This window comes from Motacilla alba, chromosome 18 (genome assembly GCF_015832195.1).
Source record: "Motacilla alba alba isolate MOTALB_02 chromosome 18, Motacilla_alba_V1.0_pri, whole genome shotgun sequence".
NCBI lineage: Eukaryota > Metazoa > Chordata > Aves > Passeriformes > Motacillidae > Motacilla > Motacilla alba.
Window position 1 is genome coordinate 167,578 of NC_052033.1, and position 59,332 is coordinate 226,909.

The 59,332-nt window shown below is 42.9% G+C and overlaps 1 protein-coding gene and 2 long non-coding RNA genes across 7 annotated transcripts; 2 read left to right on the forward strand and 1 right to left on the reverse strand.

The window, feature by feature from the left end:
* The first annotated feature begins 24,501 nt into the window (after window positions 1-24,501).
* On the forward strand, window positions 24,502-33,908 carry LOC119709364. Of its 2 annotated transcripts, XR_005259341.1 has the most exons (4): window positions 24,502-24,593; window positions 25,675-25,840; window positions 26,481-26,563; window positions 33,790-33,908. It is a non-coding gene; the product is annotated as an uncharacterized LOC119709364 (long non-coding RNA). The 2 variants fall into 2 exon arrangements; XR_005259340.1 differs by having other exon boundaries at window positions 25,675-26,563.
* LOC119709363 lies at window positions 24,587-48,738 on the reverse strand. 4 transcript variants are annotated; one of them, XR_005259339.1, is made up of 5 exons: window positions 48,223-48,738; window positions 30,959-37,425; window positions 26,917-30,440; window positions 25,100-25,209; window positions 24,587-24,985 (listed from the first exon to the last, which is right to left on the reverse strand). It is a non-coding gene; the product is annotated as an uncharacterized LOC119709363 (long non-coding RNA). The 4 variants fall into 4 exon arrangements; XR_005259338.1 differs by having other exon boundaries at window positions 26,917-30,443; XR_005259336.1 differs by having other exon boundaries at window positions 26,917-37,425.
* A 225-nt stretch (window positions 48,739-48,963) lies between these two features.
* Window positions 48,964-53,261, forward strand: TOB1 (transducer of ERBB2, 1). The gene is made up of 2 exons (XM_038157058.1): window positions 48,964-49,116; window positions 51,353-53,261. Exon 2 carries the CDS (start codon window positions 51,490-51,492, stop codon window positions 52,453-52,455), a length of 966 nt encoding a protein of 321 aa, XP_038012986.1. The 5' UTR covers window positions 48,964-49,116; window positions 51,353-51,489; the 3' UTR covers window positions 52,456-53,261.
* The last annotated feature ends 6,071 nt before the right edge of the window (window positions 53,262-59,332 follow it).

A 59,332-nucleotide genomic window follows, 5' to 3' on the forward strand; every position in this document is an offset into this window, starting at 1 on the left:
GATCAGCTGGGATGTATATAAATTATTTCCTTACAGGTAAGGTTTCTCCTTTTTCAGAGGGAAGTGGGAAGGGACAGGCTGATTGGTGGCGTCCCTCTACTGACATCCCAATCCCATCCCAGCTTTGATTCCTTCATCTTTTCTGAGACGGGCTAGAAAGAAGAGGGGGGGAGAAGGTGAAGGCATTGATGGTGGAGGGAACCTTTCCATGACTTATAAATCTACCTTCAAGCTTGGAAAGGGCAGACTGAAACATGTTTGCAAATATTTGGCAATAGACACAGCCAAAACTCAAGTAGGTCTACAAAGAGGATTCCCTAGATTTAAGCTCTGTCAGTGGGGCCACTTCCCCTGTATGAAGAATAACACAATTTCCATCTGAACCATCATGTTCAGATGTTGCATGCCCAGGATTTTGTGAAGATTAAGTATGTTGATGCCATGCAGTAGAGTTTAACAGTCATCCATGGATTTCCAGGAAGAAAGGTTATTTCCTAAGGCATGTGTTGGGCTCAGCTCAGTCCAGTAAATAAGTTGATGACTCCCTTGACTCCACTCCTTGGGCATTTCTTTAAGTGCAGCCTTGGAGCACACTGTTCTTAAATCAAAGCATAAAAATAACCAAACCTGTATCAAGTGAATTGTAGCAGTTGGAGTAATGGCGGTAATAAACAAAGTTAAAACAGTAAAAACAGTTAAAACAAAGTTAAAACAGATAACAATATTCTGTTACCAAAGAATAGCCATTACTCTCTAATGGTGGAATACAAAACCTTTCTTGTGAGAAGGCTTTGATTTTCCAAGAAAGGAAGGGGAGAGGAGAGCAACCCAGAGATGTAATGCAGCATGTGTGGGTGCCAAGAGGGTATCACAATGACAACACTAAGCAAGTATCCCATCTCCAAAAGCTCAGGCTGCCTGACCTTTAGCAATGCTTAGGATTGTGTGTTTTGGATGTCATTAAACAAGGCAGGCTTTCTCCAACAGAGCAGTGTGTGGAAGTCACTGGAGTGGGTTTGGAGAGTGAGATTCCAGATCAGTTCCTCAATGGACTTGGAAAAGCCACACACCAGAAATAAACCCAACACAAAAAAAAGCTAGTTTTATATAATAGCTCTCTACCCCATGTTCATGTTGGTAACCTGGTTTCCATGGCATGCCCAGTGCAAATCCCAGTGCTTGATGTGCTGGAGAACTGAGGGTGGGATAGGAACATCTTAGAGGCAAATTTAGGAAAAGATAAATGACTGGAATAGTCCTTGGGATCTTGGGAGTTGGGAGTATGGATTTTATGTGGTCACTGTCAGCTTTGTGTGAGATGGTGGGCAGGATTGGAGGGAACTGCTGGTGTTCAGCCCAAGGTTTGGTGCTCTAAAGCCAGGGGGGTGATACGAGCACATCTCTCACAGCTGGGTAAGCTCTGGGTGGCATTAGAAAGTCACTCTATAGAGTAGAAAAATGAGTGTGAAGAATTGTAGGGTAGCTTGAAAACCGACGTTAATTACCTACTAATTTTCTAGCTGTGATCCATGAAACACTTGTTGCTGATCCTCAGACAGATGGCTAGTCACATAGGATGGGCTTCTCCTCTTCATTTCCACCTGCTATATTTCATTTAGACAGCTAAAAATAAAAATATCCCTAATGTTATTTTTCCATGCAAGTTACTGCTACAGTGACTTGATGCAACTGTGAATAGAAGAGTTTCCAAGAGACAAGATTTTCTTAATTAATTCATGATCTGTGGCATGAAAAGCAACTGCAAATCCCTACATGAGATTCATCATGAGCACTACATTTCTAAGTGGTGTTTATCTAGAAGAGTCAGTTCAAAACAATTTTTTTTTTCTGGTATAAGAAGAGAAAAGAGGCTGCTCTCTCTTCTGAGCAGAAGAAATTGCTGCTTTTAGGCTCTAACCAGTTGTAGATGGTGCCTACAAAATGGTGATGTAATCAAGGAGATCCTTCAGGCATGAAATCTTCTTTCCCTCTGTGTAGTAGGAATATCTCCAGAAACAGCTTTTCTGCACAGCTCTGAGCCACTTGTCAGCCAGCACAGTGCCCAAAACTCCCCTTAGGGGGAATGCATTTTTGGGAGGTTGGTTGGTTCTATCTTTCACAGATTTTTTGGCTGTAGCTGAAGTGTCTTTGGGAGTGGAGAAGCTGCGTTCTTGCACACATAGCTCTAACAATTTCAGAATGTAGTTTCTGATGTATTGAAGTGTTTTCCTGGAAGTTATGGTCCCCTCCACCCATATTGCAATTTACTTATTTTCCAAAAGAGACAAAAACCTGAACCGTTTCTTTCTAGTCCTTCCATGCCTTTTGCACAAATTCTTTCAGAAGGACAGAAGCTCTCCCCTATTACACGATGAAGAAGTTTCAGTATGTTTTAGAACAATGAACTGTTAGGTGGTCCAAAAGCCCCAAAGAAAGCACAAACAGAGAGAACAGGTAGTCCCGCAGTAGCAGCTTGGCATATTGAGGCGCTCCAGGGACTCAGCTAACACTTGGTCTCCAGAACTTTGCATGAAATCCGGGGCTGGTTATTAATCTGGGTTATTTTTATCCTCAACCACACAAGCCATTGCCCTAGACTTCCTGAATGGTTACCACAGATATTTATCTGTGATGAAGATCTCTATAACTTTACTCTTTCAGAGTTTTCAAGGTCTGAAGCCAGTGTGTTTTTTGGACCCCACAACCCAAATCACCACTCCTGCTGTGTCTCAGTGACACTGCTCACAGCACATAGCCTTTGTTCTCACCCCTTCTTCATTAGTTGCTTCAGCTTAGAAAAGCAAGCAATTCACCCTCCTGGCAACATTCCCACGAGGAAATTCCTCCTCCCAAGCCATAGCCACACAGCCAGTCACAACAATCCTTCCTCCTCTTGCATCAGGCTGTTTCCCCATTTGCTCTGGCTCTTGCCGCTCACTCCAGCCCATCACCCCATGAGAACCTTTGGCTACATTTGTGTGCCTGTTCTTTCTCCTCCAAGAGCAGCTATTTGAGTTCCACCCTAAGAACACACTGATTTAGGCCCTAGTTTAGCAAAGAATTTTATCACATGCTCAAGTGTAGTTGACTTAGACCTTCATTCTGTTTTTAGTTTATCAGAGCAGGGGTGGGTAGAGTCCTTGTCCTCTTTTGCATGTCCAGGTCCCAGGGAGCTCAGCTGTAGATGAGCAAAGAGCAACATGCCTGAAGCTGAGCAGGAGCTCAGATAAGGACAGTTGAGCTGGCCTCCATCCAGCCATGGTGCCATGTCTTTTAAGGCCTAATTATCTCTACACCACATTGCAGATGTGTCAGCCCGATGGTGGTGACACACCACAGGTTATTAGGTGCTTCTACCTCAACTCACCACCTCTGCATAGTCATTAAACTTTGTGTAGTCTGTGTCTGCCTCAAACTTTGCCTTGGATGTTGGGAATCCTGAATAAGGACTTCAGGGTTAATACTTAGTAACTTGAGAGCAGAGAATGCGGCTAAAGTAGGCAAAACCCAGTAACTGCCTCCAGTTCAGACATAAAGTAATCCAATAGTACTATAGCAAGTATTTTATTCTGCTTAAAGCACAGTGCAGCTGGACACAGGAGCACCTCACTTTCCTGTTGGGCCTCATCAGAACAGAATGAGGTTTAATGACAATGGCTAAAGAAACAGAAAGGCACCATGGATAACACTGAGCCACTCAGGACATCTGTCTCAAAGTCTGGCATATTTAATTCAGCTCATATAAAAATTCCAGTGGTGAAGGGTGGAGAAAATTGAATCCTGAATGAAGACTTTTGTTTTCCTGAACAGAGCTGAAATGAAGAAGGTGGATGGTGACGATCAGATTTCTCCTATAGGTCAGAAGTTCAACGTATCATGGGATTTCATGTCATGGGGCTGCTCTCTTCCTAATTGCATCCAGCCAGGACTCTGCACATCACTGAGCTTTTACTCTGGGCTCCCTCTATAACATATATACTATAGTCAGAGTAGTTACTAAATAATTTTAAAGGTATTTTTTAAGGATGAATAATTACCTTTCAATTCTACACCACAGCAGCAAATGAAATTAGTTGCTGGCTTGCATTCATGTAAAATATAAAACCAATTACTTAACTGGATTGTTGCTACAGCAAGTTTTTTTCATATGAGTTTGCTACAAATATTAAGCTACAAGCCTCTGGTAGCTGTGATCTTGGATTCCAAGTTATCTGGGACCTTGCAGGGATAGAGGAACCAAAACGCTGTGAAATGTGGCCTGAGGGCCCATGGCCTGACCCTGGGTGGAGGGTGGATGAAGGAATGGAGCTGACCTGGGTTTGTTCAGTAGGTGATAGGGGGATCTGAGCCAGCAGCACTCTTCACACTGGTCCTGAGTGATCCCACTTCATAACTGCATTAATTATTTATGCATCCCTGGGAGAGAAGCTTTAGCCACATCTCAAGCTGAAAAATAAACAAAAAACTAACCCCAAGAAGCCACAATAGCTTATCACTTAGCTGATGACTGACTTTTTGAATAATTCAAATTTAACAGAGACATCCATGGTAGACTAGCATGACCTCCTATGGACATCTGTTCATCTGCAGAATAAAATGAGACCAAGGGAGTGTATGAGCTCTCTGGCTGGCCAAATCACAATATTAAATTATGACAGAGGAACACAAGCTCTGATACACAATGATATTGTGGGGCAGTGGCTAAGAATCAAGTTGGGGATCTCACCTTCATCCAGCAGCTAATGAAGGTTAAACTTCCAGTCCTAACCCAACTTTACATGCTGTATGTCTCCTGCAGAGCACCTTCCAGCACACCTCTGCTTTGAGAAACCTTGTCTCATGTGGTAATTAACTCTCAAGGAGGTTTTACCCTTCCTACACCCAGGACAGACCATTTGTGACCTGCAGTGCATTCTCTCCTTACTAATTTATCTCTCAAAAAAAGGCCTTCAAAGGTTTCAGCACATTCTGGTTTCCCATATGAGGAAGGACAAAGCTTTTGCTGGTGCTGTAGGACACCTTTGACATGCAGCTTGGAAGAGCAGTGGCAGCCAAGAGGAGCAGAGCTGCACAGAAGACATGTCTGTGTTTCTTGGATGCTATGAATTTCTCTGAAAGCCAAGAAACCTGAAACTGCGGTGGCAACTCAGATTTCCTCCTGCAGTGCAGTCGAGGCAGGCTAATTTTAGTCACCATGCACTATGCAAACAATCATACTGGAGCTGAGTTTATTTTGTTAGTGCTGACTGCCAATTTGCTGCAGGACATAGGTTTTTCATATGGGTCTTAAAGAGGTTTGAAACCAGCTCTTCAGTCAGTGGTGCTACATTTCAGATGGAGGGGGTGGTTCAAAGGTACCCTGTGAGGAAAGCTAACTTCCAATAGCAAAGATCTAGGTGACTAATTTAGATGATATACTGATTTTTTAGCTGGCCAGAATTAGCTGTTGGTGGGGTTTTCCGAATCTACTTTTGATTCTATATAATTTTTGCTTAATTCCCCTCATGAACTCACACCACGGGCCTGCAAGAGATGCTGGGCGTGCTGGTATCTGCATTACACCCAGGGTCTGCAGATAAAGAAGCAGATCACTCCCAGGTCTGAAACTTATTCTCTAAATATTTGGCACAGTCACAGAGTTCACTTATAAGTGGGATTCATCTGACTTCCTAGGAAAGAAGTAGTTCTTTAAAACATTGCTATTAGACTGTGATTCATGGCACTCATTTGAAAGGTAGAAGCAGACATGGGGAACATGAAGAAGCAGCAAAGCAGGGTACCCTTCTAGGAAGCCCAGGTTTCATAATGGACAGTAAATTGTTACATTTCTTTTCAATATTAAAAAGATTTAGCATGCAGACTTTCATCTGATAACTTTCACAATATCTCTATCACAAGTGATGCTATGGCTGAATTGTTCTTTGTGTTTAAATTAAACAATTCTACATTGTTTCTTACCAACTTATCATGAAGACCTTCAGGAATTTTCTGTTCTTAGCTTTGAGAATAACCACTTCCAGGTTTGAGGTCTTACCCATAACCTTCAAGGCATTCATCTAGCCAAATGGGTCTGCACAGACCTGAGTGCAGAAAGGCACTTGGAATCCTGAACTCAAAAATTACATGGAAGAATAAAAGCAGGAGCTTGTTTTCAACTGTGGAACTATGAAACATCTGTTATCTTTAGCTAATCTTCAGTCTAAGTGCTTTGGATGTAGGGCTCAAGCCCTAGTGAGTGGTCCAAGGAGAATTCCTTCTTGGAATTTGCTCTGAATTTAGGCAGGACCAAGAGGGAAAAAATGTGCAAGGAAAAACCTAATTTAGATGCAGAAGTTGTGAAACATCCACTTGCATTTTAGGACATGGGGGGCTACATTGAATTCCTCTGAATGCAGGGAGCTGCAGCATTGAGCATTTATTTCCATTTAGGTGCTGATTTTGTAGGAGTTCAGCAATGCTCAAAAACTATCAAGATTAAAAATAAGTAACTGTAGGACTGTGTATACAACACCTAGCAGCTCCCCAGCCATTGGAAGGGTGGTATTGAGGAAAATCATCTTTTACATCATAAAAGCCTGGAACAATCCAATTCCTTTGGGAATGCTCAAGGAGCTGGTGGATGCTGAATGTCAGTGGCTCTGTCCAGAGCCTGGGCAGCCACCACAGGAGGCTGAAGGCCATGCAGAAGGAAATTATTCACCTGCCTAATTCACATTTTCCCAAAAAATATATCTTCCATGATAGTGGAGCCAAGTCCCAAATCAAAGACCAAGGAGAAATAAAGAGCCTGTGCAGAGATGAATGGTGTGTCTGTGCTGCTGGTTGCTCCACAGGGATGAGCAAGCCCACTTCCCTCCCAGTATGGCTATGCTCTATTTTTGTACATTTTATGTGTTATTTCATCGCCCCTCAGCTTCATATTAAATCTGACCTTTCCGCTGCACTTGACTGGGGAAAGGTAATCACCTGCTTTGCTTTCTTCAGAGTTATACATCACTCTGTGTGACAGGTAGATAATTGTACCTGGAAAATATGGTTGCATGTGAGACTAGGCAGGAAAAAATATCTGGGAGTAGGTCAGGATCCACTTGAAGACATGCAGACCTGCCTGAGAGCAAATACATTTTTCAAGCTGGATGTTTAACTCCCACTGCCTCCCGTGAAAACTCAACAATTGTAGAAAATCTTCTTTTGCTTTGAACAGTGGAAAGAGACTCCAGTCCCCACTTGCATAGCCCTGAGCAAGCATGGGAAAAGAGGGTTCTCTGATTGATGATGTTGCAAAGATTTAGGAAGAAAGGAAGGAAGAAAAGGAATATTTTAGGTCTCATGCAGTGGCTAGAGATAGATCTAAATACATCATTGTGCAGCTCATGGTCTGAAACTGAGGCTGTGACATGCACAAAACAAACATCACCCAAAAGTAGCTAAATACCTAAGTGCATCCTTGAGCGTCAGGGGAATATTCCCTGGGGATAACAATAACCGCATGCAAACAGCTCTGTTAGAGCATTCTTATACAATTTCAGAGATCTCTTCTAATTAATGCAACTGTGAAATATATTCATCTAGTGTAGATTTGATTTGTTGTATACTGAATATGTTGCTGAAACACAGTGACAATTCTGAACTGATGGCAAAGATAATCCAGCAGGAAAGGTGGAGGGACACGGTGTGGCTGCTGTTTGTGTCAAGCAATGCACATCTTTCTAAAGCAGTGTCCATTATATACATCTAGGGGCAGAGTAGATCTGCTGACCTGATCTGCACTGGCATCCAAGTTGTTACAACTGCTTCTTCTTACAGATCTTTATAGTATCTTGATCTAGTGCTATCAGAGTGTCTGGATATTCAGGTTATCACCTCTAACAAGTGGCAGATGGGACAGTGTCAACTGCAGCAAATGCAAGAACAGGGCTTGCACAAAGGGAGGTTTGAAAGCCCTTAGTTAAGGTGAAGAAAATACTTTGGTGTCACAGCTTGTTCCACTGGCTTTTCTCATGTAGAAGCTCTACTTAATGCAGAAATAATCAAAGATAAAGCCAAGTCGATACAGAAGCATCATCCAACAAAACAAAGGCAGTTTAGCTAAAGTTGGTTTGAAAATATCAATTAGGCTAAGGTAAATTTGCATATATATTTGCTTGTTAATACTCTTCCTACCTAAATGGGACTAATTATTATGTAACTGTGTAGCCTTGGGATCATTGATTACAGATGCACTCCTTGTCTCACTGTTTTACCTGAATCCAAGCAGAAGAGAGGGATGCTCCTCTGGGATGTGCTGCTTCTTCTTTTGGCTGCAGCCTTGACCTTATAAAAGAGGAACAGAAAACAATGACTAAGCTGAGCTATTTATAGCTGAACTAATTTTCTTTTCACTCAATTAATGGCAATGGAAGAAGCTTTCAATACCCTTTAACAATGTTTATTGGCTGCAATACAAACCTTTTCTGAATGTCTTAAGATGTAGGATCTTGAAACACAGGAACAGGGAGCACGAGGTGTGTTGTGTTTCTGGCTGACATGAATAGCACTGAGGAGCTGAAAGGGGGGTGCTGCTGTGAAAGAAAAAATCCACAGTTTAGAGGGAAGGTGGCAGACAGCAAATCTGTGCAAACCCCTGCATAAAATTCTACAGGTCAAAACTCAAGTGGCTTCTCATAAGGTGCTTGGTGGACACCATGTTCTTTGAAATACAAAACTTTACTATTCCCAAGTGGGGAAACTGAGGCAGAGTGCTTAACTTTGCAAAGGTTGCAAAGCAAGTTAATGGCCAGGGAGTGACAATCTTAGCCCATGGTCTCCGAATCCATCCAGAGAAGATGGATTCCCTTTCCTGCCACTGTGCTGTTCCCGTGCACAAATTCTGTGAGGCATGAATTGCTGGGCTGCAAATAAACTGGAAAAGGTGGAGGGGACAGAGATCTTCCAGAGATCATCCAAGGGGATGCCTTGGCTGAATTTTTTTCTTGCCTGTTACTGAAAATTTCAGCAATAAAAACTTCTCCCTGAGCACTGTAATGTGTTTTCTACGTTTCTGAGGAAGTTGTTAACAAAAGCTGTTGCTGCTGTCTGTTTTTTGAGCTGGATAAGATAGACTTTTTCTTAAGTTTTTGAATTAAAAAAATACATGGAGTGAGTAAGAGTTCATTACATTTAACCAAGAGAGGATTTGAAATCCTAAGTTTTTGTGAGTTATTTCTGGTAGAAAAGCAGAAGCTTTCAGTTGAAGCTCAGGTTCTCTGTGGGAAATGGAAAAACAGAAACTTCCACAGACAGAGGAGAGTTGAATTTATAGCCTTGGAAGAAGCTTGGATTGATATAAAAATACAATACACAGACATTAAGCCGAAAAATCATAAACTTATGTTTCTATAGTTGTAAGTAAGAATATGCCTTAAGTAAGTAAGAAACTGTATTAGATAAGATGGTGAAGGGTTTGTAATGTAGTAATGTAATTGTATAGATTAAGCTAAGAGTTTAGAAGTTATAATAAAAGCATATAGGTGTACATGTGACAGCAGGTACATTAGATAAAAGCTTCTGCAGTGCAGGAAAATTAAGTAAAGGTGATAGATTAGAAAAGCAAAATAAACTTTTTGGCAACTATCTATTGGATTAGAAAGTTATATATTGCCTTGTAGCAAAGAACTTGTGACTACTTTGAGCTATGGCCGACTGCTTGCTCTCATAGATCTCATGGCCTCTGAGACTGATGTTTATCTGAGCAATAAATTGTTCTTAACCCAATGATAGTCCCATCCCTTCATTAAAAGCAGTGATAATAATAGTCCTCCTCCTCCTCCAAGGTTTATAAAATAGCTTTTCTTCCTTGCTCCTCTCCACACTCTGGGTGTTCCACAGCTTGTCCCTCTCCATGACCACAAAACTCCTGCCAGAGGATTTGCTGTGTATTCCAAGGTTTGCTTCACTGAGGCAAGAGAGAAGGAAAAATATCCATTCTCTCCTCCTTTTACAGCTTTGATTGGGTCCCTGAAATCTCTGTACTTCTCAGATTGTTTTTGGTGACCTTTAAAGCTCTCAGAAAGCAGGTGCTGCTTGTGAAGCCTTTCTGTGACTGTCGCTTTGTTTCCCTTTGATTCATCTTTTTTAAACTCCCAGGTCAGGCAGTTGCAGGTACAATGCAATATTCATGAGAGGCTGATTTATGCAGGCACAAGGTTTATGCAGCAGGATTACAGGGTACAGTATGCTACATGCAGCTTTAATTTCTTTTTATGACCAAAGGATACAGCCAGAGTTCCTCAAATATGGAATTTATGAGAGCCTCATTCATGCAGGCTTTAAAGGGCCCTTGCCTCTGTGCCCTGCTCAGATGGGGAGATGTGGGGAGATGGAGTGAGCAGTCTGTGCAGTCTCTGCCAGTGAACAAAACTACATAAAAACACACCCAGAGCGGTCAATTGGACACTGAAATGGCCTCTTCATGCAGAGCCCAGGCACTTCTGAAGGATCTATGCAGTCCCAGCCTTTCTCTGAGTTACAGAAAAGCAAATTCTGTGAAATATTGAGTCAAAATTCTTCCAAGAAGATTTTTGAACAGAAGGCATCTTCAGTGCAGTGCAGTGCCAGAGGTTAACTTCAGGGCTTTTAAAACCCATGACAGTGCAAACCAAGTACCAGAGGGCATCTGTGGTAAGTACAGACATTTGGTCCTCTCAAACTTCTGTCCTGTGCACCTGTAGACACTGTTTGCTCCTCTTCTGGCTTAATTTTGCACATCTTACCTGCAAGTCCTTTCTTCTGAGAAGAAGCCTCTCTTCTCACACAAGGAGAAGGGTTTGTGTGTGTCCAGTAGCTCACCAGGCATGGTTACTCACCTGGAATTCACATTATCAAACAGCCTGGCATAAAAATTCAAGATATTAAATGCAATAACATGGCCTGGGAATGGAACGTGGATGTCTGATGTGGTGAATTACCCAGCCCTCCCTTGCTTGGAGTGTTACACATCACATTACATGTACTTGCATGCTACAGGGTTATTTTGGGGAGAGAGATGATTCTTCAGAAAGTCACTAAAAATTTTGTAGTGGAACTGGAATCCTTGGTGTCTTCAGAAACCTGTCAGCAGGTTCCTGATGGGAGATGCCCCTGGCAGCCTGTGACTGTGTCAAGCTCCAGAGTCCCTGGGGGAAGATTAAGGGGACCTGTTCCAGCCTTCATAACCACAGTGGAGTAATTTCCAAGTCTGGTGTCTTACAACAAGGCTTGTTTTTTTCATGGTGCTTCAGGATGGTCATTGGGTGGTGCTGGCAGTGAGCCCTTGATCCTCTTCTTATGGATGTTGCAACCACCTCTGAGCCCAGCCTGGACAAGTGGAAAAAGGCTTACCCACTTTCAGCATCTATTTCTGCAGAAGGGGAGCTTTTCTTTCAATCTTCCCTGCCTGCCATGCCATCCAGGAAAACAAAAAGGCACTGCTAACATCTGCTCTTTTCTCCTCCTACGCGCAGGCTCTTTCTCAGCTCCCTATTAAACCCCTTCCCACGAGCAGCGTAGGCAGCTCCTTCATGTACATCTTGGAGTACACATTTTTTCCCCCCACCCCTTGAGAGCAACATTTGCAAGAAGTGACTGGTGAGAGTTTATTTTTGTTCTTTGCTAAGACTTTTTGGTTAGTGGGCGCCACATTCTCCAAGTGCAGCTCCTCCCCCAGCATTCAGCCTGTACTCTCTGCGCAGCGGGGCCAACATGGATGCTCCTGGAGACACAGCGTGGGGGTGGGAAAGGATGCAGCAATGGATGGAGAACATTCCAAATGCTAAGCTATGCTCAGGTGCATTTACTTCTTCCTTAACTTCTACCAAGAGGGGTTACTAAGGAAAAAAGGAGACAAATTTCTTGGAAAAACACAGACATTCCTAATAAGCAGCAAGTGCTACACACGTCTTTCAGCTTGGATGTTTGGGGTCTGTTCTTTGGTCTCCTGTAATTGAAAATTGTCCGATTTTTGAACCTGCCTTCACTCTTTTGTCCCCGGCTTGTTCCGGGCGCAGTTGCAGGGTGCTGAGCCCCCACCATGAAACACATAAGCTTTGAGTCACTTCTGCTTCTGGCAAAGGGAATGGGAGAATCCATCTGGGCTCATTTCATCCTGGAAAACTTGCCACGTTTTGCAATTTGCACTTGGGGTTTTTTTTGGTTTTATGGTTTTTTTTTTCTGTTCGTTTGGTGGGGTTTTTTGGGGGTTTTTTTGTTTGTTTTTTTTTTCTTTCCTCCAATCATAGTGGGTTGGCTTCTCCTGAAGCTGGCATGGCTTTTTGTTGCAACCGGAAAAAACCCCCTCAAAATAAATTTTGCTGGAAAGTTTAATCCAAGAGATTCAAAGCTGCACAAAGGTGCTGCTGTGCAGGGAGCTCTGCAGAAGATGCTCAGCTGTTTCCCACAGCCCCATTCAAGCCCCAATTGTTGTCAATTATCAAGTTACATGTACCTTGCATTGTTCCTGAGATTTTAAGGAGTAAATGTTCTGTTGAAAATAAATTGCCTGAAAGGTACAAACTAAAGGCAGAGGCACTGGAAGAGGTTGGACTTGCTGTTCTGGTCTCCTTCTGCACAGCTCAGGGGATGTGAGGCCGATTTTGTGGTGCTGGGCCTTGGACTGTGCAGGCAGGACTGGAGAGCAGAAACCAGCAACTCCCCCAAGACTTGCCAGTCAGTGGAAACGAGTGGTTTACTGTAGCAGAAATACAATTATCCTTGGAAATGAAACAAGATTAATTGTATCACAAACTGCAATCTCAAGAGCACCTACTTCATAACATCAGAACAGAATAAAGTTTTAGATCTAATGTTACTCTAGAAGGGGGAAAATACATTTTTCAAGTCAAGTAATCAGATCCAAACACTGAAAACAATTCAGAAAATGCTGTAAAAGGAACATGAATTGGAGCGACATCATTAAAAAGGAACATTTCAAAAGGATTTATAATCCCCAAATGAAGTTCTCCAGTACAGAAACAAAGAAGAATAATTATTTGTTTTTAAATTTTAATTGTGTTTCCTGAATAGTGTGCTTAGTTTGGGGGGTGTGACACAATAGTGTATTTTCCCACCATTCAGAAAGTATAATTCAAATTATCACAATGAACACTTGTTCATTAAAAAAAAATAATCTAAGCTTGCAAACCTGATGGATTTTGCAGTGTGGTTATTAACTTGGTGGCTTCCAGAGTGTTTAACTCAAACAAAGGCAAAGTTCAAAGAGAATGGTTCGGTTTATCTTACTATATTTTTTTCCTGTGAACACAGAAAATTACAAGTGACAGTTTTTGATAGATTTACAATGGCTTAGATTGCACTGAGGCCATACTGAAGACATACTTGTTCTAGGCTTTGCTATCAAGAAAATTAAACTGTCAATTCATTGAAAATTAATTCCAGAAGAAAGAAAGGGGAAAGTTTGTTGTTCTTCCATATTAGCTATTCTTGCTAACCCCTGTGTGCAAATGGCAGTGGGCATGGGGAGAAAGTGGAGAGCCTTCTAGCAACATATTGATTTTGCAGCAGGGAAGGGCAGTGTGGAATTTGTTTTATCTGCATGGGAAGGTGTTTTATCAGTTTTATTTGTTTTATCTGCATTGTAACCAGTGACAAATATCTCTTGTCCAGCTCTGATGGTTTCTAGTGATAGAAAAGGTGTGCATGAAGGAGATCAGCTTCTCCTAGAGGGATCAGGGCTTTTACTGTGGGAAATAACAGATTTTCCTCAGGCACTGAAGTGCTGCTCCAGCCAGCCATATCCACAGGGCTTATCCAGAGCTGAAATCCATGAAAAGTCCCCAGGGAAGCTGCATCCTCTCTTACTCTTGAGAGGAATAAACTGCTTTATACAACTGTATTTACCCAAGGGGTTGTACTACTTTAGGGCTCTGTTGCAAACAGAGAATTCCCAAGGCAGGTCCCTGGGGGATGTAGTGAGGTTACCCCTCCTATGAAATGCAGAGGTGCCTATGGCACATTGACAGCTGAGTTCTTCCTCACTGTGGTTTTGGGACAGTGCTGGTACCAAGGACAAAAGGGAAAACAAAGGAAGTTTTTTGATCTGAAGTTTAATAGCTTGTTTCAGTATCCTATATATTGACTTTTGGAAGCATTTTAAAAATACCTGAAATGCAGTTGCACACTATTTCTAGCAGTCACCATGTGACCTGGGATATCACTATTTTGCACTTTTTAATAATGATGCAAAATCCCTAAAGTGAGGGTTACAAAATGGGGGTTGAATAATGATGCAAAATCCCTAAAGTGAGGGTTACACTGAATAGTGTTTTGGATTCAATTATTTTGTTTGTCTGTTTTTTGTAATATTATTAATATTATGGTGCTGTTTTAAAACCAGAACAGTTGAGCCAGCAAGCATGGTCATGGCTTCCAATTTAGTAGATCTTTCATTATCTACCTGTGGAGGGGAAAAAAAGGGACAATATTTTCCTATTTACTGCTGCTTGATACCTGGTCTCTGTACAGGTATCACTGAGCTGTGCTTGCTCTGCTTTGGCACCAGAACAAATCTGAACTGCCAGATCTCATGGGTTCACAGAGTGGTCGGGAAGAGCCAATGATGGAAATATTTTTGAGATGAGCTGGGATTCCTTCTGAGATCCCAAATAGCACAGGAAGTGTTGCTATTTAAAACAAATTCAACATTGCAGAGCACAAACCCATTCAGCCCCCCTGGCTGTTCCTTGTCCAGCTGCAGCTCAGCGCTATCAGGATCAAAGGTTTCGTCAATTATAAGGAAGTTCAGAGCCCCACAAAGATGACTTTGAGTTTAAAATCTCTCTGGAGTTTACCCAGATCCATTTGGTGCTTCTTGTACAGCAAAACCACAGCACAGCTTCAGCCCTATACTGATGGTGACAAAGAATTGCAAAATTCCTCTTTTTGAAACCTACTTCTCCAAATAAACAAAGAGTAACCCAGGCTTCATCCAAATGCTCTGGTTTCTTAAACAGGCCCAGCCCTAAAACTGGCTGTGAGCAAAGACTCTGAAAAGTTTGGTGTGCCTAGAGCATTTCATTAAAAAAGAAAAAAATAAATTTAAAAACTGGCATAAAATTAAAAAAGTTTGCATGAAGGAAGGGCATTTCTGCCCTAACTTTTAAAATATATTATGTATTTATTTATTTATTTAAATTAAAAAACATCCCTGGACATTGTCAATGCTGAAAGAAGCATTTTAGAACCAAAGCAAAGCTCTTAAGCCTTCAAGAACAGCTGACAGGGAGAAAACATTGGCATATGCTCTTCCCCCAGTCTCCCTTTAGTGGGAGAGTTTAACTTCAGTTCCCCTGAAGGATGTGTAGATACTCACCTTGCTCAGCTGGCTTCATCCCTGCTCCTGGATCAGCCCTGTGTTACACACCTGATCCTGGTGTGCCTGACAGTCTGGGTCTGGAGGTACAAACCCATAACTCCATCAACTTCTCAAGGCCATTTTTTGGCTATTTCATTTCTCCATGTGCTCAGAAGGTTGTTACCCAGCACATTTGATATTTATTTGGATGCTGAAGGGCTGATGGCTGGTGGGTTTACCAGAGACTTGATGTTTAATCCCATGTCCTGAAGAGAAAGAGCCACTGAAGCATGGGTCTATTATCCCAAAATAAGCAGGGTTGCTTTCATCCAGCAGATTTCTCAAAAGGTCTTCCATGAGACACCCCTGAGACTTCAAAATAGGGTTTTCCTGCAGTGGAAAATATCAAAATCCACTCAAGCATTTGCTCTGCTGCTCATAGAGACAACCAGTCCCAGCAGGAAGGGATCACGATCGCAGAGTATGTTGGGAAGTGGCAGCACAGGGCTCCCTCTCACTTGCCTTCAGCAAAACCTTGTGCTGCTGGCAATTTTATAGCTGATGCTGGGAATGCATCAAGAAAAGCCTAAAAATTTGCATTCCCCCAAGTGCCCGTGCAAAAAAACCCCACAGAAAACATATTATGCCACTCCAGCAGTGGGGCAGCAGGGCACTGTGAGCTTCAGCAATATCAGTGGTGATTCAGATTTTTTTTTTAAACCCTTTAAATATTTATACCAAATGACTCAGGAAGGAATTCTTTGTCATTCTTTTTCACTGGTGATAAAATTTCAAAATCAAACTTTGAGGAAAGCACCTGATTATAGCCACTTTATGGCAAGAAAAAAAGCCCAGATCAGATGTGCAAACACCTGAGGTTTATTTGGGCCACTAGAGTTCATACAAAATACAAATATCCTAAAGAAATGAGATTTTATTTTTGAGTCATTGAGGAATGCTGCATGAACCATAAATGACAAGACGTGTGTGTGTGTGTGTGTGTGTGTGTGTGTGTGTGTGTGTGTGTGTGTGTGTTCAGGAAGGTATTTGGTGGGGTGAGGGGGCTGGTTTCTGGGATGCCCTGGGTGCATATTTAGGGTGAGTTTGGTCCAAAACTCTATCACCAGGTCAGTAGCTTTAGGCTGGGACCAAGGCAGGAACAGCCACGTTTCCTCGTGTTCCACTTCAGTTTATGTACCCAAGCTCCAAATCAGCCCAAATTGACTTGAAACACTGCCAATCCGGCGTAAGACTTGCAAGTCTAAGTCTAACCAGGAAATCTCCTCTTGATGAAAGTCTGGGGAGGGGGAAAGGACAGAATATCTGTGTTATATGAGCTTCAACAATTCTATCTGCAGTGTGTTTTGCATTCAAAAGGCACACTTAAAAGCAGGTAAAGATTTGCAAAGCACAGCTACATTCAATTTCTACCTGAATTTCTACCTACCATTCTGTTTCTACCCAAATTTTGCTGGTTTGTATTAAGACATCTGAGAATGTGCAAACCCCTTTATCAAACCTTTTCCATGAAACCCCTTCTTTTTCCATGAAAAATCTCCCAGCAAACCACCCCAAAGGCACTGACACCAAATCCAATTGAGCTGTGGTTATCTGGGGATGACTCTGTCATGTTGTCATTCGTGGGGGGCTGGTTCCCTGTGTAGGGGACATCACCATCATCCCAAGCTGGGATGGAAGCCCAAAACCCCCAGGGATGCCTGTCTGGGACAGAGGTATGACTGTCTTAAGTTTGGATTTGCACAGAACTGGTTTGGCAGGGCTGAGACACAAAGGTCAGGGAGAAATGGGATGTGGGGTTATTTATACATAGGGTGCTTGTGTCTGAGAGCAGCAATGTTTGATTGGGGACCTCTCTTGGATGGAATCCTCGGCACCCAGGGACAGACACACACAGAGACTGGCCCACAGTCTGTTGCCAGCAGATTTTCTCCCAGCCTCTCCAAAAAAACCCCCTTTGGGCCTGGGCTGAAGGGCAAATGTGTGAGACTGCATCTGCCTGATTTGGTAGCAGCGTTGGTGGCATGAACTGGGGGGAAAATCCAACACAATTTGGGTCCTTGCAGCTGAAGCATCTCTCATCTATGTGCAAATGCTGAACCGACACAAGGCAATGTTTCTTTTTTTAAAGCCCAGTCCTGGTTTGTGCAGTTTAATGATTTCCTCAGATATCTTTTTGTTATTTATTTCCACTCTGTAAAGGCTCTTGGCTCCTTAACATTTTTAAATTATGTTTTCTGAGCATGTTCTCAAATTAAATGTTGCTGAAAACAGCCTTGCTTAAGAGGATGGGTTTTGCAGAGCACTTGGACCTGATTCAGCAAAAGCACTTGATTATCTTCAGTTTAATTTTACAAAATAGTTAAGCACATGCCTACAGCAAGGCATATCCTTAAGTCCACCTCTGGCTCAGCAAAGTGTTTAAACACATACTTTGCTTTAACCAGAGACAAGGGAGTTTGAGCATATGCTTAAATATTCCTCAAACCTGGAACCTGAGCAGCTCTGGCAGATGATTATCTTCCTGCCTTTCTGGAACTGGTGGATCTGTCTCACTGCTAAAAAGATTGAAAAAAACCTGAACACCTTATAATATGCTATTTCTGGTAAAAGCAAGAGCAGCTCCTCCCCAGTTTGGGGCTGGAGGGGCTTTTGTCAGGGCAGGGAAGGGGGAGATGCTCTGGAATGAGTGAAGCTTTGTGGCTGTGCTTTTGTCTTGCTCTAAATTTGGATGTTGTTATACAGGCACAATGCAGGTCCCTGCCTGAAGCCTGTGGGTGTTGCTGAAATACAGATAGTAAATGGCTTGTGTGATTTGACAGATGCTGAAGGCACTTTGTTGAGTACATCCAAGGCCTTTCCTGGACGTGTTGACTGTAAGGGGGGTTCTCCAACACCCTTTCTGCTCTAAGGCTTCAAGTGTGTTGGTGTATTTAAAACTGGACCCCACTGAAGGGAAAGCTCAGCCTGGAGATGTTCAGGGTAGACTTTGTCACTTTGTCAAAATAGTCAGCAGAGATGATCTGCCTCTGAGTTTAACAAAACCAGTCAGGCTGGGATCAGCAGGGCTTCCATCAGGATCATCTGTTTGGTTTGTGTGCTGAGTTTCTCTGAAACTTGATTGACACCCTTTGGACTCTCAAATCAAATTATCCTGGAAAGCAGAAAGGCTCCGAGCCTGGCTGAGCCAGGACATAGTATTTTCTGGGACTCAGTAATTGCCTTAAATCACAGCTTCCCTAATCCAAATTTGGAAAAAGTGTCATTCAGATTTTTGACCCAGAGCTGCACCATGATTCCACTGTCCCGCAGCTGCCACAAACACAGGACCAGTGGCCAGAAGGGGTGGCCCGTCCTGTGTGTTGCTGCCTGCTCCATGTGAGCAGGCACACATCAGCTGTGGGTAAATAAAGACTTTTTCTTTATTCAATTTTCTGTATTCAAAACAAAAAAATCTCTTTAAGAACAGTAAGCCCAACACCAATGGTCCCAAGTGCCCAAGTGCTCTACCCACTGCTCTCTCTAGTGTGACAGCATTGCAGGGATCAGGATCCAGGTGAGCATTGAAGGTGCTGCCTCCCATCCTGCACTCAGAAACCAAAGGAGGAATGAAACACAACTGTTATAGCAGCACTTTTGGTTCATTTGCTGGTAATTTGGGTAAAAGTTTCATTTTCCAACATAAGGAGCCTCCTCGCTCCCACTAATAAAACCAGCTGCTGAACATGTAGTTCCAGCACCAGGGGAAGGACTGGGAAAGAAGAGCAAATGGATAAAAAAAACTGGTGTCAGTTTTCAGACGGGAATGATCAAAGTACCAGATGAAGGATCAGATCTATTCCCAGCTGTCCAGCTGAAGCTTATCCTTTGGATGGGACAAAGTAAAAGTCTGGATCCAGAGAGCTCTTGAGTTTTTTGGAATCAGGAATCTACCCTGGTTGAAGATGTAACTCCCTCCTCACCTGTCTAGTTCCCCTCCATATGCCCTGCAAAGCTCTCTCAGTATAGACTCTTTGCTTGCATTCACTCAGGCATAGGGGACATTTAACAAGACCCCCTCCTTTTTTATTTTTTCAGAATATATTCCTTCCCTGTAAAGCTCTTGGCTATTCCTATCTTCCAAAAAAAGTCTTAAAAAAATGTTTGTGGTGCTAATGGTATGGAATGAGCTAAAGCTTTACGCCATTTTTAGCACTTTTGGAACAGAGAGAATTGGAGGATCTGAAAATATATGCTTAATCACCCCCAAGGAAAGACTGCCATAATATTTTGGGTTACATAAGCAAACTAAATTGGAAATCTGGAATCTATTCAAGACCTTTTGATCAGGGAGCTTCGCAAGTGCAGAAAAGTAAAAACACAGACAGATGGGGATTAGAGTTGAGCATCAGGAGAATGACTTCCTCGTTTAATTTCAGTTCCACCAACATATAAAAAGCATTAACAATCCAGTTATGTAATGTGTGTCAGAGCCTGGCTGGACAGGGCAGGAATTCTCGCTGTAATTAAGCCGCTACCCACCCCATGTTTGCTGCACAGAGGCAGAAGTCTCTCTGCACTAGGGAAAGACACCCCTCTCGCCCTGCTTCCTTCAAAAACCTGAGCAAATGTCCCGGCCATAATTAGAAGCAGTTATTGAGGCTAATAGGAGCTGCAGGGGTTTCAGGGAAAATTGAAACCTACTTCGAGACACCCCTGGGCTCACAAAATCCAATTGACAATCACTCGCAAACCCCAATCCACTCTATTTCTCTCTATCTTTGTCACTAAATCAGCTTCAGTGGGAGAAGCAAGATCAGGCTGAAGAGCTGATTTTGCTGATTGTTTGATGTTGGAAACAATAGTGCATAACATACTTGTTGTTTTAATAGTGATATCTTTGAGAAAAGGTGCTACAATATCCAAAGGCTGGAAAGAGCCCCACAAATTTGAGGCTGCAAAGGCTGGCAGATTGAATTAAGTTTCTGTTCTTACCTGTTTTCCTCTGCTTTGGGGCATATTTTTGTGCACAGTGGTTGATGTAGGGTGAAGCAAAAAAGCACTAAGAGAATGGTCTAAATAGAACCACTTACATTTCAGGATCAACTCACTTCTCAGCTTCTGGACAGAGTTTGAAGAGCTTCTGATACCCCTGGACATCCATATTAAGAACTATTTGCCTACTGGAATCAGCTCCCTAGTCTACTGATGTCTGCAGCCTTTAGATAAAAGTCACTCCTTCCAGGTAGCTGATTTTTTTCAGATGTTTTTGAGAAATTCTGCATGCAGATTTAAGTGCAGTTACTTTTGCTTGCCTTCACTCTTGTTACATGAACTTAGATGGGAGTAGGAGTGAGATTTCATGGACTGGGTCTGCTTTTCTTAATTTCAATTAATATGGCATATAGGAAGAGATCTGTATTTTTGGCATTGCTTTATGATACTCTGCATGAGTTCGGAGGAGTCCCCAGGCAGTCTCTGCAGCAGGAGTAGAACGGTCCTGGGAGCTTTCCTCCAACCCTGAGAAATCCCACATTGTCCAAGACAAATCCCTGGAGTTCTCCTATGGTCCTTACCCCAGCCCCTTGGGGAAAGGTATGGCTTGGAAATCCTCACTTCCTGGAAAATCTGCAACAGGGTCAGAGGGCAGCCCATAATCTCTAGGTTTGAGCAGCTTGAAGAGAGCTGCTGTGAAAGCAGCTGTGAGGAGGACTTGGGCTGCTGGACATGACCCCAAATGTGCACTGGCAGGCCCAAATGCCAACCACGTCTTGGGTGCATCACAAGAAGCTTCACCAGCAGGTTGAGGAAGGTGACTCTGTTGAATCACCCACCCAAAATACTTTGTCCCTGTGGTTCCCACCATAAGGAGGATGTGGACCTGCTGGAGCAGATCCAGAGGAGGCCACAAAGATGATCAGGACTGGAGCCCCCTCTCCTCTGGAGACAGGCTGGGAGAGCTGGGGGCATTCACAGTGGAAAAGAGAAGGCTCTGGGGAGACCTTAAAACCCCTTCCACTGCCAGAGACCTGGAGAGGGACTATGGACAAGGGCCTGGAGTGGCAGGACAGGGGGGAATGACTTCCAACTGCCACAGGGAAAGTTTAGTTTAGATATCAGAAAGAAATTTGCCCCTGTGAGGGTGGTGGGGCCCTGGCACAGGTTGCCAAGAGGAGCTGTGGCTGTCCCATCCCTGTAAACGTTCCAAGCCAGGTTGGATGTGGCTCTGAGGAACCTAGTCTGGTGGAAGGTGTCCCTACCCCTGGGTTTGGAGCTAGATGGTCTTCAAGGTCCCTTCCAATCCAAACCCTTCTGTGATTCTAGGAGGCTGCACTGGGGTTTGTGGATACACCATCACAAGGCTTAGGTGCTGCACTGGGATTTGTTGATACAACATCACTTTTCACATTGAATTGCTGAGCAAGTGTGAGCCCAGCCATTAATTGGACCTGGGGACTGTGGTTATTTCTGGACCACGCGAAGAATACAACAAGAAGAGTTAGTCATATGTGAGCAGCATTATGCAGTCTGATGTTCCACAATAAGGAAACAAAAATAAGAGAGAAGCATTAAAAAATTAGTTGTACCCATGACTGGCACATCATTTCCATCCAAATGGGTTATACCGTAGGTGCAGATGAGATCATAGGCTGCTATTTAAGGAGGAAACCTCTACTTACATAAATGTCTGATTATGCAACTGTCATGGAAACCACAGATGACAAAGATGTATTAGATTAGCCTGTCCATTTCCTTGGAGCACAGGATTGTTCCTTTTGGTTTATTTTTCACTCAAGATTTTAAAAAGTGATTGGCGGCTGCTGGGTCCTGAGCTTAAGAAGAAATTATTTATAGTATGAGCTGTACCATTTCTAAAGGTGATTTTCTTTGGAAACTTAGGAATAGAAGTGCTTAAAGTCACTGGTCACATCCAAAGATCCTCACACCAGTGTCTAGTTCATCCTTGTCCTTGTATGCTTGGAGTGTTCTGGCTTTCATTCCTTAAAATACAGGCCAGAGTCTTAGAGACTTTACCATTCTGCCTGATTTTTCTTTAGTTTTCATCCCTTGATATTGTTGTCTTTCCAAATAATACTCCATTTTCTCTGGTTTTGCATTCTGCCAGTGGTTGCTGCTTAGCCAAGCTACACAAATTTTGCTGCTCTTAATCTTTGACCACAGGTCAGTCTTTTGAGCCATGCTCATTTTTGCTGCTGCACAGGGAAATCGGCAGAGATTAGTATTTTAATCTTCTTTCCCTGTTTAAAGAAACACCAGGACACACATTGAATGGTTTTCCTGTCACTTGAAATTAAAATGTTTAAAAGTAAGTGTATTTATATCTCTTTTTCTCAACTTTCACCTCTAGTTCCACTCAGTCATTGATTTGGCTGCTCTTCTGCCTTAAAAATTGTGCTTTTTGGAACAAATTGAACTTCATTTTGGCTTCTTATCATGAATAGAGTGATGTTGTTATGTCATGAGCTATATGGTTTAGTCTCACCCATGTTTATTCTGCAGAATTAACTTGAACTGGTTATAAGCCAAACACTCTGGGTTGTCAATTCCCACCAGACATGAGATTTGGGAGGATGCATAGCAAGATAAAGACAAAAAGATTAATGGTAAATACCAGTGATATTTAGCATAATTTTTGTCAACTGGTCCCTCTTTGACTGTGTTTTCCGCTCACTCACAACGTGTTTGGTTACTGTTATTTTCCATAAAGGTGGTCTCCTTGTTCTTAATCCCAATGGTTGCTGAACTCAACTCCTGCTCCCCTCATGTCCAATTCAGATAATGAGAAACAAGTATAATGGGTATTTCTTGTTCTTAAGACCTATTGAGGGCCATGCTTAAAGAGTTTAAAACATTACATGATTTTTATGTGTAGTGGGACTTTAGCCAGGATCACAGGGCAAATTAAATTCAGGCTCTGTGAGATCCCAGGAAAGAAACAGGCTGGAGAGTTGGGCCCTCTCCTCTGACAAGGGATTCCAGAGCCAACCTGTACCTGACCATTAATGGATGGTCAACAGGGAAGTTGCTGCTGCAGAACACAGGGAGAAGCTGATATCCAATTAGCATGAATCCAAAATACAAAACAGCTTCTCTCTGAACCATTGCACCAGGCTGGCAAGCTAAGTCTGGTCTCACTGAAATAATTTGAAAAACTCTTAGTGTTGGCATGGTTCTCAGTGCCAGCTCTGCCAAGCATCTTAGCAGTGACCTACACCTTCCCTATCTTGTTGTAGGGCTGTTTTAGCCAGGGCTGTCAGTGGAACTGAATTGTTCCATTATGCGGTGGCTTTGCAATGTGGAAAACTGCCCACGAGGGACCACTCTCTAAAAGAGAGGAGAGTAACTCAGTCTCCAGGGCCAATTCAGTCATTGATCTTTATTTATTTATTTGTGATTTTATTTTATATTTTCCTGAGGCAGCTGATACAGACAGCAATTACAGTGGTGATTTTTCTGTGCTGTGGATCTCGATTGGCTGTGCTGTGGAGGGACCTGCACTTATTTCACATCAAACCTTACTGCATGGCAGTGCTTTCCAGGCGTTACAGAACTGAGACAGATTTCACCCTAGAGATGAAAATTTGAATTGTAATATCTCACCCTGGATATCCTTCCATCAGAGAGAAGACAGTGAAGCACAGTGCTTATGGGATGATTTAGAAAACAAAAGCACTCCAACCACTCATTTTAAATCACAGCCATTGGACTATGCACAGCCAAGCCAAGAGGTTTTGCAGTGGGTCAGATGAGTTCCAGCCTCCTCTTCAAGTATTTAAGGGAAGTCCTTAACAAGAACCTGCTTTGTTGCACTTCTTAAAAGAACAAGTTACCTGAGGAAGAACTTGCTGGGTCCCCTCCCCATTTTTCCGCAGCAGATGCCCAAGTTGCTGCTGTCCTGTGTGCCACAAACAGATACATTTCTGCAGGAATGATCCCTGAATCTAATTGAAAAGCCTCTGAGAACCTTCGAAATAATTTCAACATGAGCTATCCTTAGGAAGTTAAAATCAAAGGCACAAGGACCAGCATATTTAATAAGATGGAAATGACAAAATGAGAACCACAGAAGAGAGATGCTGTGCATTCAGCACAGGCAGCAATTACATCTCCTCTTTCTAAATTATGTTATCAGGAAACATCTATATTGTTCGTATGGGTCTAGATTATGCTCTGAGAATAGAATGTTCCCTGCATAAAGAGCACGGCTGGAGTAAATCAATGAGGATGCACTCAGAAACATCAATTAAAGGTAATACAAGTCTTTAGTGTGTTATCAGGGAGGGAGCAGAGTTTGAACATCTGATCTTCCCAACCCTGCCTTCCTCTCTAGGAAAGCAGAACTACTCAGAAATTCATAAGGTTTAAAAATAAAATACTTGTCTCCTCTCATCCTCATCTTTACTCAGGTTTTTACTCAGTGCTGGTTCCCAGCATAGTAGATGAGTGTGATGTTTTTCTTCAGATCTCAAAGTTCTGCTGGGTTAAGGAGTTATCTTTCTGCAAGTGTCACAAGTTGAGTACCTTGAGTTTGAGGTACATGCTTTGGGACACCTGAAACCTGATTGCTTGAGGTGTCAAGAGCCCATCAGTGATCCAGTGGAAGTCAAGTAAATCAGGTTCCAGACTTCCTCAGAGCACCACCTAGAAATTCAGATTTTCAAAGTTAACAGTGATGTCTGAATATAAAATAACAGCAAATCTGGGACAGAGGTGGGAACAAAATCTAGACCGTTTTACCTGTCAAGTGTGTAATACCTGGAGCTCATCTGCAGAGGGGTGAGTAATCAGGCCACCTTTGGACATCATTAGTAAGGGACATGTCCATAAACATTGTCATCATGTTCTCCGCTGGTCCCAGATAATTCCTGTTATTGAGGCAAATGAGAAATTAATGTGAATTTTCCTTCAGCCTATTAATTCTGCACCCCCTTTACACATATTAATTCAAATGCAAAATCTGAGCCTCCCCTGTTCTCCATGCAGTTCATGCAGAGGGTTCCTGCTCAGGCATTATTCGTTACCTACATGACACTCATCCATCATCGGGATTGCAATTGTGAGGGGTGGAAAATTTTCTTCTCACTACTCGGAAGGAAAAAGGACCTTACAAAGAATTTATAAGCTTCTTCAGCTAAGTTAATTATGCAGGAAAAGGTATTTTTCACTGCAAGGAGCATAGACGAGCAGATTCCATTCATCGCTCAAATGCAAAACGATTTAGGCACCTTTGGTTTTAGTGGCTTATTTGATTAATATTAAGGTGGTGGAGCAGGGGAGTTAGTGTTTTGGGTCTTTTTTTTTTTCCTCTAATGCTTTTTCCTGTTGGGCAGAAAGCTGCTCCCTTTTCGTCACAGCCTGGATAATGAATTGCAGTGTACAAAGCCAGTCATACAATACGCAGCAACGGCAGCACGGAGCAAGAATCTTTGGGAAGAGTTTCCATAGAAACATTGACGTCTTCCTGGTGAACAGGACACTGAGTTCCTTCAATGGGAGGTATGAGGTTTTAAAGGAGCAGTGAGATGGCAGGAAGCCAAGATGGCAGAGCTATGACTCTGCATCTCCCAGCAGAATAGGGGGTTGGAGCTGGTAGGAGGGGAAGAAAAAAATTACCCAATTACCCTTACATATCAAAATGTCCGATTTGATGGTTGCTGCTTGAACAGTACTGTTCAGAGCCTGGTAAATAATTAAACTGCTGACCGCAACATATGTGAGACCTGGCAGCCAAAAATCATAAATACTCAAGGCTGTGAACTAGCAGCTTCTAAAAAATCTTGTCAGATTTTGCCACAGACTTCATCAGCAGAAGCCTTAAATTCAGTGCAAATTGGCATGATGCAGGCACAAACCTCCCAGGGACGAACAAGGTTGCACTCGATGATGCGCACCCTCCCCTTCCCTGCTTGTCTTGGAATGAGACAATGCTTTGCTAATGTTCCAGCTCTGTGTCTTAAATAGCCCTGCGTCTACCCAGCTAAATAGTGGCAGAGTAGCCCTGTCTGGAAGAAGGCTGTTTCTAGAAGGAAAACAGTCAGAGGAAATGTTTTTGCCAGAAATGTTGGAAGTCATACAAAACAAAAAGGCAGCATGTGAAACAATTTTTTGTTCAGGCTCACAAAATGCTTCTTTTCAGAGCAATTTCCAGATAAGACCAATGAAGACGACAGTCCCTTCTCGGAAAGAGTGTGACCCACCCCACGGCCCATCTGATGCCAGGTATGTTGTCCAGAGCCTCCCCCTGGCCATGGGAGTTGTGGCTCTGGAGTGACTACTACTCAGCCTGAGAAAGTGAGCAGCCATCTGACCCAACAGAGTCCCTCTCAGCCTTCATGGTTTCCTCTAGCTCTGACTGAGCTGTGTATCTCTAGCACAATTCAGATGACTCTCTGGGGTACCTGAATGTATTTCAGCATCTTACATGTGTCACTCTCCCAAACGGACACATAAAATGGCTTGGGCTGGGAGGGACCTTAACACTCATCCAGTTCCAACCCCCTGCCATGGGTAGGTACACCTTACACCAGACAAGGTTGCTCCAAGCCCCATCCAAGCTGGCCTGGGATACTTACAGGGATGGAGCAGCCACAACTTCTCTGGGCAATCCATGCCAGGACATCACAAGCCTCACTTGGAAGAATTTCTTCTTTGTACCTAATTTAACCTGCTCTCTCTGTCAGCTTTAAAAATACTAAATACCCAAACACCTTCTTGGGGTGAGTCACATGAGGTGAGGACTGCCCACTGCAGCTCTTCCTCTATTTCTCTCCAGGGCTGATATCTCCGGGCTGACTTGTTGTTTACCCAGCAAACTCCTGTGGAGTTTCCTTTAAGTAGGTGAGCTGGTGGGAAGCTGTGCTCTACCGGGACAACATGGAGCAAGGAGGGAACTTTGCTCTATGCAGGAGCAGGTGCTGTGGTCTCGAACCAGCCTTGTCCTCTCTGCAAGAGAGCTTCTGTTATTCAAAAGTATCTTGCAGGTTTCCACACATATGTTTCTTGTTCAAATCCCTCCAGAGTGATTATCAAGAAATACAAGGCATCCACAACCCCATTACAGTTGAATGGGAGCCCCAGGTACCCTGCACCTTCTGTAGTCTGCTCCAGACAGTCTTCAAAGGCCAACGACTGCAGTGTGGCTGCTGACCTTAATCCCTGTTCTTTACAATGCTCACAGACTGTGGCTATTTATACTGCTCTTATTACAATGCTGAAAACTCTGCTGAGAGTGGAATGATTTCAAATCTATATGGGTATGATGCCACATGAAGTTCTGGTTTGTAATTTCATAGCAAAGACATCCATTTATTAAATGGGCTCCAGGTAGGGTGTTTGATACAGAATATGGCATTGATCTATTTGCAGAATGTTTGCAAGAAGATCATTTTCGTTCAACCTGTTCAGCAAGATTCACAGTAGACAAAAAAAGACAGAAAAATCAGCAAGTCAGAGGATCTCAAAGAAATGTCTTGAGTTCCAGGGACTTATTCAGATTTTTTCACAGGATGATGATATGAATGTCTTTGAAGGGAATAGGTCAAGTGGGGAAAACAGATGTGCATCTTCCTGAGGAGTACTTAATTCTTTTCCTCCGTTTGTCTCAGTGTTGACTTAACCCTGTTTTGTGTATGGAGAAGACTTAGAAGTAAAGACCATTTAGAATGAGGGATATTTTGCATGAGCACTTTGTCTTTATTTACGACTTAGGGGAATTTGAAATCTCATTATTCTTTCTTGATAACATACCTTTATAAGGTGTTCAGCTAGCATGACAATGAACTTGATTTATATATCCAGGTAGCCTGGATTTGCATGCACCAGGAAAAGACTGAAGGCAAACCAGACCCCACACCCACCATGATAAGACAGCTGAGTCGAGGTATGTGTGGGACAATACCTGGAGCTGATCTGGAAGGGCAGGGACCGTGCCCAACCTCTGGCTGACAAACCCACAGCATATGGGACTCATGTGCTGGCATGAATCTACTTGTGTTTACATAGAAAGAGGGCTCAGTTCTACTGAATTAGGAAGAAATCCAGATGGAGTAGGGGGATGCTCTAGTCTGACTGCAGCTGGGCCCTCTGCGCACCTCGGTGTGATATTTTTGGAAGAGCGAGCAATAAGTGAAATTATCTACTTGACTGGTATTAAACCAGTGCACTACAGCAGTCCTGAATTTCTCTGAATCAAATCTTATCACAGCACTTCCTTTGCCAGAGGTGCTCTCTCTCTTCTCTTCTCTTCTCTTCTCTTCTCTTCTCTTCTCTTCTCTTCTCTTCTCTTCTCTTCTCTTCTCTTCTCTTCTCTTCTCTTCTCTTCTCTTCTCTTCTCTTCTCTTCTCTTCTCTTCTCTTCTCTTCTCTTCTCTTTTCTCTTCTCTTCTCTTTCTTTTCTCTTTCCAGATGATCCGCAGAGCTCAGTGCTGTGCTGAGGGGTTTTTTTAGGTGAGCCACAGGCTCACATCCCTGACCAAGCTGTTCTTGCTCCAGATGAGCAAACCATCTCTCAAAGACACTTAATGAAGTTGCACTTAAGTCTTATGAAACCTGATGGCCCCTGATAACCCCTTTGGTGCAGTGCTGAACTGGTGGGAAAACTCCTCAATAGAAATGAAGTCATTCCCATTAAAGGCAGATTTATGTGCTGCTGGCAGGACCACGCACCATGCCCAAGGGTCTGCAGCAATGGATGATTCTGTACTGGCTCATGCTTGGTGGAGAAGTCCTACAAATGTCTCTGCATGCTGCTTAAAACTTGTAGACAGGCAGTTCCCTTTTCATATGTTGCAGTCAAGAGCTGCCAAAGATATGTAGATCTTTATATTCAGGCACTTCTGTTCAGAAGAAGCATCGGTGCCCTGCTCCCTGGCTGAATGGGGAAAGTCTTCCACCTGAGCCTATTCCCTTTGGGTGGATCTTCAGGAAAACTGCAGGAGGAACCACAGCTAGCAAACACTTTGCAAATCCTCTACCCAGATGAACTGCTGCTCCTGGACTAGAGTCTGTGCAAACAGCAGGGAAATTTTATTTCCTGTGATACATAATTTAAGCTTTCCTTCCAGCAGATCCTGCTTCTTTTTCACATCAGCTCCTCTGCTGAATCTAGGACACAGGAGATGCTCAATCCTGCCTTCTGGGCTCTCCTTCATCAGATTCACAATGGTTTTGTGCTCCAACAGTAATCACAAGCTGCTCGCATTAAATGCCACGCCATTGGAAATGCTTTCCAAAGGGCTCCAAGTCTTTGATCATTCCTTGTAATAGCAGAAAATAAAGTATTTCTTTCAATAATGAAAAATGAATTCCCACTTTATCCTTCAAAATGGCAGTGGATTTCTGTGCCTTAGATGTTATACAAGCCCATTGCAGTGGCCATTTTGAACAACTAAACTTCCTATAAACAGCTGAAATTTCCAAGGTGAGGATCCCATTGTTGCAAATGCTGCCTTGGAGATTGAGAGCATGTGCTGAAGAACAACAAAAAGGAAGAACAGATTTTTTTAAAGATGGGAATTTGATACCAAAAATTAAGCATGGCCATAACAATTACAGCCATCTAGTGGGCAATTTTTAAAAAATTAAATAACACTGATATTCAATTTCAGTAGTAAAATACTTGTAAATAAAAGAGGTCTAGCACATAACCTGGGGAGCAGTTTTCACTGTTTTGTTGTTGTTGTTTTTTTAACTTATTCTTCAGGAATACAGAAAACCTCAAATATTTTCCTTCTTGCATTGTAGTCTACAAATATTAGGAAAATTAGATCTCATCTGGTGCTACTGTTTTAATGAGGGACTTGCTGAGAGCATCCAACAAAGTGTGTTATTGCTCACACTGCAGCTGAAGGGACATAATCTCTTTTTAACAGAGATTTCCTTTCTCCAACTGGTTCATTAAACTTTCAAGTTAGATATATGACAACACAAGCTTTAAGTTAAGTAGTTGGCAACAAATCAACAGGCTTCACAGAGTGATTAAGGATCTCTTTCTGCAGATGCTTTGTATGTGTTCTTTTGGCTCTTGATGTCATCCATCATTTCAGGAGTTCCTTGGGTTTCATGGGGTATTTCATGTTGATAGGATCTCTAGTCAATTTCTACTGAAAAAGCAAATTGGAAAGTAAGCATTTCATCTGAATCTCTGCATATCAAAAGGAAGAAAAAGTAAATTCTTTCATTTGTCTTACTTTTATATGGATCATACGGGCTGAAACACTCAGCTTCAGATCTGAATTCCAAAAACTCCAAAGCATTTTGGTTTAGCCCATCATAAAATCTGCACTGGAATTTCATAACAGTACTTTTTAATCCACCTCCAAGAAGGGAGAAGATCCTCTGTGAGAGGGTTTGCTCTGTTAGAAGTTTTTGGTTTGGCTTTTATTCTCTTCAAACTCAGTAATCTGTATTCGTGATTTTAAATACATATTTACAAAACAAACCTTCTCAGAATAATTTCCACAGGCTTTTGATCACATGCCTTAGAGTGGAAGAACAGGCTACAGGATCTCTCAACTCTGCGACAAGAAATAACTGGCTGTGAATTTTGGAAATCCTCTCTGGCATGTGTTCAAGCTGGTATTAATGCAAACCACCCCATGCCAATCTCCTGACTCACCCCAAATGGTAGTTCCTGACACTCATCTCATTGCTGGCCTTCCCTTGGAAGAAAGCAAAGCAGCTACTCCCTTCCTTCCTGAAACTTCACGTGCCCCAATGGCTGCTGGACAGGGCCATCTTCTGTGTTTCCAAGTGTTTAACTCGGGGAGTGAGGCTCTGCCAGTGGATCTTGAAAAGGTGTTTGCAGCATTAAAATTGGTATCAGCTCCCCAGTCCCTGGGCACAGAGCGTCCTTCAGCCAGTCCTGGTGGTTTCATGTTTGAAGCATGAAAACCTCTTTGCAGCAAGTATGTCAAATTCTCTTTGTGACTCTGGTGTAAATCTCTTTGAAGACAGATATATGTCAATTACAGCATCATGTTGCTTCTAAGTTCTATATATATTTATAGGACTCGATGGTCTTTTCCAGCTCAAGATGCTCTATGATTCTATGGTATTTATGTATTTATATATTATTTACATAGTGTATAAATATCCAAGTAACCACTATCCAGATACAGGCAACATTTGCAAACAAAAATGCTGTTTAGATACCACAGTCCTGCAGAATCTTGTGTGTTGGAGGAAATCTCATCCCACATTTGTTTGTGCCAGTTCCAGGAGGTTTTTTATTCCTTGTCTTGCAGGCAAGATGTGAGGAGTGAAGGGCAGAGGCTATGCTGCTCTAACTATGAATTTCTTGACCTCTGACAGTTTTAGTTTTTTTTAATCACAGCCTTTTCTAAGAACAGGCAATGCACTACAACTTGCCATATAAAATCCTGGATAGATATGGAGCTGTATTTCTGATGCAGTTACTGGTATTTCATTGACCTTTATTTGCCAAGTGGAAATAACATGCAGTGATTCAGGGGAAATTTTTCACTTGCAGAGAAAAATAGTGACAAAAGAAAGCAAGTGGGCTACAAATTAATAAATACAAATCTCAATAGCAGGAATCAACTTCCAGCTGGAGTTGGCCACTTGTCTGTGCTTTGGATGCATCAGGGCTGTTGTGATGATGCTCTGCGGGGCATGACAAAGCCACGGCTCAGGAGCTTATGGGTGACCTCAGCCAGCCTCAGGGACAGGGTGGCCCCCCTCCAGCCTCCCTCCTCTGTTTTTTTTCCCCCCAGATGAAGACCTGGGCCTCAAGGATTATCTGTCCTACCATAGGCAGTGGCCTCTCCATGCTGTGTTGTTTCTTCAGCCTTGTGCCTCCACTGGGCTCAGTTGCTAAAAGGCTTTTACTCTGCAAAAAGGCTGCTTATACTCATGGTCCTGTTGATGTGGATATGCAACCACCAACTCTCCAAAACCTCAGGGAAAAACTTTTTTAAGAGGACCTGAGCAAAATACAGCCCCACTACAACTGCAGCCTCAATGTTGGCCAGCAGACTACCCTGGAGGAGAGCTGGTGAGTAACAAAGATAACTGATGTTTTTCCTAGTGAACATCAGACTGACTCACCTCTATTTTGTTTCTTTTATTGTTATTTGTATTGCTATGATGGCAGACAGCAGATCTCAGCTATTGAGTCCAGGGTTTTATCACCATTTAACAGGACAAAGTGCCTGCTGATATGTTTCCAGACTAAATGAGTAGGAGGCAAAAAAAGAAAAGGCTAAGTCACTTGCTCACTGCTGCCCTATAATTCAGGGCTGCCCTACGCCTCACTAAGCACCTTCACTCACCTATGGTGGCATTTTTTCCTGCTAGTTTTGCCTCACTTTAAGCCGACATTTATAGATAGTCAATACCATTTGTTTTCCAAATAAAAGATCCACTTGGCATATATATTTCAGCACCTGTCGTGCTGCAGGGGGAGCACTTGCTACCGGCAGGGGCTGCTCAGATCCAAAGCTTTTTATTGAGATACTGATCTGTGGCATCAGAAGGACAAAACATGCAAGTGGTGACCCCATGCCACTCGCTCTGGCTGTGTCATTCTCCAGTGAGCAGCACAGTCCCGTACAATCAGTTCCTCTGTTAGATGAAGTCAGGATCTATTCCTGGGCAGGGATGCCATAGAAAATGTCTCTCTGGAGCTGGTATCTTCCAGGGATAATGTCTCTCTCAAGCCAATGTCTAGCACAGGATAAGCTTCCTACTGCCTGAAATACACATCAGCCTTTCAAGGCCTTTGCAACAGTGTGGGTGCTGCTGATGCTGGGAGCAGTACCACCACTGCACCCGCCAAACAGAAGAGATCCCACAGAGTTCAACAAAATATCAGGGCCTGGATCCATGCATCAACTGAAGCAGAATAATTCCCAGAACCAGAGAGAAAAGCACAAACAAAGAGAACCTAGAAGTCAAAGAGACAAAAGCTGGCTGGGAGACTAATGCAGAAAAGCTCTGCTCAAGGTTGGAGGTTTAATGAGAGCTAAGTAGGATGGGACTTGGCATAGATAGAAGCTGTTAGGAACAGTAGTGAAGAACAGAATATGCAGATAGTGAGAGGGGAAAACAGCTGAAAGAGGAGGCTGGGAGGAAAGCAGGTAAAGGGGTGTAAATTTTGGCTTGTGTGTACCAGTACAGTCGCTACAACCCTGCAAGATGTGGTCTAGCATGGCAAAAGCCAGACAGTTCCAGAGGATCCCTGCAGGAAGCAAAGCTGCTTAGCTGCTCTAGGGGGACAGAAGTGGTGCTGACGCTGAGAATGGGCACTCCTGCTCTCCTGCTGCTCCAAGGCTTTGTCCTGGCCCAAGAGTTGGAGGCAGTTTCTCTGGCTTTCTTCTGGGGGGGTTGGTGGGAGTTTTGTTTGTTTGTTTGTTTTGATTTTTCTTTTTATTATTGTTGTTGTTTTGAGGAGGTTTTGGTGTTTTTTATTGTCTTTTTTTAAGACAGATTCCAGATGGGTTCTGCAGTGGCAGCTCTAACTCCTGCCCCAAGTTGCCTGGGCTCTCCGAGCACCCCAGTGCTTGCTAAGAATGACCCTGGAACTGAACTAAGCCTGTACCAAGTGCCACCTCTGTGACAGTGGCTTGGACTCACCATGACAGAGGTGTTGGTGAATCTCTGCTGGTCTGACCCACCATGGTCAGGGTATCCCAGGCTAGCCTCACCACCCAGGACCAGCCTTCACCACCCAACAGCAGCACAGGAGGTGGCCAGAGGGGTGAGGATTTGTTTGCACTGATCTCAGCTCACATCTTGGCTGGGGAAGACATGCCTGGCATTCTGGTCAGCGATGACTGATTCTTGAAGTAAATAATCAGGCATTCTGGAGGGCTGTGCCTGTGTATTAGGAGAATTATTGCTTTCTTCCAGCCTCAGCTGTGTAAAAATGCATTGCTTCTCTTTATGAGAAATTCCTATCTCCATCTGTCAGTCATCTTGTCTCAGTGGGGAAAAAACCCCCAAGCCCTGTTATATCAGAAAATGAGAAAATTATCAATATCTAGAGTGTATGTGAAAAACAGGAGCTCTTTCTCCATTTGGGAGAATTAATCTTGATTGTAATGTCTTCTAAATGTTAGTGGCTTCTCAGACTTTCAAAAATGTTAATAATCCTGAGGTACCAAATACTTTGCCTCGGAGTTCTCCATATTAAAAACATTGTCTTACCCTCTGCAGCCATCTCCAAGTCTCTTAGAGATGAGCGGTCCTATACACTGCTTTATGCATTCAGGAAGCAGAGGCAGGATTAGTACATTCATGCAAACACAACAGGCTCTGATGATTGCCTCTGTATCAAGAGTCAGGATCCAGATCTGGTGCCTGAGATCAGCTTAATAAATACTATCAACTTCTGCCAAGCACAGGAATAGAAAAAAATATGTCAATAGCTGTAGCTCTGAATAGGAATCCTTGAGTAAAGGAAATCTCTCTTTTTCAGATTTCCACTGGCCTCGTTACACTGCCTTGGGGACAGAAGGGAGCACAGAGGAGACAGCCCCAAGTGCTACAGCTGGGCTATGAGGGGGTCCCATTTGTTTCAGGGATGATAGCCCACCCCTCTGCATCACAGGGGTGTCTAAGCCAGTCTGGGGTTCTTTTTCCCCTGAAGAGCAGCCACTGACAACACCTGCTGCCCCTCCAGGAGGGAAGGTGGGTGTTCAGGTGAGTGGGCTCAGCCTTCCATCCTCCTCTCCTAGAGCCACACATGCATCCCTGTGCTGCCCAGGGTCTTGTGCTGTTGTTGCTGCCTTCAAAAGAGTTGATTTTGGCATCAGCTCCCCATGGGAAACCTGTGAACAGCTCCTTGTCCCTCAGGCTATCTCAGACTCCAGCAGAGCCCCAGCTCCTGTGGCTGCACACAGGTCTGTCCCACTGCTTTGGGCTGTCACTCATGAACATGTTCCTTCACATGCTCCAGGGAAGCCTGAAGCAGCCAAGGCTGCCACATGCCACCATATCCCCAGGCATGCAGAAGAGTAGTTTAATTCAGATCCAAGCTTTATTAAGGCTACCTGGAACTACAGGTTTTGAGTCCTGGCTCCACTGAAGCTAGCTGAGGGCTTGAGTGGAAGAATGCGGCAGAACTCACTACTTCTCCAGGCACTCCTGTGATAGGACTCACAATTACATGTGAATCTGTTTTGCTATTTTCCTTTTCAAATATCTGTCCCTTTTGCTTTTATGAGTCATCAACTGTTTTATTTCCCTAGCAGATTAGATTGCTCCTCTCACTGTACCTTTGGGCTTTTGCAGCTGAATGGGACCCAGGAGATCTGAGCATGGAGCATCGGGATCAAAGACACAGTAAAACACAAAAAAGGCAGCTGGTGCTCAGCAGACACCACAAGTCACTTAAGATGTCTTTTGTTTTTTAGCTATTGTTTGGTTAAATGTGGTACCTGCATCTTGAACAACAGGCAGAAGCAGGGTATTGCACTGATGGGCTGTTATGGAGTGCAAGGTGAGGTTTCAGTGTGGGAAGCCAGAGGCAGCACATTTGCCCAGCAAGTCCTCCCAGGCAGTCCATTAGCTGAGCTCCCAAGGAGCCACACAAATGATGCATTTCTTTGAGCCCACACTGGAGAAGTTTATTTAAACGATTTGGTGCAGGGAAAAATGGATGCTGGCAGGGCTTTAGGTTCCAGCCAGGAGTAGATGGAGCTGTGGGAGTGTTGCTCCTGGAGAGAGGTCCAGGCCACCCACACTGGACTCTTCTTACTCCTGCATCAAGGTGTGCTGAGCCCTGAGGAGAGGTTTCCAAACCTTCTTTGAGTCAGATAGCTTACTTCTGGGATGCTCAAACTGGATGCAAGTGTTCCACTGCCCAGCTCACAGATCAGTGTCCCCATAATCTGAGGACCCCCATTCCACCCCATTGTGTTGTGCTCCATCTGCTCTTCAGAGAGCAGAGGACAAGAAACAGGATGCTTTCAGACACTTTAGCAACTGCTTTCTCAAAGCTTGTGGTGCTGCTCCAAAGGGAATTACTCTTTGCATGCACCAGTCCAGAGCTTTTTGGATGCACCAAGAGAATGAAATGTAATTTCCGTCGTTTTTTTCCTTATTAAGTTCCTCTGTTTTGAAGTTGAATTGAGTTTTCTGATCTAATTGTCCTTCCCTTTCCAAACAAATAGAATGGTTTGAAAAACTGCCTGTACTTTTATACACCAAACATCTGGTTTTGGTAAAAATTCTGTAACTTTTACAATATTACTTGCAGTCTACTGGGAAGGGAAGGTGATATTTAGTAGATAATATTTGCCCTAATTTTTTAAGGAAAAACCCCTATCCATTGATTCTGCTGCTGGAAATTGAGAAAGCAGCTGGGCTGAACTTTTAAGTGAACAAACACTTATGGATATATTTACACCTGCTCTGAAGCAGACTATCATAGGTGGAAACACTGTAATTATTCCCTCTCCCTGGTATCCACAGTTCTACAAAGATCTCCTGGAGCAGCTTGTTAACAAGTTACTGCTGCACATGGTGAAATTAGAATCAAGTCATTATTAACAACCAACCCAAACTGACCAAATATTACTAAAATTGGCAATAGCAAAGGTGAGAGGAGCTGCTTTGAGTCAGTTTTTGCTTCTTAGTCCCATCTATTTAAGAAGGTTGAGAATTACAAATGACAAGTGTGGCTGGCAGTTGAGCACGGACAGGGACCTGAGAGGGAGTGATAGGGAGATGCAACAGCAGTTTTTCTTGTGTTCCTTTTTCCATCACTGCATGTTTCCAAATTAATGCCTCTCCCTATAGAGTCCCTCTCCTTTGTTATCTTCCCACTCTTCTCCCACCTCCTTCTCCCTTGGTTTCTTTCTCAGAGCAGATGATCTCCTCTGCTCACCATCCAGGTTAACTCTAGTTTCAGTATCAAAGATCATTTAGGCTGAAAATAGCTTTTACTGGGCCCATGTTAAAACCCAGAGGTGTCTTGTCACCAGATATCCAGCTGCTCCACAGTCAAGGTTATCCATGTGCTGGTACTCTCAGTTCCATGGTCTCAAGCCATTGCGATTCATCACAACTCAGAAGGGTTGTAAACTCAGTTACAGCTGATTATGCGCCACATGGGAGGAGCTGAAGAAACAGGAAAAAAAATCATTAATATTCATCCAGACAGTCTGTCTTTTAGAGATATTTTTGTTTTGTTTTCATGGCAAGTTTTTTGAAGTGACATTAAATTGTTACTGCTTTGTGTTCATTAGGAAATGGCCAGTGGTGATATTTACTGTTGCCTTCTGGGGTACAGAGTCCAAATGACTCAGTTATGAAAATAAGCCTTACACTGTTCAGAAGTATGAAATGTGGCTCTTCAGTTCCAAGCATGAAGTAATGATGATTCCGGAGCAAGAGGATGGATGTGCTACAAATTCCAGTGCTGTGAACTTCTACCTCCCCTGCAGAACAAGGGAACAGAATCCTGAGCTGGAACAGCCTGGATGGAGTCAGGTGTGTGCTGTGTCTTAGTGATGCACTAAATGTCCAAGAGCATCTTCACTGTGGAAAGATATTTTAACAAGTGATCTTTACTTTGTGCAACCTGCTTTGGGTAAGCCAGCATTAGCAGAGGGTTGTATCAGACACCTCCAGTGGTCCCTTCCGACCTCAACCATTCCATGATCCTGTGATGATATTCGGAAAAATTTCTTCACCTAAAGGCCTGCCAAGAATTGGAACAGGCTGCCCAGGGCAGTGGTGGAGTCATCATTCCTAAGGGATCTAGAAGACTTGCAGGTGTGGCACTCAGGGACATGGTTTAGTGGAGCGCTTGGCAATGCTGGGTTACAGGTCAACTTGATCTTACAGATCTTTTCCATTCTAAAGGATCCTGGGATAAGATTCTGCATCCATGGCAGACTGATGGGGGGAGGGAACAGACAACTAGCAGTGGGGAGGGTTACAATGACTACCTAAGATGAGAGTCATAGTAGAGATTTCAAAATCTTCACTTCGTTAAAGGAGTAAATAGCCTTTCTTAATAGCAGGAGATGCAAAGCAGGTACGAATTCAGTGCCATTTTACAGCAATATCCTTTGGAAGATTTGCCAGATGGCTCACAGCAAGACTTTTAGACTGACCTTTTTTCCCAGCCAGCCATATCATCATCCATCAGACACTCACTTTTGACTGACATTGCAGAGCATGGCTGTCTCCTTTCTGCCTTATTTCTATCAGACTTATTTATATCTGGAACTGATATAAGTGGCACAATTTCTTTGTTTCATTAAGAGATTCCTTGATCTAAACTTTAAAGGATTTGTTTTCAGAGAGATCAAAGTCAACCCAATGTCTGGCACCCCTAAGGTTTTCTTACATCCCAGTCTTCAAGTAAACATGGAAAAGACATTTTATGGCAGAGTAGTAAACTATGGTGACTAGGTTGAAGTGGAGCTGGCCATGCATTCTTGGGTACTAAAACATGCCTATCATCCAGGCTTTTTAATTATTATTTTCCAAGAGGCAAAACAATGTTGACAGAGCTTGCACTATCAGATGCAAGTCAAGGTAAAACCCAGTCCCAACAGCAAGCATGGAAAAATTACATCCCATTGCCCAGCAACTCACAGTCAAGCAAGTAAAATATGATTTGCACAGATGAGCAGAGGCACTAACCTCTGTCAGGATGCTAACCTAGCAGCCACACACTCCTAAACCCCATCTGTCATGACCTGTTCCTTACTCCTGGAAAAACTTCATGCAGATGGCTCCCTAAAAGAGGCTATTAATTCTGAGCACCTTATTTATTAATTTTGGGATGTGAATCTTTATGTCCCCTGTTTTCTAAACACACAGTGATATGCTGTGACTAGGACAGACCTGTCTCATTCCTTCCTGTTGCTGTAGAAGGCTTTTTTTCCCAGCTTAGTTCAATTATTCCAGGAATTAGCAGGTCTCAGGACACACCCAAGCCTCTCTGCCTGTTACCTGCCAGTGCCATGGAAAGGATGGGGTGTTTGCAGGTGCTTTGAAGGAGCAAAGCTGAACAGAATTGCTGAGTGTTATTGTGGAGGGTTGGAGTACATCCTGGATATGAATCATCTTACTCTTTCTGACCTACTGTCCTAATTGAAACTCATTTATTCCTCAGATGCTTGTCACTGCCCAGGTCGTACCTTTTCATAATGAAGTAGCAGCCTAGAACTGCAGGTGTTTGCCCCACTCCTTCATTACGTGACAAATTAGAGCAGATTTAGTAAACAGACATGCTGAATCATGGATCCTCCCCAAACATGACCCTAAATCCCTGCCCTTTCGTTTTGTTGCTTTCTGTGGCAAGGTCATGCCAGGACATGGCTTTCCACTGGCTATATGAATTTTACTGCTGTGCACATTCCAGTAAAATCAAAGGCCTTACAAAAGGGATTCTGTAGAAGCTTTTTTTGTCAAGGCCTTTACACTCATTAGTTATAGTTTAGAGCACAAGCTGCAGGGCAGGACCAGCAGAGTTGCTCCTGTTTGATTGTGCAGGTGTTAATGCTTCTTCAGGAACCTCCATCACTTTGTAGATCAGAGATGATAGATGTCCCAGCCTCATTTTTCCAACACATTTAAGAAGCATGCTCTTCCCTGACCATCTCGTATCTCTGTTTATTAAAGGGAGGACTGATTGCCTGCTCCAAGATGCCCATAGTAACAGTTTGCCTGGCCTCATCCCTTTGAAGAATTTCCATCCAAGGGCTTATCTTTGCTGCAGAATGAGTTGGGACTTCTGGCCATGGGTGCTCTGCTCCCTGCTTTACCTGCACTTCTCCTGGCAGGGTAGCAATAAATGACAGCTGAGTAACCCACCAGTTATCATAGATTAAGAGGTTAAATGTTGGAGTGGTTGCAGACATTTAATCCATTATTCCCCTCAGCAAATCCCCCGGTGCCTCCCTTGAGTCTTCCCAGTGATGTTCTTCCTTGTCATCTAGGCACTTCCCTGATTCAGCTGAACTGGGGACATTAACAATTAATTGTGGATGTCACTTGGGTAGGCTGCTGTCAAATGTCACTGAATTAAGAAAGAGCAATCTGGATAGGAATACTGGGCTTTCAAAACACACTTCTGGCAATAGAAGTGAGAGCTGTCAAATACAGCCTGGGCTGGGAGTAACAACCAACACCAACCTGTCTGGGGAAGCCATGATGCTTTTGTGTATTTAACTCCTATCTTTGAAGGGTTCTGACAGCATTTTTTAAAATCTTAGAATGTGTTGCTTTCTTCACTTTTAGAGATTCCTTTTTTCTCATTACATCTTTTAGATGTGTCTTTATTTTGCAAAGGTACAGCCTTTGTGCTGATCAGCCAGAAGAGACCAGATTCTTAACTCTGGCTGGATTCCAACCCAGCTTTAGATCAGCTTTGAATTTTAGATTTACTCCTCCTTACCAATTTAAGGTGTTTTTTACAATAAGTTTTATTCTTAAGGGATTGTCTCTGGAAACGCATTTCAACTAAATTTCTTTTTATTCTACAGAAGGAAACTCTTGGAGAAAATATCATCCAGAAGAGAACTTTCAGGGGGCAGATCTCCTGGTGAAGGAACAATTGCATTACTATCTCTCTGGAGCCGGAGATAAATGGGCTTTATCCTCTTTGAGGCAAAGCATTTATCAGACAACAAAAGTTACAATTACTGGCAAGGAACCAGGTTGGACTGTACAGCAACAAGTGCTTCTGGAGAACCTAAGCCCAATATGTGTGCTGAAGTTACTCTTTATTTTCTGATATGAAACCAGTCCCACATATAAAGGAAACAAATTTCAGCCTTTTCCTTACTTGGTTTTCAACAGCTGCTCAGTTGCTCAATAGTTCAGCTGGCCAGAAAGGAGATGTTCATAGATAATTGGAAAGAAAACCAATTTCTGCCACTTCCATGACTGGTTTCACTCCCAGATCCTCCAGCTCAGGGCTGGCATCTTTTGCAGATCCTCAGAGGTGGGATTGCTGGTTAATATTTGCTGTAATTCATTTAGGTCATAGCCCTTCTTCTTCTCTTTCTTTTCACTACCTGAGGGAGAGCTGAAACAGAGATCACCCAAGGCACAAGTGCTTGTTTAACTTACTGCCACAGTCAGCTAAATCTGAGCTCTCTGCTCAGTATGTGTGGCTCAGTTCACCTCAGGTGTCCAGCATTGCTTCTTACAATTGCCCTTCATATACTTAAATTTCAAAACCTGAGAATTCTTCTAGATTTAAGCATAATCACACTGTTATACCTCCAAATGAGTTATTTTCAAGATTTAAAAAAATCAATTTAAAATACTTGGGTCTGTATTTGCTTGCTCATGCTTGCAGGTACTTTTAATAAAAGTCTGTTCTGAGAAGTGTCAGGTGTGTATGCAGCCTTGGATTAGACTGAAATGAAATTGTGAGAATTTATGGAAAAGCTTTTTGTGAGAAAACATCCTCTGCTTTATAGCCTTAGAAACTAGAGAGTTACAGTTGGAGCTCAGAGAGTGGCTATGAATATGGAGAGCCAGGAGTTGGAATAATCTCAAGGGAGGCAACTGCACCAGCCAGGATGAAAGATGAGTTTCAGCAGAAAATTGATCAAGATAACGAAGCAGGAGGAAGATGTCTTATGACAGCAGCTGGATTTGTAGCACCTAGCCTCAAATAGGAGCATGAAACATAAGTTTGCTTGAAGGCAGAAAAAAATCAATCAGGAGATTTCACATAGGATTGTGAGACTATAGAAAGCTCCAAGGCACCCTGGAACACTGCACCATTTACCCTAATCGGGGGGTGAGTCAGCACTCAATTATACTCAGGCAATTTTATATTCAGTTTTTTATGCATTGGCAACAAAGCAATTTAGATAATATGGTCACACAGCAGAATCACTTTCTTCACAAATCTGAGTTCCATTAGCTACAATAAAAAGTATGTCACTCCAAGTGCTCATTTCCCAGCATGGAAGATAATTGTCATGTGGGATCAAGAAGAAATCTCTTCTTCCCATTGCCAAACTCAATGTAATTGTGTAACATGGCTGTTTTATCCCTGCTTCTGAAGATCTTAGTTATAGCTACTCTTGAGACTGCACAGATCCACTGCTGTGTGCAGGAGCTGCCTGAAGTCTTTGCATTAATAATAGCACATGAGATAATGGCTCCTACTGGGTTGTGTGTTTCAGAGAAAACATTCTGTTCTAATGAAGTGGGTCATATATATGTAGGTACACGAGGGTGGCACAGTCTATCCGTCACAGGGTAAAGAGCTGTGACCTGTGAAACAGAAGAATCTCTGTGAAACTGTGTTATTGGCAAGTCCCATGAGCACTCTCTGGGGGGATTTCAAGGTGTGGCTTTATGCAGCCTTTTGACATCAGTTCAGGAAAGACGTTATGCTAACATGACCTTTTGCTTAATCTTTTAAGGCACTTATTATATTAAATTGGGAATTACACCTTTAGGAATCAGAAGTTGGAGAGGAAATGAATTATTTACTATTTGAATTGAGTGATCATTTTAATGCCAGTGACAGACTGAGTCTCCCATGAACTGTTCTTTACATGAACAGGATGCACAAACTGTGTAAAATCTACTATGTATGTCTCAGGAGCAAACACACAGCTTGAATCTTCATTCCCTTCCATTATTCCTGTCTCTGTGACTTAAGGGACTTTAATAGGAGCTGAGTAAGGACCAGATCTGCAGCACAGCAAGCTCAAAGAGAAATTTCCATTGACTTTTCCCCCCCATGGATAATACCCTTAAAGATTCAGGGTCAAACCTTCAACTGTCATATCCTGACATCTTTCCACTCAACTAGCTCTTCATGTCTGCACAAGTGCTGGGTTCCTGTTCAGCTGAAAAGAAACACCCTAGTTGGTATTTGTTTTGTGTTTTAAATAACATACAGATAGTTTTCATGATCGTCTCATGAGAACAATTTTCAGACTGTATTTATCAAGACACAGATATTTGAACTCATTTACTTTGAAGTCACCATCACTCACACTGTCATAGCATGACAGCACAGCACGTTAACTCAGCCCTTCTTAAATCAGACTGCCTTCAGACCCAGTATCAACACTTCTAACCAGTGCCTTTCCTAAAGGTGATATTCTGCCTGTCACCTGGTAGTCACTAATTAAACTCTCCAAGTCCTGGACTCAGTATAAAACACTGTTACTAATAGAAATAGCATGCAGAAAGGCATAAGAAACCCAGTCAACAGCCACACGCTCCAGAGAAAAGGAATTGCCTGAAAGCTTAAAATATGGATGGCTTCTTACTGAGCTGCACTGTTCTTGGCTGTTTTAAATTCTTAGGCAAGAACCAAGGGAGATCTTCTGGGGATGTTAAAATTATATTTTGTTCTGGATTTTATAGCATAAAACTGAGGCACCTTCCAATCTCAATAATAAATTGACAGTGCATGGAAACATCCTTCCTCCCCTTTTCATTCAAGGTGTGTCTACATCACTTAGTTGAAAAACTAGAAAACAGTGAAGGCTTCCCTGATCCTTCCTAAGTAAACAAAAAGCATTGCTGGGAGACCCAAACGGTGCAGATTTGCTTTAGAGGACACTGTGGTTAGTCAGAAAAGGTGGTATTGGCTGGATCTTCGCCTAAATAAAGTTGAGTTTCCATTTATTTCAAAAAGAGACCCCTGGTAGTTCTCAGATTATATTTTTTTTACCCTAGCTGATGATAATCAGAACATTAAAAAAAAGTAACAGAATTTTTATGTTTATTGGACTGTTTTGGTCAACAGTCACCCCTCTATTACTCTTTCTTTCAGTTTAAACGGACCAAATGAAAGCTATTTCTTTGTACTGACTTTTTTCTCATTTACTATCTATTTTTTTTCACATTTAGTATCTCTCTTGAATAAGACAGAATGGCTTTCCTGGAATTCCCTTTTCAGGAAAACAAATATTTACTTGCCTTACTGGAAAATGCTAAGTACACAAAATTCTTAAGTAAATTCCTAGTGAGATGTTTTCAAGCTACTTTCATCTATTCAAAGACTGAAAGGGCAAAAGACCGGCCCTTCATCTTCAGTGCTTATTTTTGATCCCCATGAAAGTACAGACAGTTTAAAAAGCAGCTTTCTGTCTCTTTAAAACTGTTTATGAATCATTGTTTGGAATGAGCATAGTAAAGAACTTGAAGCTGATTAACTTAGAAGTTCTATGACTATCAGCTAGAACAGTCCTCATCTCATAATTTTATCTATTAACAGATACTGCACAACTAACTGACATTAAACTGGCAGGTTCCCAGCACAAAAGTGAACTCAAGTAAAAAATTATATTGGATTTTAATAAAACTTTCTTCAAAGGTCAACCTCTCTAATGTATGAAATCAATCTTCCTTCCTCCTTCCTCAGCCCATTTATTCACAGCTATAGGAAATTCTGATGCTCATAAAATATTTCCCATTCCTTATCCCTCTTATTATAGTTTCTCTCTACTATTCTCTCTACTATTATAGTTTCTCTCTTTACCTTTCACAGCAGTTTTAGATTACTTACTCCTCATTTCACTCTTTTTTACTGGCCTTCTCAGAATCTGTACCCCATTCTGAAAATGTCACTTATCAGGCTCCTCTTCAAGTACAGATCCTACCTTATACCATCTTCAGGCAAAATAAACAACGCACATTTTTACTTGAAGTTTCATCCTTGAAGCTGGATGAAACTTTGGGAAGAAAAAAGCTTTGGTGCAAAATCTTTATTTCTCCTGGTTTTATTTCTCCTTCTTACCCAACAGCTGCTTTCTGTGTCTTGCTCAGGACTCTATCAACTTATTCTAGGTAAGCTACAATATTGGTAGCATTCCACTTAGGAGAGGGGGATGTCCTTGTGAGCTCTGAGCTCTCATCTCTGGCAAATCAGTTCCTTCTATTGATGTTGGCCCAGAAAAATTATATATTCACAGGATTAGAGACAAGCTTGGGGCTCTCCTAGAAGGTGACCTGGCTGTTTTGCCTGAATGCTGCTCCTGCTTATTTTTTACTCCATTGAAACAACGTCACTTACAAGGTGATTTTGTGGTTTCCCACCTCGAAAACCTTTGTGGTCAGAGAGCTTTTGGTACTGGGCAACATCTGATGCGTCCAGACCCTCTTTCTAATCAGTATTTATTTATGGAAAAATCACTGCTGGTAAAGTGAAATGTAAGAGAATTTACATCCCATTTCAAACTTGGTGCTAAGATATCTGCTGGAGAGCAGCCAGGCCTGGTTGCTCACTCTGACAGATGGTGGGGAAAAGGAACACATGTTAAAATCAGCAAATGGATAAAATTTGGCTAGAGAGGGATGAATACAATGGGGAAAGCTTTCCAAGTTTTCAAGATCAAAGCCAAAGCTCCCATGCTAAAAGGAGAATTTTGAGCCCAAAAAGGAAAATGTTAAAAAAGAGACTGCACTCTATTCAGGAATGTATGACACAAAACTTCATGTCCACGATCAGGACAAATCTTATGTATTCTGTACAGCAACATTCATTTAGCAGAGAAGAAGATTCTATGAAAAGGATGGGTGGTGGAAATTCTGAGCCTGTCTTCCTGCAGCTTTCAAATTCTTGTCCTCATTGACATAATTAGCAAAAATTTTCTTTGTTATATATAATTGCTTTAAACTACTTTTAAGATTAACAAACTGTATTTTGGATTTTGATGTGTTGATCAATAAACAATAGTAATTTAGATTTTTAAAGAGAGCTAGTTATTATTTCAGGAATCAAATTTAGATTTCTTTAGCAGAAAAGAAGGTCTGTCTCTTTGTCAAGTCTGTGCAGTCTCTGCAAGGTTTTGCAGTAATGTAGTTGTTTTACAATGCAGAGATCTTAGATTTGGAGATTATTTTGCAGAGACCCAGACTGTGGAAACTGTAGTTCAGTTGCTGATGGCCAGCATTGCAGGATCTGGCTATGAAAAGGGCATTAGATCAAACCCTTCTTATTTAATACAGATTAAGAAAGTCTTCTTACTTCTAATCTCACTCCTGCCTCCTGCCTTGCTCTGAAATACTTGTGTGGATTTGCTTTTCTGGGGAGAGGACTTGTCAATGTCTGTCAGGAGAAATGAGAATATACAGTTTTTCTTTTCTTTTAACATTAATTTTCCAGCTGAATAGAACTGGCAACATGAGAAATATTTTGATGCTGGAGTTATTTTGTATTGATTGCATTTTTAAAGATTTTTCTAGCAGGGAGGCAGACATTTTGTTATTGCTGTGTATTAATCAAAAGGGCTGAAAAACACTGCAGGCCCTGCTCAGACCCTTATGGATCAAAAAGCCAGTCAATGTTTCAAGAATAAAAATGATCCTGGATTAAACTCTGGGTTTAGGTGTTAATAATTTAACACTACAATATTTTGGCCACCTACCTCTGACATGCGTATGTGGACCATACTGTGATCACTGCAGTTTAAAAGCTATTTTTTCAAACAAAAAGGATAAACTAAAACTTTCACTGGAACACTAGAAGTGGGGTTGATCCTCAAATAGGTTATTCCTGGGCCAATGACCCATCAGTAACATTTAGAATCATAGAATGGTTTGGGGAGGGAGGGACCCAAAAATTGGTCTAGTTGCAATTAACAGCAGATTTTTCTACAGCATGGACTGCATGAGAAGCTTCCTTTCCATAAGCCCCAGAAAAGCACATCCTGATTTTTACAGCTTTAAAGGATCCCATGGTTGCCTTGATTACCAATGTCTTAGCTCTGTACATTTAATTCAGTTGCTAATGCTTCTCATGCAGCACTAAAGTCATTTAAAAGAAAGACTCTGCTTTTAAAACCTGGCTTTTTTTAGCAGCTCAGCAGCAGTATACAGGCTTGTAAAGCTCCTTATGAAATCTCACCTGAAAACACTGATCTGCAGCACTGTGCAGTTTTTCCCACTTCAAAGGGAAATCTGCTGCTGCCACCCCAGAACTGAGCAAAGCAAGAGCTGAACCAGTCACCAGTGGCTGGCTGATGTCACCTGTCAATGTGTGTTTGTTGTTCCACGGAGACTCCCAAGCTCTAATGTCAAAACCAAACCAAACCAAAACAACCCCCTCTACTTGTCTTTTCACCTTCCCTGTTTAGGGAGTTCTTTCACTTTGTCTCTTTTTGATCAAAACAAATACCCAGGACTCTCTCTCAGATTCCCGGAGATGCTACATTAGTTCCCAGTAGTCTCCCAGTTACCAGTGATTGTAATGTTATAATCTTCAGATTTTATTCTCCGTTTGGGGTACATAGTGACAAGTGACCCAGTTTTCACTGAAAGCATGTTCAAGCCTCTAGACTTAAAAATGGGTGAGAAATACACGGGAAAATTGTAAATATTTTGGGTCTTAAGATTTTCAAGTTGTTTGGAATACTGCAATCCCAGTGACATCACCATTGATACATTTGAATAAAAACTATGTTTTACAATTAATGAAGCCTTCCATCAGAAATGTTAAGCTGTGGAAAATCCTAAATATTACCTTCTTCTTTCCCTTAATATTTCAGCTTTTGGGCTACGGCCTCGCAATCTCATATATACTCTCAGCTACAAAGGGTTAAACGTCGTGGAATTTCTTCCGACTGGCATTTCCAAGTTTCGCCTGGGGCCCATGTAGCGCTTATGCCAAAATGCTTTATTATTATACAAACAGAGGAAGAAACGGAGGAAAAAAAAAAAGAACAAAAAAAATCCCTCCAATTTGTCCTCCAGAACCGCGTCCTGCTGGCAGTGCGAGCGAAACCACCCCAGCGAAACCCGGAGATGTTTTACAGAACACTGGGGTGGGTCCCATCCACTGCACTGCACTGCACTGCACTGCACTGCACTGCACTGCACTGCACTGCACTGCACTGCACTGCACTGCACTGCATCCCAAATACGCCTAGAACCTCCGACCTCGCACCAAACCCCCCTACCGCCACTGCTCACCTCCGTTCCGCCAAAACCCGGCCTGGATCCGCCCCCTCGTCCCGCTGGCCAATCAGTGGCGGCCGCTCGGGCAGACAGCAAATCGCCAGGCGTTGCTATCTGTGGGGAGTATTTTTAGCCGCCGGGCGCGGCGCAGGGGAGATGCTGGCGGCGATGTGAAGGGTCACCCTGCGTCGCCCTCAGGAAGGAGCCCGGCTGAATCACCTCAGAGCTTGAGGGGTGCCAGCTGTGCAGGCGGCCCTTTCCGGCCCCGCCATCGCCGCTGCCGAGGGCCCCACGGGCCACGGTGGTCATGGGAGATGTAGTTCAGCGCTCCCCCCTTTCCCTACCCCGCGGGACTAAGGGGCGCAAGGGCAGGGTTTGACGTCAGCAGTGACGCAACGGGGCTGCGAAGCGAGCCGCGCATTGACGTCAGAGTGGCCCCGCGCGCCACACCGGGGGTGGGGGAAAAGTGGCGGCGGAGCGTCCCGGGCGAGGGCGGAGCCTCGGCAGCTGGGGGCAGGGCCATCCGGACGCTAGTCAGTGCGGGGAGGGGCTTGGGCCGTGTGGCCGCGCGGAACGTAGGCGAGGGGCGCGGCCGTGGGCGGGGCAAGGGAAGGTATAAGTAGAGCGCAGCAGGCGGCGGAGCAGGAGCAGGGGGATTGGAGCTGCGGCGGTCGAGCGCGCCCGTCGTGGGGGTGTGAGCAGCGCTGCCCTCCCCCCCCCTTCCCTCCCCCCCTTTTTTTTTCCAACCCTTCCCCCTCCCCTTTTTTTTTTTTTTTTTTCTTCTCTATCCTCTCCCCTCCCATCCTCGCTGAGGGAGCCGGCGCTCAGAGATGGGGATCGGGTGCTGAGCCGCCACCCCCCGCCCTCACACCCCCGCCGTGACTGTTTGCACTACCCCGGCACCCCCGGGTGAGTACCGGCCGTAAGGCGCAGGGAGCGCGCGCGGGGGGTTGAGGCAGTACAGCCCGGCCCCGGCTCCTGGGCAGGGTGTGCTGAGGCAGTGACGACCACCCCGCGGTGCCAGGGGACCCGGTGGGTGCAGGGGGCTCCTCGGGGAAGGGGCTGGGAGAGCGAGCACGACTGCGCTGTGAGGGGTCGCTCCCCTTGGCCGCCCTGGCCGCGCTCGGGCGGGGAGGAGGGAGCGGTGCCGGCTGAGTAATCAGCGCTGGGCCGCTCCAGGAGCGCCGGCAGCGCCCTGGGGGACCTGCCCGACTGTGCGCCGGGAGAGGGGCCGTGCAACCCCCACCTGTCCTCCACATATCCCCCTTCCTCTTCCTCCTTCGCTTTCTTACGGGCTCAAGAATATGCTCTTCCTCCTCCCGCTTCCGCCGGAGCTCCAGGGCTGTGAGCAGAAATCTAATGAGACCCGACTGCCTGGTTATGTAACTCCCCCTACTTTAGGCTCCTGCCTGGGTGCTGCTGCTGGGCCACGTATGGCCTCGGATCCTCCAGAAATACTGCCATCTTCCCATAAATACAGAAAAAGAACAAGTTCGAAATGATCAAACCATTATATTTGATCAGCTGCTTTTGTACCGTGGATCCGCTTCGCGTAGAGAAATTTACAGCGTCTGCCTGGTGCGCTCTGAAAGGAACATTCCTTTCTTAAAGGACATGGGGGAAGGGAAACAGTGTAGATGGATTAATAAATCATTTTTAAATGCCCCGTTTAACTACCCAATCAGCTTTTCGGTACTGATTGTGCCCCTTTTGTAAATATCTTCTATTTGCCCTTGATCTTTTCCTTATCCCCACCCGGTGCTGATCCAGCAAACGTTTAAAGGTCGCCTTATCATACATGTAGCCTTTCAAACTATTCCCATACCATGTTGGGGAGAACACGAGTGGCTTGGAAATAGGGTTCCAGACTTTAAAAGGAGGTTATTTGAAGCAAGAAATAAAAAAGCCGTGTAGTCACATTGTTAATGTCAAAATCCTTTAACTTAAGATTTCTCTAATCTTTAGTGACAGCTATGCTAAATTTTGTTCTTAGTGATGCAGTGCAAAAAAGCCCACAGTTAACTGAAATTCTCTTAGGGTGTTTAACTTGATCCAAAAACAATCCCCATATTTTGTTTTATTGGATCTTTTTGACAAGGGTATGTGGTGTATGTGTGCGTTTATACCAAGATACTGCAGGATTTGTGTTAGCAGATTCGTGTGCTAACGCCTGATTCTTGTCCCTTCTCTAACTTTAGACAGCTAAATTTCTCTTTTGTCCTTTGTGAAGCAGTGACAACCATATCTTACGTTAAATATAAAATGGAGTCATGGAGAAGGAGAAAGGGCTTTTGACAGCCTCAAACTGGATTACCTGTTAGCCCAGGAGCTTTTTGAAATCTGAGTTACAGACAGTGCAATACAATAATTGAGTATATAATTGCATCTTGCATCTGAAAATAGAAAATAATTTGAAGAAGGGGAAAAAATTGTGAATTAATTATCAGTCTTGGCCTCCCTTCTGACAGAACATAGGGGCAGTTATTGTGTATGTGCTGACTGCATTTCAGTGTGAACTGTTGGATGTGCACAGCAGACATTTTCTCCTCAGTTTTCATCATGTCACCCGTGCAGAATTTAGGGAGATTTGCTTGGTCTTAAAATAAATGTTGCATCATTTTAGCTATTTGTAAGAAACTATCTAAAGCAACTGTTAACATTATTATAATTCTGCAGCCTACAGTTGCAATCAATATGTTTCCAAACTTTAAAGCGATAAATGACCCTTGGACTGACACCTTTCAGGCTAAACTAATGGTCTGATACTGAATTTTGCAGCTGAGTACTATAGATCATCCAAATACAGGTTGATAATTGAACCGTTGACATGCTTGGCAGTTCTGTGATGTCCTAAAAATTATCCTTGCTGCTTGGTGAATAACTAAACACCCAGCTCACGTGATTTGGAAGTGCCTCATGCAGTATATGTAAACACATGCCTCTCCTCTCTAGTGTTGTTTTTAAGTCACACTGAGTGGAGCTCATCCTCACCTTCCACAGGCAGGAACAGAAATAGTTTGATGCACATTTTTTCACTTAAAAAGTAACCTATTTTCTGCAGAAAGTGGAGCTAAAAGAATAGGCCTTGGTGCTTGATCTTACGCTGTTCTTATTTGGATGTATTTGCTTTTCTCTTTTCTTAAAGGAACAAGAGCACTCAAGGTGAAGGATAATAATCAACTTGAATCAGCATTTTCAATGAAATTTTGTTTCCCTGTGGCATCTTGAACACTTTCTTCTTCAGGTTTTGAAACAGACTTACAACTCTGTGGCACAGCAGCTATGCAGCTTGAAATCCAAGTAGCACTCAATTTTATTATTTCATATCTGTACAATAAGCTTCCCAGACGACGTGTCAACATTTTTGGTGAAGAGCTTGAAAGACTTCTGAAAAAGAAGTATGAAGGGCACTGGTATCCAGAAAAGCCATACAAAGGATCAGGGTTTAGATGTATTCATATAGGGGAGAAAGTGGACCCAGTCATAGAACAAGCATCCAAAGAGAGCGGTTTGGACATTGATGATGTTCGCGGCAACTTGCCTCAGGATCTTAGTGTTTGGATTGACCCATTTGAGGTTTCATACCAAATCGGTGAAAAGGGACCAGTGAAAGTGCTTTATGTGGATGATAATGAAAATGGATGTGAGTTGGATAAGGAAATCAAGAACAGCTTTAACCCCGAGGCCCAAGTGTTCATGCCTATTAGTGACCCAGCATCTTCAGTGTCCAGCTCTCCTTCTCCTCCCTTCGGTCACTCAGCTGCTGTGAGCCCGACCTTCATGCCTCGCTCTACTCAGCCTTTAACCTTCACCACTGCCACATTTGCTGCCACCAAGTTTGGCTCAACCAAAATGAAGAATAGTGGCCGTGGCAACAAGGTCGCCCGCACCTCTCCCACCAACTTTGGCTTGAACGTCAATGATCTGTTGAAACAGAAATCCCTCTCCTCCTCCATGCACTCTCTGTATGGGCTCAGCCTAGGCAGTCAGCAACAGCAACAGCAGAAGACTTCTGCTCTCTCTCCTAATGCAAAGGAGTTCATTTTCCCCAACGTGCAGGGTCAAGGTAGTAGCATCTTTCCTGGTGACAGCCCCCTTAACCTCAGTCCTCTCCAGTACAGTAATGCCTTTGATATGTTTGCAGCCTATGGAGGTCTAAATGAGAAGTCTTTTGTGGATGGCTTGAATTTTAGTTTAAACAACATGCAGTATTCTAACCAGCAATTCCAGCCAGTTATGGCTAATTGAAAATAAACCGAAAGTGAAATCCAAGTAAATACTATTGTACAAGTTGAAGTGCACGTACCCAAGGGTGTATCTTTTTTCCCACCTCTTGAGATTTTTTTTAAGGCTTGTAGTATGAATACATTCAGGCTTGGTTAGATAAATACAACATGCGTCATTTTTTCATTTGCCAACCAAGCACAAAATTATTTTATACTGACTGTACATTACAAAAATATAGCCTCTTACAGTATTTAAGATATAGCAAGGAAGTGGCTAATTTTTTCATGTGTATATATATGTGTGCTCAGACATATATGTATATGTATTAAAAAATTGGCACTAATAGGTGGGTTTATTGGTCTTTTTCTAATTGTATAATTTAATTTAGTACAAAGTTTGTAAAATATCAGAGTATATATATTGTTTCTACAACATGGTATTGCATTTATATCTTTTTACTACAGTGATCTGTGACAGCTCCAGCAGCTTCATGTTGTATTTTTTTTACTGAAATTGTAAGATACCCATCTTAAAGACATCAATTCTAAAAAAGTAAAAAAGTTGTGTACAGAATATTCCTTAGTGGTGGAATTAAAATGTATGAAATATTTGCTTTTTTCAAAAGAAACACAAATTGTATTTTCTGTTAGAAGTTTAAAGATTTTTGCTATATATTATGGAAGAAAATGTAATCGTAAATATTAATTTTGTACCTACATTGTGCAATACTTGAAAAAAGGTATAAAAGTATTTTGAGTCAGTGTCTTACATGTTAAGAGGGACTGAAATAGTTTATATTAAGTTTGTATTAAAATTCTTTAAAATTACTTGGCTCTAGTGGTGTGTGTGTTCTTTGTGTCCTGCTGATGATCTGAGCACTGTGTTCCTTGTGCTGGCACTGCTAGGGATGCTTTAGAGTCTGACTCGGGAGCAAAGGGAAGTGTGGCTCTGTGGCTGGACCTCATGTGGGGTTCCTTACCCAAAATACCCCTGACAAAGTACATAACCCCATTAGAGGCTTGCCTGCAATTATTTGAAAAAATCCCACTTGTTTTTCATAACTGCAGCTCACTGAAGCCAAAATGTTGTTTTTTTTTTTTTCCATGATAATTAAGACTCTTAAGCTCTGTGAACATTGAGTTACGGGGTGATGGGATGTGTCTAGCAGGGACTCAGGTGATTCAGTAACATTTCCTTTTCATGTCATCAGGATTATTGGAACTATTCTCTCGGGAGGTCCTAGACCAGCAAATCAGCACCCTGCCTCTGTATTAGGGATTAATAGCTCAGAAACTAAACCGAATAAAAGTGCTGATTTACAGCTTACTAAACCTATTGCAAACTTGCATTTTATATGCTCTATTAAAAAGAGAAATGTAATGCAACTACACTGTGACATTCTAAGGTATTTATTTTAGCAGATTTTACCAATTTTAACTGAATAGATTCTCAAAATCAAATGGGGAGTGGGAGGGGAAAGAATTCAGAGGCTGACAGAACAATTCAGTTTTTCCAGGTCTATTTTAAAGTTGAATCCTTTACTCTTTTCCACCTGCTCAGCAAATAGTGTTCCTTGCTAATGGATGTTGTCAAAGGGAAGAGAAACTGCATTAATGTGTAAATCTGATGAAGGTCAGGTTATGTTCCATGGCAGTTCCAGCCATACAGAGACCCAGTGCTAGCTAAGTGGATAGTCCTTGGCTTTTGGGAGTAAGTTGTGAGCTACAGACAGAGCACAGGATTAAAATGACCTGAACTTCAGTCTTCTGACACTGGAATTTGAGACCGTAGGTCAGTCTTTTCCCATTGGATGCACTTGATGTGAAAAAGGTGCAACTCCGTGGTCAGTCTTTTCCTAATGGATGCACTTGATGTGACAAATGGTGCAACTCCATGCACACCCTCGTCTTTGGTGGGAGTGGAGCTGTGATGGCCAGCAGCCTGCGCTGTTCACACCAGTGCAAACTCCCTGCTTTGGGCAGAGGCTGGGAGGAGCTGGCAGAGGTGGGAGTTTGACAGTGGTATCCATTTCCAGTGCCATGACAACCAGTTCAAAAGCAATAATGGAGCGAAGGATTTTTCTTGGCGTTCATCTGTCTCTGTTTAACTGACTCCCTTCTATTGAGTTTGCCATTTGGTTTATCTTTCCACTCACAGCACAGTTGTGGACAGCATCAGCCTTAAAAAGCGCATCATTTGGTACCTCATTTTAAGTGGATGATTTTGCTTTTAAGAAGAATTAGAAATATGCTGGATCAATTGCTGGAAAACAGAGAATGCCAGCTCTGTGTATTATACCTATTTGAATGCCTAGACTTTAACATTTACTACTGTTTTACTATTTACAGCATGATACTAATACCTAAACTGCCCAAGAGGCTGAGCAACTCTGACAGTGGAGACTCTTCATGTGTTCTGTAATATTTCTATTCCTGTGATTTAAACTGAGATAATTTGTTTAAAGGTCAGTGAGCTTATCCTTTTCCCAGGCTGATTTGTTCCCTTCCACTGCAACCAGCTCTGTGTCTGAAGGGCCATGCAAGGAAAAATCTTTTGGAACACACATTTTTGCAGCACCTTTCAATATAAAGATTTGACAAGCAGGGTTGAGTTCTGGTGCTTTGAAAGGAGACAAGTCAAAAAGAGAACTTCAAGTTCTCTCTATGCAAGTGTGGGGATTTTTTGTTTTAGTGATTTTTAACCTTTAAGAGTGAATGACTTCTTAATCTTCTTAGAGGAATGAGAGATACCTGCTTTGTGTTCAGTCTGCCTCACCCAGCAGTCTGCTTATTTATCTTCTGCTGAGGTTCCGTGCTGAATTTCTGAGACCAAACATTCACATTGTAACATTCTGTTCTAACTGAGTGCCAGGTCAATCGCCGGGGTCATTTGTGCACACCCAGTATTCAGCTATCAGGTAAATGCACTTGCTTGGATTGAAGGGACATAAAAACAGGGAAAAGGAAGCATTTGCTCAGGTGTGCAAATTCTTTTGTATTTTCTCACATGAACATGCAGTTTGCTTCTTTAGAATTGCCAGTGTGAGTTAAACCTTGGAAGGTGACTTTAATTTACAGTGAAGGAAAGGGTAGAAATGTAAGTATGTGACCCCCTCAGTGCTGCTTAGTGCCTCCTATCACCTCACCCCAGGTCCCCACCCAAGCACAAGTTCAAGGTACTTTGGTCTGTAAGGCTCACTTAATTCAGCACAAGTCAATAACTTTGCGAAATTGCAGTCTAGGATCCCTGACACTGCTCAGAGGCTCCAGTATGGTTGCACAGAAAGTTCAGGGGACAACTACAGTCTGTGCTGTGCTCATTCTGTGGGTAGGGAACAGACCTCTCTTTTGATCAGGAGTCTGGTAATGGCCACCAAAATTAAACTGCTCTGGTTATTTCTGCCATGGGAAGCTGAATTGTGGGTGGAGTTCACAGAGTAGTGCTCTTTTGTTGTGTCCTCTTCTCCAGGGTCACTGGAGGTGAGTCCAGGGCCTGGCACTGCAGGTCAATGAGTACAAGTTCTGCAGTTCTCAATTTCAGCTCAGGTAATTCCTACACATCGAGGATGGGGCTCTGAGCCACCTGGTTTAATTGAAGCTGTCTCTGCTCATTGCAGGGAGTTGGACTAGGTGAGCTATCAAGGTCCCTTCCAACTGAAATCATTCTATGGTTCTATAAGCCATGGAAGGATTATCCTTCTTTGATGATGCAAAATTAGAAAGCTGCTGAACATTGCTTGTACAATCTCTTGGTGCACAGCCAGGGCAGATGATCCCCCAGTGCTACACTCTCTGCTCCCACCGCATCCCAACCTGCAAAAGCCTGGTGGGAGCAAAAAGCCCAGCTACATTCTGAACTATCAAGTAACCAAACAACGAGTTGTTGGATCAGCTCTTTGGACTGACATGGGATCAAAGCAGAGTTCATGTACTGATCTGATGCCCCAGACTGTTCTATTAACGTTTCCGGAATAAATACCTCAGGGTTTGTGTTGGTAGTTTTGGAGCAGATGAAGCAAACCAGTGGTTCAGCACTCTTTTTTATATCATCAGCAAGTTGATTTAAATTGAGTGTACAGAGTTGGCTGCATTCCCCTCATGAGTTGCATAAAAAGTTTGCTAAATTGAAGTGCCAGAGCTATAAAATCCTGCTGAAGAGACTGTTTCCAAAGATCAGTGAGAGGAACAGTTAAACTGTTTTCGTGGCAGTGCCTGTGTGACTTTTGTCCTCTTGGCTTTATTTTAGTGACTGTAGTAAGGAGTTTTGCCTTACAGAAGGGAAAAAGCATTAAGACTCAGGAACATAAACCACATCCCCTTTGGAACTATGAGTTCTCTATGTCATAGACAAAATATGATCAGTGTGTGGAACAAATGGCAGGTGTACAATATTTTTAGAAAAACCTTGGCATGCAGTGCAGACATCCCTCAACCTCCATCCTTCATTCTGTCAGCTTTGGTTTGTTATAAACAACCTCTAGTATTGATAGCTGCAGTTTTGGTGGAACTTGCCGTAGTTTGCATTTGGTGATTTAGTACTTCAGAGGCTTGGAATCAGTGCTCCTTTGCTCTGAGTTTTGGGACACTTATATTTACTCAGTCTGTCAGCCATGGAGCCCATTGTGCTACATCCCTTGTCGCCTTGGCTTCAGGATTACCAAGAGCATAAAAGAAAAGAGGACTCTAGGAATACAGAGTGTTAATTATTGTTGTTTAGTGCCCCTGTGAGCTTCTCTGATAGTTTTTTATCAACTGGCTAATGCCTTTAAAACCAGGCCTGGAAATCCACCTTCTTTCCTTGGCAGAACATATCCATTCACTGTTACACCCATAACCATAGCTTTTCTGTGTCCCACAGCATCCTCAGTAGGACCGAGTTCTGAGTTGCTCCCTTTGTTCACCACTTCTTGCTACTTGCTGTGCTGCTCCAGGCTTTCATGCTGCTCCTCTCTTCACCCAGACTCCACTTCTGCCTGACCTCAGCTCTGAACTGTGTGGTGCTGGAGCTGTTGTGCCAGGGGAGACACCACATGCAAGGCTCCAGCGAGAGAGGTGCCCTCTCCCAGCACCTCCTGGCCTCAGGCTTTGCTTGGCTTCACTTCAAAGATGCAGTGTCAAGAGCTTGGGAATGTCAGAACACAGGGAAGGGTTGCAGGAGGTGCTCTCATACCAGGGAATGGGGCAAATTTGCTGCTTGGGCAGCCTCAGTAATGCAAAAGTCCAGGAGTTTTCAGCTATGCTGATGGAAACCACAGGTGGCAGGTTAGAGAGAAGCATGGTGTCTTAGATGATAGCTCAAGTACTCCACACACCAGAGCTGATTCTGGGCAAGCAAGTCACTGCCCTTTTCTGTGTTGTTTCTGCTTCTGTCTCCATTTGAATCCTCTGTGTCAGACTTTCCCTGGCTGTTTCCTATAAGGAACTTCATCCAGTTTCTCTGTGCCACAGGAACAAGCTCTGAGGCTAACCTACCATTCCCTCCTTTTATTGTGTTTAGTCTCTGTGGCCTTGGAGTACCTCCTTTGTTGCTCGGTTCTCTTAACCTGGATTAGGTAACCTTTGTGTTTTGAAACAAGACATGCCTACAAAAGTGAGGCACTGGATTCTCATTGTTCATGGCATGTAGAGTCTGATTCACCCCCATCAGAGCAGAAGGCCTCTGGAGGACTGAAATCTCACATACTGATTCTTGTGATTCTCTAAAAGAATGTCTGTGGATGTTTCCATATATATGAAAGTATATATTGCTCTAGTACAAATAATGTGAAAATTTTGCAACTGAAGTAGTTGCTGGTCAAAATTAGATTTGCAGACAGATTTTAGAAACTAAAATTAATTCCCCTTTGATTTTCATTAAACCGTGATGCTACACATCCCACATGCCAGCAGGGAGACATGGGCTGCTGGGCTCTGCCACAGCCATGCTAAGAAGCATGAATCTTATACAAATTGACTGGGCAAGAGTATATTTGGTGCTTTTATGCCCATATTTGAACCTTTCACTCCTTGCTGAGTCTCAGTTAGTTACCATGTTGTAGGTAACTACAATGTGTAGTTACCATGTTGTAGGTACCATGTTGTAGGTAACTACAATGTGTTTTTGAAGCTCAGGGGTCTGTGTTTTCCAGGGTTAACCAGGTACCTACAGCTCCTCTGCAACTGAGTGGAAGGGTGCAAAATTCCAATTATTGTTGAAAATACTAACACTTGGGGCAATTACCTACTTTGCAGGTATATGAATTCTACATATTGAAGCTCATGTTGTATTTATTAACTGCTTTGAGACATATTTTCATATTTTACTTGAGAAAATTGCTATTTTTGAATAACGGCTGTTTTGAGTAATGGATGTTCTGCTCTTTTGCCTCTAGACTGTTACAGTGCTGTCCTTAAAGATTCTTTTCAGCATTGCTAAACCAAATCACTTGAGAAATTGTGATTCAGTCTTCCAAGAATATTTTAGAAACTATGAGGTAATCAGAAATCATAATCCACCTCACATAACATTAATTTATCTTATGGGTGCAGAGTTAAATAGATTTCAGAGTTTTCTTCTCTCCACAAGTCCACAAAGAACTTACATTTATGTGAAAATTTAGGTCCTTAGGGAATCACAGTTTCTCTGGAACTGTCACTGCACAGGAAACAATATTGAAGGGATAGTGATGAGCTCAGAAGTGCTAGCAATTAACCACAGCTGCTTAACGGAATCATATTTCTAAGTGACACAGAAGGATTGGGACCTGCTACCACCCTCCTGCCTGTATGTTTTGCATGACAGATTTGACAGGCTGGTGGCAACAACTGCAGGCAACCACCTGAAATTAACTTGTACAAACTGCTAAGGGACAGAAATGCCCAGTAAAGAGATCAGCCACTCCATCTCCAACCTTTCACTC

Coding starts and splice junctions, on each gene's coding strand:
- TOB1 (XM_038157058.1), top strand. CDS start 51,490: ATGCAGCTTGAAATCCAAGTAGCACTCAATTTTATTATTTCATATCTG.